General features: G+C 38.5%; 2 protein-coding genes across 2 annotated transcripts; both read left to right on the top strand.

Annotated features, from left to right (window-relative positions):
* Positions 1-25,393: 25,393 nt before the first annotated feature.
* LOC141620384 (uncharacterized) lies at positions 25,394-26,389 on the top strand. The gene has a single exon (XM_074437270.1). The coding sequence runs from the start codon at positions 25,394-25,396 to the stop codon at positions 26,387-26,389; it is 996 nt and encodes a 331-aa protein (XP_074293371.1).
* Positions 26,390-26,458: 69 nt separating this feature from the next.
* LOC141620383 (uncharacterized) lies at positions 26,459-48,177 on the top strand. Its single transcript, XM_074437269.1, has 7 exons — positions 26,459-27,458; positions 40,834-41,732; positions 43,311-43,436; positions 44,101-44,249; positions 46,561-46,711; positions 46,877-47,142; positions 48,099-48,177. The coding sequence occupies exons 1-7, from the start codon at positions 26,459-26,461 to the stop codon at positions 48,175-48,177; spliced, it is 2,670 nt and encodes an 889-aa protein (XP_074293370.1).
* The last annotated feature ends 23,912 nt before the right edge of the window (positions 48,178-72,089 follow it).

Below are 72,089 nucleotides of genomic sequence, written 5' to 3'. Positions count from 1 at the left end.
CTAGACCGTTACCACCTACCATAAACCGTTCAAAGCAGCCTGAAAGCTGCGTTTTCCGACTCGAAACTCAGCATTAAGACCGCCTAAACTGCCATGAGCAATACCTCAACGATTACCATTCGCAGCACCCTAACTTCCACCCCAAAACAGTATAAACGCCCTCTGTTCTTACGCCTAAAGCAGCCCAAAACCAATTCGGGTTAAGACCACATACAGAACAAGAATAAGCAGAAATTTTACCCAGCTAAGACACCATTTTCAGATGAAAAATAAGCTAAACCCCATAAAGATTGAGACTTTACTGCGACTAAGCATACCACACACGAACCTAGCATATAAAACGGCCTGACAACAAGAGGTATCGACAATTGTCGAGTAACCTATCACCGTTACCTTAACTCTTCGAATTCCCGAGTGAAAACGTCCAAAGCACGAGCTTTTCTTCATTATTCGAGGTCTTCAACTAAAAAGGGAGGAAAAACGAGTAACATGGGTCACAAAACCGAGTTTGTAAAAAGATGCCCATTTCGAAAATTCAACAAAATCAAAGCTTTCTTACCTTAAAAGAACGAGGGAGGGACGAGGAAGCTAACGGTACAAAAATAATGGAGTTTGGTTGAGAAACGAAGGCGGGATCGGAGTTTGAAGGGTGCGAAAATGGAGGTTGAGTGTATTTCGTTGTTACTGTTGTTTTGTTGCTGCGCTTTGAAAAAGAAGAAGGAGAGTTGAGGGAGGGTGGGGACGGCTGTAGTAGTAATAAAGTAATAATGATAATAATAATAATATATAATAATAGTAATAATAATGATAATATATAAATATATATAAAAGTAGAGTATAGGTAGGTGAATGTGTTGTTGGTTTTTGGTTGGTCCGGACTAAAGCTCGGTACAAAGTGAAATGTGACGGTCTATAGCTAGACAGAAATTAAGACGGAAATTATTATTATTACGGTCACTATTATTGTTGTCCGAATAAAAATATGTATACATATATTCTTATATAAATTATGCCTCAAGAATATAATTTAATAATACGTATTTTTATATAAATGAGCTTTAAAATATTACTTTTATAAAAATCGTTTTTGAAGTAAAATTATTTAAATTGAATAATTCAAAAATATATAATAAAGTAACTAAACGATTTAATAAATTTTAAATGTCAAAATGGGAAATTCGCGGGTGTTACACCTTCTCCAAAACACTATATATTATCCCAATTCATACTCCCATTCAACGCTCTTACCATGTTCTAAACCTCAAATAACCAAACATCAAACTCGAAGTGTTTTACATCGTTCGCCAAGGATCTAAGATTCCACTACGAGATGATCACAAGTAGCTCTAAAGAGATTTCAAACATTTTCAAGTTACCATGAAAGAACAAATAACTTGCAAACCAAACAAAACATTTTCGTGCAATACCACAAGGCAAAAGAACACATCTTTTTAGGAAGTAAAAGCTTAGAGAGAAATCAATATGAAAAGGATAATTACAAAAGTTCAAAGAAGAAGGAACTGGAGTTGAAATAAAGAACAACTAGAGAGCAACGATAGATAAAATAGATAGAGGACAAAGATACAAAGGAACTTTTGATCTGAAGGCTCAAACAAAAGACGTATGGTTAACACGTGCAACGATGACAAGAATAGACGACTCCAAAAACTAGTTTATCTACACGAAGACGACACCTTTAAGATAAAATAAATAAAGCACGATAACCAAGGTCATACAAATATCGTACAATCATCACTCAAGGTAAAACGTCTCGTAACATCCTTTCATCATATATCCATAATATCTCAAGACCAACAACTCTCTATATAACTGTTCCTTTTACCATCACTACATCCTCAGATTATCAACTCTCAAGATCATAAACTCTTACGATCATCAACTCTCAAGTCCTTCCACTCTCAAGAACTCAATCTAATCACACTAAATGAATCAATCCATAGCAAACTCTATATTCTCAAAAGATGAACACCACGATACATCATAATCATCGTTAACATGGTCGTTCACTAACTCAACGCTAGAACACTTTAACATTAACATCTCACAAGTCCATAAGTTACAGTTCACCTCTTCAATCAATCCTTAAAAGGTATAATCTCTAAATAACTCCTCCACGGATAAATCATAAAATTTTTCATAGCTCACTAATAGTCATTAACGATTCTTACTCCTCAAATATGATATTCCAATTGAAAACAGTCATATTCCCCAAAATTCTCAACTTGCTCAATCCTAACTCCACGATAACATTCAATTCATTCTCCTTAATTTATCCTCGATCCATAAATAACTCGCATAACTTTTCCCTTAACACAAGACAAAAATTCAACAATTCCAACTATTAAGTGCATAAGCCACAATATTCCCAAATATTACCACAAGATAAATCCACCTTTCATGTCTCTCACTTCTAGTGAAACTGTCACACCACAATCATACATCTTATGCCAAATATCACCACCCTCTATCATCAATAAGGATTTCCTCAATCACATAAAAGGACTTAAAAACCACTAATCCCAAAGGAAACTCCATCTTAACAACCTCTAATCCCAAAGGAAACTTCATCTCAAAAACCTCTAATCCCAAAGTAAACTTCCTCGTTACCAAACCCATAATAATAAATGCTCATTCCATTCATACTTGAACATCCATAACTACCATCAAACATAACTCGTTGCCCCAAAGAAAATCCAAACCACAAGGAATCAACTTCAAATTTACCACAAACAAGGACAACACCACAAAATGATCCAAAAGGATGAAAGTACGATAAGAGTAAAGTTTGGGTTATCGAGGATTAAAAGTTTTGACCGACATATAACCAAAATGTACGACACGTAACATGCAAAGGACATTTTTAAAATTGACCGTCTTTAAAATCAACAAAGCATGCTCGAAAAGGTCATACGTGGAGAACACATTCAATGCGATTAATAACGATAAAAATTAAAGCATAAACGAACAAATACACGAACCAAACATATAATACAATTAATGACGATATGAAACATTAAGACACAAACAAGCAAGTACGTGAATAACACATGTAATACAATTAATAACGATGCGAAACATTAAGGCATGAAAAGTATGTACACAAACATCAAATGTAATACAATTAATAAAGATATAAACATTAAGGCATAAATAAACATGTGCATAAACAACACATGTAACACAATTAATAATTATACGAAACATTAACGCATAAACAAACAAGTCCTTAATTGTTTCTACCCCATTTACTCTCACTCATTTACTAAGTCAATTTATTTTAGTCATTAACTAAGCGAGAGTTGGGAGCGTGTTGGCTCTGATACCAACTGCAACAATAAGGATTATAAAACAAAGGAAAAACATACTATAAAGTAAATATCAGAGTACAATACTGATAAAGGGTCAAGGTGGCGGAAACACCAAGCCCAAATCCGGATTGATACTAAATCCAAAACCAAACTAATACATTATTCGAAGGTTCTTAAAATATAAGCAAACTCCTATTTTATTATTAAGCTCGCTTCGCACATTCCCCAAGCAAGCATCAACCAGTCGGCAACAATCTGAACAACCTGAGAATGGAGGGTCGACAATCAGTCGGGAGTAACTAGATGCTCTCCCAGTCATGTTTACAACAATTGAATATAACTAACAATCATTAACAATTGAAATGCAAAACCAGTAAACATGTGAGACCATCTATGCTCATGAAAACCCGACAATAACTTGCCATTAAACGATAACATACTAAGACAATCTTATGATATGATGACAACTCCAAAGGAAACATCTGACGACACGTGACAACGTAAACCATATTATAATCACGTGTGAACCATAGAACAAACATAACCACAATACATGTGACCAATCCAGACCACCAAGCACAATGTATAGAATGAACGCCGTTAGAGCGATTAACGAACTGCCTCTAACTAATGGAGCGATTAACGAACTGCCTCCATTCAATGGTATGGGCCGATTAACGAACTGCACCCACAGTGGACCGATTAACAAACTGCATCCACCCTATGTATAGCGTATAATCACTGCCTATATGCCTAAGACCTGGCAAGACCTCTCGGTGCAATAACTGTACACCGAACGACACACGGGGACCAGAGCAATTAACGAAATGCCTCTGACCAATCCCGAATATAGACCATTACAAATCCCCGAAGGGTAGCCTTAGTTCATTCCGATAGTATATAACTGATACTACCGTCATCTATACATCAGTATAACACTCTACACCCAAAATGCATGAATGACATCATGACACAACTCACAGAACAGTGTAACTGACTGTACAACTTATCATGTGAATATAGTAACCAACGACTCATGCAAACACAATGTTATACCATTATTGATTACAACTTGACATACGAAACAAGCACTAATGATCAATGTTATAGTAACCTTAACCATAACCATAACATGAAATGTAAACGTGAGGTTATACTAGCCTCGACTATAACTTCAATGAATATCTTTGAAGTTATAGTAACCTCAACCATAACCTTGACACGAAACCCAAAGTTATACTAGCATCAACCATAACCTTGAGCCATAATCCCAAGGTTACATTAGTTACAGCTATAACCTTGACTCGCACTTCAATGTTATAGTAGGTTCAGCTATAACCTTGAATTCATATTTCCAAGGTTATACCTCAAACAGCCATAACTTGAGTAACAACCCAAAGTTGTACTAACTTCAGCTATAACACTTGAATCATAATCAAGGTTATACTAGCTTTAGCTATAACTTCAGAGAGCACTCTTGGCCGCCTATCATGCCGCCATTAGGGTTCACTCATAAACCCTAATTACGCTCCTGACACCCATATTTAACGCATAAGCAACATATGACATGTAATTAACGCATAAAAACATATACAAACATACGAAATATATTTAATCATGATAACAAATAATCAAACATGTACCAATCATGTAAAACAATCATTAAATCATATTAATTACATCAATTGGCATAAACATAATTAAAAGAGAAACACCTAGTTACCTCATTAGGAATTAATGAAAACCTCCATAAAGAAAACGACCAACAAATCCTTGTATTCAACACGTGTCAGCATCCCAAAAAGCGACATTAAAGAATGATCAAACCCATGTGCTAGAAATTGTGCTATGCAAATCCTCTTTCAAAAACGTCAAGGAAAGACATCTTCTTCTTTATTAACAAAATAAGGGATCATAAAGGTAGATCTAAAGGTCCATACAAATAATCTCCATAAAATAACTTTCCAAATAAAATATTATTATAAAACACGGGGTGTTACAACTAGCATTTGTATATGTTGTGCATTATAAGATAGAAACTGTATTTCAAAGTAAGTATGTTTCCACATGATTCAAATTCTCCATCCTTTATGCCAACTGCAGATAGTTGATACACTCTATCCATCACAAATAGAGGTTTCTTTATTGAGAAAATTGCTAGGTTTAAGGTTAGTTTCTAGTAATCTAAGAAAACCTACCCTATTTGATATAAAACGAGGTCCAAATTATGTGAATCTACTCGTTTTAGGATTTAACAGTATAGTGAACTGTTCGTTTGCAGAACAGAAATTAATTGGCAGCGGAATTAAAGTGTGTATTTTTGGTTTTTGTATGACATTGAACGAAAATTTAAAGGATATGACGTGAATAAACTGTCCTCCCTCGCAAGGAACTCGAACTCAAACAAGACTGGGTTGTATCTCACCTCACAAGGATTGACTCACACTCAAATCTGTCCCTCGCAAGAAATAAATAAGAAACTTATAACTCGCAAGCAATAAGCACACAACAAGAAATTCTTGTGTTAATTCTGAAACTTGGATTATTAAAACTCAATACAATGACCCTTATTTATACTAAAGAAAACCGACCTAGCTCTCCTTAAACTGACCGAAATACCTTTCCTAAACTCGACTAAGACAACTTATAGAAAATGACTCTATGATGGCAAAATTGCCTTATTACAAACTTGCTAAGATTAAGAAATAAACAACTAGAAAATAAACACAACTGCCTAAAGTTTATTTGCTAGAATAAGGAAAGCTGAATTTAGGAAACTAAGGAGTGGACACTCACACCAACTGTCTAAACAACATAGACAGCTCTTCACTTGGTTTTGGCTACTCCAGAAAAACGTGTAGATCAAGTTACTTGACGACCAAGTAAAGCAGCGTGTTGATTATCCTTGGAAACCGTGTTGCCAATTCTTCATCGTTGCTCTTCTATGATAACATATTCACTTGAATATTTATCATTTTCACTTGAATTGAGCACATTTTGAATCCTTCAAAATATTTGGGACACATTTCGACTTCATTTTCGTTATACTCTAATGTTCCCGCATCATTCTCCCCTTCTTAGAAAAAAAATTGTCCTCAAATTTTGAAGATATGTGAAACCACCCGGATAAAAAACGAACCATACGAATTTAATCATGATAATAGTTACGATCCCATGTAGAATCCCTTCGAACTCCTCCAATGTAGCAACCCTCTTTCAGATTCTAGGATCACTCCCTTCGTTGTTAAACCTATATCCTTTGAACCATATTTTCTCGTGCCTTCCACCCCACCTCCCTCCTTACACAAGTGTAGCAAAGTCAAAACGAAACTTGTTTGGAATACTCAGATTATCTTGAACTTCCATATGAATCGAACTCACGAAGTAACATTGATAGTTCCCACCATATAGTTTCTTATCAATGGATATATCAAGTAGCGACTTATACGGTTCTTTGAATTGAAAATCCAAATAGATATTATCTTGCAGTAATTCCTTTCCGATGATTGGTAATAAACAAGAATCGTCGGACTTACCATTGGACATATTTGGAATTTCTTCGTTATCATCTTCATCTAATGGTTCAACTGTATTTGTGTCAATCTCGTCTTCCCCTTTTGATTCATCACTCTTAATCGGACAGCCCTCTGAACTGTCTGTTTGGGCAAGATAAGGCATCTCCACAATCTAACAGTCACCTGTACTGTTCTGTGGCCTCTCTCCATGCTTTTCTGCTTCTTCATGAACGTCTTTGAACGACTCAACCCATCCGTCTTTAATCGGCCCAGCTTGTAGATGTAAGTTGCGAACCACTGCTTCTTGTTGATCATCATCACTCAATGGGTCAATATCATAGAGCATTCTTTACTATTGACACCATAAACGATTAGATTTATTTCCCTTTTGGGCATGACAAATTCACGAATCATCTTGCAAAGCTCTTGCATGGTTAGAGCTCGTTTCTGAGGACACTCATTAGCTATGTGTCCATTTTAACACCCCCATACACCTAAGGTACCTTACCAAGACTATCTAATGCATGAAAGTGCGACCATCTCGGTTACCCGAGGCAATGTATATCAAAAGGACCATAAAAGAACGTACTTTATTAAATGTTTAGTGCGATAGATAACCAAAACCAAAACTGTCAAATGAAGTACAACTGTTCCAAATACCAAAATCAACTAAAAGAAATAGAAAGTTCAACAACACAGCAGAAGACTCTAAGTGACACGTGGTGACTCAATCCCAGCTATCCCTCGCGCGTCCATCTCATACCTGCTCAATAACTGCTCACCATCCCCGAATGGATCACCACAGTTTTTAAAACAATTAAACTGGGTCAGTAACTAATTACACAATATAAGATAAAGCAATATCAAGAATAAATACAATCACCCAACTCCGTCACATCACCAATCACCTGACTAGCCTGAAGGTCTAGTCCTGCCAGATTACGGCCGCAACCAATAACCCATACCGCCAGTGGGGGACCGCAGCCGTTCCTACCTAAGCCCCGCTCATCAATACCGAGCGCATACCCAAGTTCCTTAATGTGCACATCCCATGTTGTGGCGGGTTCCACAAGGGGCGAATCAAGGGCGTGAAGCCACTCCCGCAAGTGACTCCACTGAGCCGAGGGCGCACCTCGCGTACCACAAACAAACAACACAACCAACTACAACACCAACAATTACCAATTTAATACGATATAGATCAACGACATCAAACAACCATCAACAATCAACCAACCATCTAATATAATGTAACCAATAACTGAGTAAGGAAACCCTACCTGGAAAAGCAATCACTAATATCGTCACAGTCAGCGAATCAGAAATGTTCCTCTACGAAATCACCCCTATCAATCACACAATTATACAATTACCATCTAACAATCACAATACTCCCAAAACCCCCAAAATACCCAATTAGGGTTTCAACCAAAATCAATGAAACAACATAAAAACTATATTAGGATCTTACCCACAATGCGACGGTCTCAATGACGTAAAGAACTCAGGATTTCGACGACACAAGCCTTGGGATTTGATAGCAATGAGAGAGATGAGAAGCAACGTATTTTGTTTTAATCTTTATGAAAGTTAAAATAGTATAAAAAGTGAAAAGAACTGACGGATTAAGTTTTTATATCATTCTCACGTTGCTATCAAAACCCATCATAAACAACCCGTAAAACCAACTTACTCGATCGAGTAAGTCAATTACTCGATCGTGTGCCCCGTACTCGATCGAGTGACCCCTACTCGATCGAGTACCCATCAGAGAGTACACTGTTTCGTAACCAAAACTCACTTACTCGACAGAGTAAGCCTTACTTGATAGAGTACCCAACAGCATAGAAAACCGTAGTATTACAGTCTTCCCTCCTTAAAAATGAACTTCGTCCCCGAAGTTCAAACCCATAATAAAAAACAAACATACTAACTCAACTACGACACAACCACGCAACAAAAACTCAAAACAAAACCCCCAACCACAACTCATACCGACTCAAAACAACCGCTAACTATACTAAAACGACCATAAAATCATACCAAAACCTTATGCGATCATCTCCTACCCCCCTAAAAGAAACATGGTTACGTCCACGTAACCACACATACCTGATCAAAAAGAGACGGATACCGCTCCCTCATAGCCTCTTCCGCCTCCTAAGTAGCCTCCTCAATCTCATGATTAGACTATAGAACCTTGAGTAACACCGTTTCCCCGGACCTAGTTTTTCGAACCTTGCGATCAAGAATCTATTTTGGCACCTCAAGATAAGACAGGGATTCATCCAACTCGATGTTCTCCACCTCTAACACATGGGAAGGATCACTCACATACTTTTGTTACTGAGACACATGGAACACATTATGCACCCGATCCAAAGCTGGTGGTAATGCTAACCGATAAGAAACCTCTCCCACACAATCCAAAATCTCATACGGTTCAATGAACTTCTTGCTCAGCTTCCCTTTCTTACCAAACCGCATAACCCCACGCATAGGTGACATCTTCAAAAGAACCTTATCCCCAACCTGAAACTCGATGTCACGACGATGTAAGTCCGCATTGTAACACCCCCGTACACCAAAGTTCCTTACCAAGACCACCTAATGCATGGAAGTGCTACCATCTCGGTTACTCGAGGCAATGTATATCAAATTGACCATAAAAGAACATACTTTAGATAAATAAGTTTAAAGTGATTACTTCAAAATCGACTGTAAAGTAAAGTACAACTGTACTAAAGCCAAAATACAACCTAAATAACAAAAAGTATTACGATAACACAGCGGAAGACTACTATCAGACTCGTGGCGAATCCATCCTCAACTAATCCCGCGCACACCCATAGTATACCTGTTAGACAACTGCTCAATGTAGGAAATATCGGTATACTTCCTTTAAGATTATTAGGATTATATCGAAATTATGATAATGAAAAACTAGTCATAAATGAATTTGCATAAACAAAAAGAGAAGAGATTAATAATCAATCTTTGGTCCTAGCAAAATGGCCTAAGAACAATATCAAAATGATATTCTCCTAATTGTTGCACCCAAGATGCTCCGAGAAATGCCCCTCAAATTGCTAGAATGAGATCCCCAAATTTCACTAATTAATTTAGGGTTTTTGTGTTTTGTTTGATGAGAGAATATTAGGTCAAAAATTAGGTTAAGAAAATGATCTCCCTCCACTCCTTAAAACCGTGTACAAGAGTGAATAAGGGGGAGATATTTTCTACCCTTTTTTTCGTCCAATCCAACCGAAAAAAATAAGAGAAATTATCTTCTTATTTTCGGTTTTTCCACCTACCAAAAATAAGGAGATTAAATCTTCTTATTTTGGTAATTTACAAAATGTATATAAAGTGTATTATTTATAAATTGTCATTTATTTTATTCCATATTAATAAGTCTACACACAACAGCTTGCAGTCGATTTATTAATACCGGTCTGTAATAATTTATTATGACAATCTTGTATAATATATACTTTAACTATAAATATCGCATATTTATAATTAGCTAATTAAATATAACTGGTTACATTTAATCACGAATTAACATCTTAATTCGTTTAAGCTAACATTATATACATTAATTAAATATAACAGCTTATATTCAATTTACGAATTGATTAATTAATTGTATCGCCTAATATTATTTAATTGTATTAAATAATCGTCTCATCATCACATTGACTAACTGTTTAGTCAAATACATGGACTAACCTTTTAGTTATATAAGGCATCAATGTGATTACATTTCCATAATCACATTTCTCAAATACATCCTTTAGGTGTGACTTTTAGGGACCAGTTGATCACCGCCATCAGTATGATAATAACGTCAAACTTTCTAGCAAGCCAACCGTTATTAGGTAATCGTTAATCAACTAATAAAATACTAAGTATACCCTTGTGAACCTATAAGAGATTTATAAATGTTATCACACTAATTGTGGAGGACATAAGCTCCAACAATCTCCCACTTGTCCTCACAAGTGTATGTGCGATAACCGATTCTCATATCCTAAAATTTCTCCCACTCAATGTAAAACAATTTGCAAAATCCGTATTCACAAAGTTCGTATTTTACAAGTGATCAATATCAAGAGTGGTTTCCCCGACTAGAGAGTAACTTAACTGATAAACGAATCATCATTCGAGCATGGCCATGCATTTCAGTTACAACTCCTCGAGTGGCCCTGAGAAATAACTAAACCTGATAAAGGTTGGATATTTTCTTCAACTCGAACCCTGCAGATATAAGCACAGTATGAAATGACCCAGTGACAATATGCTTAGCCTCCTGTTACGGCAGACCATGAGAAAGAAACCAAAGTCACCCAAAAACTGCCTTAATCTCAAGAGACAGCCGATAGTCAAAAGAATCGACTCTAGGAACACAATGGACGTCAAATTCACGACCTGACACCGAATGTTTTTAAACATTTAGGACTCCATTACGTTGTCACAATATGTCCTACGAGGTATCGTTATAACTCGCATCTGTGATCGATCAGCCAACTGTTTGACTTATGGCTCGTTGAACCCACCATCAATCAACTTCACAAAATAATAGCCAGAGTTATCAGCTCATGTAGGCGATTACGGACCAAAACAAATATAATGTAATTCAGTTCACTTTGTGGCGTTCAATGTTGTTGTACAATCCACATGAAAAACAAAATATTATAATAAACGATGAAGTTATAAATAGTATATGAAAAAGATAATGTATCAAATCCATAATCAACTACTACAACTCAGGAACACGTTTAATTCCCATGGAAATAACGTGCCCTTCATGCTTATCATAATTCAACGGTTTAGTGAGAGGATCCGCGATGTTGTGATCCGAAGCTATCTTGTCAATCACTATCTCCTCTTGCTCCACGTAATCACGGATCAGGTGAGCTTTCCGATGTACATGTCTAGACTTGTTGCTAGACTTAGGCTCCTTAGCCTGGAAGATGGCACCCCTATTGTCACAATAGATGGTGATCGGGTCATTCGAACTAGGAACTATCGTAAGTCCTTGTAAGAATTGACGCATCCATATAGCTTCCTTTCTTTGCTTCGAAGCGGCATAGTACTCGATTCGATAGTAGAATCTGCTACAACATCCTGTTTAGAACTCTTCCACTGACCGCACCATTAAGAGTGAAGACGAACCCGGACCGAGATTTTGAATCATCTCGATCCGTTTGGAAGCTAGCATCTCACAGAATCGATTGCGCATAGCTTAGTATCTCCTCCATAAGTCAATACCCTATCCTTAGTCCTCCGTAGGTACTTAAGGATGTTTTTAACAGCTATCCAGTGTGTTTCACCTGGATTCTTTTGGTACCGACTCGTCATACTCAATGCATATGCCACGTCTGGACGTGTGCATATCATGGCATACATGATTGATCCTATGGCTGATACATAAGGAACACGACTCATGCGTTCAATCCCTTCAGGCGTCGTGGGTGACTGAGACTTGCTCAAATGCATCCCAGAAGTCATTGGAAGGTTCCCCTTCTTGGAGTTGGTCATGCTGAACCTTTCAAGAATCTTATCCAAATAAAACTCCTGACTCAATGATAACGTCCGTCGTGATCTATCTCGATAGATACGGATTCCCAAAATGCGTTGTGCCTCACCCAGATCCTTCATCTGGAAATGGTTCTTCAACCATCCTTTTATCGAAGATAAGAGAGGAATGTCATTCCCAATCAAGAGTATGTCATCGACATACAATATCAAGAAAACAATCTTGCTCCCACTCGACTTGATATATAAGCATGGTTCCTCGACCGATCGAGTGAAACCATACTCTTTTATCACCTGGTCGAAACGATGATTCCAACTCCGAGAAGCTTGCTTAAGTCCATAAATGGAACGCTTAAGCTTGCACACTTTCTTAGGATTTTCAGGGTCTATGAAACCTTCGGGTTGTACCATGTACAACTCTTCCTCCAAATAACCGTTTAAGAAGGCGGTTTTCACATCCATTTGCCAAATTTCATAGTCATGAAAAGCGGCAATCGCTAAGATTATCCGAATGGAATGCAGCATAATTATGGGTGCAAAAATTTCATCATAATGCAATCCGTGCACTTGAGTGAAACCTTTTGCCACTAGTCGTGCCTTATAGGTATCTGGTTGTCCGTCTACAGAATGCTTTATTTTGTAAAGCCATTTGCACTTAAGAGGTTTTACCTTATTAGGTAAATCAACTAGATCCCATACGTCATTCTCATACATGGAGTCCATCTCGGATTGCATGGCTTCAAGCCATAGCTTTGAGTCGGAACAGGTCATGGCACCTTTATAGGTAGCGGGTTCATTACTCTCTAGGAGCAAAACGTCACTCTCCTCGACCATACCAATGTATCTGTCTGGAGGATTAGAGACTCTACCCGACCTCCTAGGTTCCTGAGGAATATTAACCGTATCAACAGTTGAAGGAACAACTTCCTCCATCTGTTCCTCGGTTGTTGGTTCTTGAACCTCCGACAGCTCGAAGGTTCTATTACTTGACTTGTTCTCGAGAAATTCTTTCTCTAAGAACGTCGCACTAGCCGCAACAAAAACTCGATGTTCGGTAGGCGAATAGAAGTAATGACCAAACATTCCTTTTGGATAACCAATAAAGTATGTCTTGACCGATCGCGGACCGAGCTTATCCTCGTGTCTCCACTTGACATAAGCCTCGCAGCCCCAAACCCGAATAAAGGACAAGTTAGGGACCGTTCCCTTCCACATTTCATATGGAGTCTTGTCGACAGCTTTAGTCGGACTTCGGTTAAGTATAAGAGCAGCTGACAATAGAGCAAAACCCCATAATGAATCAGGTACTACTGTGTGACTCATCATGGATCGAACCATATCAAGTAGTGTTCGATTTCTCCGTTCGGACACACCATTTAATTGAGGTGTTCCAGGTGGAATTAACTGTAAAACGATTCCACAGTGTTTAAGGTGTTGATCAAACTCATTTGAAAGATATTCGTCACCCCGATCTGAACGGAGTGCTTTAACCTTTCTACCCAGTTGGTTCTCAACCTTATTCTGGTATTTCTTAAATTTCTCAAAGGACTCACTTTTATGCTTCATTAAGTAGACATATCCGTATCTACTCAAATCGTCTGTGAAAGTGATAAAATATCTATAGCCATCTCTAGCGGTAATTGACATAGGTCCACATACATCAGTATGTATGAGTCCTAATAGGTCACTAGCGCGCATTCCAACACCTTTGAAGGAAATTCGAGTCATTTTGCCGATAAGACATGATTCACACGTGCCAAATGTAGAAAAATCGAAAGCGGGAATAGTCCCATTCTCGACGAGTTTCTTTACACGTTTTTCATTTATGTGTCCCATTCGACAATGCCATAGATAAGTTTGATCTTTGTCACCAACCTTTAATTTCTTATTATTCACGTGTAATATATCCGTGGTTTGATCTAAGATGTAAATTCCATTCATGGAAACTGCTTTGCCATAAACCATTTCATTAAAAGAGAAAATACAGCTATTATCCTTTATTGAAAATGAAAAACCGTCTTTATCAAGTACGGAAACAGAAATAATGTTCTTAGGCAAACTGGGTACATAGTAACAGTTATATAAATAAAACTCAAAACCACTTAGGAGTTGGATTACCTATGTTCCCTTTGAGACTGCAGCAACTCTAGCTCCATTCCCGACTCGCATGTCCACATCACCCTTTCCGAGAGGTGTGATGTTTTTTAGGCCCTGCAAATGATTACATAGATGAGAACCACAACCAGTATCTAGTACCCAAGTTCCGAAACTTGCATGGATAATCTCAATCATATGAATATAAGATGACATACCAACAGGAGTGACGCGACCTGTTTTTATGTCCTCACGGTACACAGGACAGTTCCTCCTCCAATGTCCAGTCTTGTGACAATGGTGGCACTCAATGTCACTGCCCTTGCTCTTTGTCTTGCCTTGTGAGCCACTAGTCTCACCAGGCCCACTCTTCCCATTTCCTGGCTTCTTAAACTTTGGCTTTCCTACAGTTAGGTCGCCGGGAGGTTTGTCCTTACCCTTATTCTTGTTGGAAATCATGAGAACATCTTGCTTCATGCTCCCACACAATTTCATATCCTTCTCGGTCTGTACGAGAAGTGAGTGTAGCTCATGAGGACTTTTCTTCATGTCATTCATGTAGTAATTTGCCCTGAAGAGGGCAAAACCATCATGAAGTGAATGAAGCATACGGTCAATGACTATGCTCTCACTGATTTTGCAATCAAGTGCCTCCAATTTCTCGACATTCTCAATCATGTTAAGAATGTGTGGGCTAACCGGTTGGCCCTTCTGGAGTCTCGCATCAAAGAAGCGACAGGTATGCTCATAAGTAACGATTCTCGGTGCTTTTGAGAACTCATTAGTGAGCGTGGTGAAAATCTTGTTTGCACCTTGGGCAATGAAGCGTCTTTGCAAATTGGTTTCCATTGCAAAGATGAGTACGTTCTTTATCGCACCCGCTTCCATGACGAAGTCACTATAAGCAAGTGACTCGTTAACTCCTGCATTGGGACCTGGGTTTACCAAGATTGGCTCAGTTAAGTACTTGAGCTTACCGTCAGCAATGGCAGCATTCCGTAATGATGCCTCCCAGTCCGCAACGTTGGACCCGTCATTCTTCAGTCGAGTGAACTGATTCATGTGGTCCATGAAAGCTTTTAGCCCGAACTCGCGTCCAAGTGTGGCACTTGGCATTGGAATTTCGTTATTTCCAGCCATTTGTTGTAACAGTATTATCAAAATAAAACGTATTCTACACTACGAAAAGAAGAAAATATAATAAGCATTCTCATCGTTATGATTTAAGTCTAATGCAATACTGTTATAACGCGAAAATTCAAGCATTTATACAATTGAACTCCCTCAACAATTATATAAATGATTCCAAGACTCAATTATCTATAAATTGATAAGCCAACCTTTTGGCTAATTCTACTTTTAGAATTCTTGGGCGATAAATTTCTGTAAATTCTATCTATAGTCCATCATAATCACGAGAAACTCTTCGGATTATAATGTTGAGGTAAACTAAGTCAACACAAACTACTTACCCAACGTAGAAGGGGCATATGGAGAGTAAGGTCCTATATGCCTACCGACGAAGAAGGGATTCATAGTTGTTTGGCCTATAAAGACTAGTCTCAATTTCAGTTTTAGAGAAAGATCCCATCAACTTTATTTTAATTCATTTGAAGTAAACTAATATCTAGCATGCGTGAATGAATAAACTAAGATGATGGCTTAAAATGTGTGACATCTGTATGTCTATGAAAACTAACATTCAATCTATATGAGTCAATTTTCATGCATATTAGGTGGTTTGGTTTAGGCGGAATATGATGCACTAACTATCATGTGAGTGACAAGCAATAAGAATGAAAAGACGTAAAACAAAAATAAAGTCCTAGTGTTTAATTGTATTAAATAATCGTAACATCATCACATTGACGAAAAAGTGATAATAATTGTATTAAAAAGACATACTTTATTGACAGTTAATTCGTATCAGCTAATATTATTTAATTGTATTAAATAATCGTCTCATCATCACATTGACTAACTGTTTAGTCAAATACATGGACTAACCTTTTAGTCATATAAGGCATCAATGTGATTACATTTCCATAATCACATCTCTCAAATACATCCTTTAGGTGTGACTTTTAGGGACCAGTTGATCACCGCCATCAGTATGATAATAACGTCAAACTTTCTAGCAAGCCAACCGTTATTAGGTAATCGTTAATCAACTTGATAAAATACTAAGTATACCCTTGTGAACCTATAAGAGATTTATAAATGTTATCACACTAATTGTGGAGGACACAAGCTCCAACACTCAACACCCCCGAATGGATCACCACAGTTTTTAAAACAGTTAAACGGGGTCAGTTACTGATTACACAAAACAAGATACAACACACACACACACACACACATCTCCCAACTCCATTATATCTCCACACACTTGACTACACAGTAAAGTGTGTAGTCCTGCCAGAATACCCATCGCAACAGATATTCCACGCCACTAGTGGGGGGCCGCAGCCGTACCTACCAAATCCCCGCTCATCTATTCCGAGCGATAACCCATGTTTCTTAATGTGCACATCCCCTCCTATGGCGGGTTCCACAGAGGGCGAATCAAGGGCGTGAAGCCACTCCCGCAAGTGACTCTACTCAGCCGAGGACGCGCCTCGCGAACCACAGACAAACACATCCAACCAATTATACAACAACAATTACCAATTACAATACCAACATGATAAAGATCAACAACACCACAACCATCACCAATCAACTATGTAATCAATAATCAAGTAGGGAAACCCTACCTGGAAAAGCAATCACCAAGATCGTCACAATCAGCTAATCAGAACGTTCCTCTTACAAAATCACCTCCTATCAAACACACAATCATACAATCACCATCTATTATCAAAATACTCCCCAAACCCCCAAAATACCCAATTAGGGTTTTAACCAAAATCACAGAAACGATATAAAAACTATACTAGGATCTTACCCACAATGCGACGGTCTCAACGGCGTAAAGAACTCTGCGATCCGACGAATCTAGCCCTTAGGATTTGATAGCAATGAGAGAGATAAGAGCAACGTAACTTGTTTTTATCTTTGTGAAGTTTAGAATAGGGTAAACAATGAAAAGAAACCGACGAAAAGTGTTTTTATAACCTTCTCGCGTTGATATCAAAACCCGGCAACTAACCCGTAAAAACACACTTACTCGATCGAGTTAATCACTTACTCGATCGAGTGCCCCCTACTCGATCGAGTAACCCACTTACTCGATCGAGTACCCATCAGCAGTACACTGTTTCGCACGCAACACTCACTTACTCGATAGAGTACCCAACAGCCCATTAAACCGTAGTATTACAGTCTTCCCTCCTCAAAAATGAACTTCGTCCCTGAAGTTCAACCCAACCTATAAAACATGAACTCCGAACACTAACTCCACCAACTATGCCTACCTCCACAACATGGCTCACGATATCGTATCAACTACATTATTGCTTCTCAACACTATCTCCATAAACTATCGAATACCATCCACAAACGCCGCTAGCTCCGTCTCATTAACATATTATCCACTAGCAAATCCAATATCACGACAATCCACCAAGCAAGATCAACCACCAAACGGAATGTTACATGCATAACTCTTTTGTCGATCCTGGGCCGCTTTCAGCTTTTGCCTAATCACTTTAACCTGTTCTATCATCTCCTGTACCATCTGTGGTCCTAAAACCACTGCCTCAGCTCTATCATCCCAGCAAATCGGACTCCTACACCTCCTCCCATACAAAGCCTCAAACGGAGCCATCCCAATACTCGTGTGGTAGCTGTTGTTATAAGAAAACTCGATCAAATCCAACCTATCTTCCCAACTACCATCAAACTCCATCACACAAGCTCGCAACATATCCTTCAAAGTCTTGATAGTTCTGTCTGTCTGCCCATCTGTTGCAGGATGAAAAGCAGTACTCATCTTCAAGGTAGTTCCCATCATCTCCTACAACTCTTGCTAAAACCGAGAAATAAACCTCGCATCCTGATTTAACACAATGTCCTTAGGGACTCCATGTAACCTAACCACATGCTTCCTGTACACATTAGCCAACTAAACCTTACTCCATGTATCTTTCATTGGAATAAAGTGATCTGACTTAGTCAAACGGTCAACTATCACCCATATCATGTTATTACCCTGCTGGCTCCTCGGTAAACCCACTATAAAGTCCATGGAGATAGAGTCCCATTTCCACTCAGGTACCTCAAGAGACTGAATCTTACCTTGTGGTCATCTCTGCTCTCCCTTAACCCTCTGACATGTCAAACATCGAGCCACGAACTCAGCTGTTTTCCTTTTCATCCCAGGCCACCAGAAAGTCTTCTTCAAATCTCTGTACAACTTGTCACCACCCGGATGTACTGAATATGGTGTGCAATGAGCCTCTGTCATGATTATCTTTTTCAACTCCTCATCTCTAGGCACACAACATCTCCCATCAAACCGAACACTCCCATCAGAATGAATAGAGAACCGGGACACTGTCCCTTTCTCTACTCCAGCTCTCCACTTCTGAATCTTATTATCAAGAGTCTGCTTCCTGCGAATATCATCATAAAGATCCGGCTCCACTGTCAAGTCCCCTCTATCATCCCCTTTTTGTATCACATGTATCCCCATCTTTCCCACCTCATCTCTCAATCTCATCAAAGACATAGTTGTGCATAGAGAATGTACACTCTTTCGGCTCAACGCATCAACAACCACGTTTGCTTTCCCTTCATGGTATATGATATCCATGTCGTAGTCCCCTATAAGCTCTATCCACCTCATCTGTCTCATGTTCAGCTCCTTTTGAGTAAAGATGTACTTGAGACTCTTATGATCTGAAAACACCTTAAAGGTCGCTCCATAAAGATAGTGCCTCCAAATCTTGAGAGCAATCACAACTACACTCAACTCTAGATCATGTGTCGGATAGTTCTCCTCATAAGGCTTCAATTGCCTAGAAGCATAGGCAATGACTTTTCTGTTCTGCATCAACACACAACCCAACCCGTTCTTTGAAGCATCTGTATACACCTAAAATTTCTCACACCCTTCAGGTAAAGCTAAGACTGGAGCTGTGGTCAAACGTTCCTTTAATGTTTGGAATGCCATCTCACAACTTTTATCCCGTCAAAACAAGTACTCTTTCCTCATCAACGCTGTCATAGGTCTGGCGATCTTTGAAAAGTCTTTCACAAACTGACGATAGTACCCTGCTAAACCCAAGAAACTCCTGATCTCTCCCACATTCTTTGGTGCATCCCACTTTGACACTGCCTCTATCTTTGTAGGTGATGAGTCATAATTATATACATATTTATGCCTCCCCTTAATTGCTTTTGATACGATTTCGTGCTAAATTATATTAATTATATGCCTTTTATGTTAGAATGTCGATACTTCCGCCTTTTGATGTTTAATGCAGGAATGACGCATTTGACGAGCAAAGGAACAAAATGGGCATCGCGGAGTGGGCAAGAAGGAATACACGAAGTATGGCACGAGAATCCATAAAAATAAAGGGAGATAAATAAAGAAGACAACACAAAGAAAGTGGATATTGAGCAAGTGCCTCGATCGAGTACCGTGAGGATTGATCGAGGAACTAGGTGCTCGATCAAGTGACAATGATAATTGATCGAGGATGTGTACTCAATCGAGGATCTTTGGGCTCGATCGAGGAACCTAATATTTCCAACTTTTCCGCAAATTTCCTTATGTCGGTTATGATTTACTATAAATACCTAAACTCGTACCCTAGGTTATTTACGTCTTAATTTCCGTAGGTTTAACATAGCTACTCTAAAACTCTCTCAAATACTTTTAGTTTAGATTAGTTTCATTATTATTGTTCGGATCTAAGCTTGTTCCTCGTTACTACGGTATTATTATTAATCTTTCCTCAATTATTGTTTAATTCATTATTCATCCTTATTATTGTTCATCATGTTCTTAATTATGCTTTCTTATATCGTAATTGTTGTTATTGTTATTAGTATGAGTAGCTAAACTTACCATCTAGGGTGAAGGGGAATATAGGTTGTTAGAAGAGGATTAATATTGATGAATTGATAGTTAAAATTGCTTATTGGTTGTTGTTCATGTTATTGTTCTTCATCTAGTAGATTAATTACTGGCCAGGATTAATTAACTAGTATAGCGAATTGAGACTTTCACCTACTGGGTTAGAATCAATATAGGCTACGATAACTGAATAGAGATAATTTAATGATAGCGATTGCATGTTAAATTAGATCTAAAGGGAGTATTGAATCGACCGATCATATAACGTTAAACAACATAATTAGCTCTATCAATGAATTAAATCCTACCCCGTATGATTACCTAGTGAACCCGAATGCCTAGACTTCTTAATATTATTGTTATTCATCTTTTATTACACTTGCAATTAGTTTATAGAAATCAACTCAAAAACCCCCCAAAATTGGTTACTTTAAGACAAGCTAAATACAAACAAACTAGGTAAATTAACTAGCCTCCCTGTGGATTTGACCCTGACTTACCGCTAGCTATCTTGTTAGTAGTAGTTTAGGTTTACTTTGATTAAGGCACACGACTGAAATCAACCTTATCAAATTTGGCGCCGTTGCCGGGGAGGCAACAATTTTCTTGTTTGTTTTTGTTTATTTTTGTCTTTTGTCTCAGGGAACTTCAGTTCCTTGAGATAGTTTTATCTTTTCTTGTTGTTTCGTGTATGCCTAGGTCTAACAGGTTAGAGATTATACCTTTTGATCCCGAGCCAGAAAAGACTTTTCGCTATAGACGAAAAATTTCAAAGAGAAGTAAGTCAAGTGGAAGACTTGAGTACACTTGACTACGAGCGGTATACTTTTGCAGAAGGTTCATCCTTTGAAGAGGGCACTCTTACTTCTGCACCTGTGATTTGTACAACATCAAAGATGCCGACATTAGCCAGTCACTCCGAACCCACGGTTGCTTCCACTCCTAAAGGCTTCAAGCTCCCTACTACTGATAAAGGGACTTTTGAGATCAAGCCTTCATACATAAGCTTGGTAGAGAGAAATATGTTTGGAGGAAAAGCTGGAGAGGACCGCGCAAAGCACATGGAAAAATTTGTTACATACTGTTGTTCTATTCCTTTAACAGCTGAGGTGACTCAAGATCAGGTGAAACAGACTTTATTTCCTTTCTCTTTGAGAGATGATGCAGCTGAGTGGTTAAGGGATTTAGACATGGAGACCGACGCAATTACTAATTAGACTTCTTTAGCTCTTGCATTCTACAAGAGGTATTTTCCACCACAGCAAACTAATGCATTGAGAAGTCAGATCACAAGTTTTAAGCAAGGTCCTACTGAGGATTTTAGTGAAGCTTGGATTCGTTTCAAAAGACTAGTTTGGTGCGTCCCTCACCATGGTTTCGAAATTTGGTTCCTTTGCAACCATTTTTACAACGGGTTGTCTGATGATCATAGAGCCTTGCTTGATTCAGCTGCTAATGAGAGATTCCAAGATAACACTAATGATGGTAATGCTTAGAAGTTGATTGATCAGATAGCTACTCACACAGCTGAGTATGGTAACCCAAGAGGTAGCAAGAGAGGAAGTGGGTTAGATAATGCTATTGCAGCACAGCTGGAGGCCCTTACGGCTTAAATAGCCGAATTGAAGACTACTCAGTCTTTGAGTAATAAGCACGAGACGGTTCACATGGTTCAACAAGTGGTGTTCTCCGAGAGATGTGGGATAGATAGCCACACTGCGGCCAAGTGTATGAGTACCATTGAGCAAGTTCATGCCTTCCAATCTTTTAAGCAAGGTACTCCTTATTCTAATTTCTTCCCTGAAAGGAGTCTGAATGCTTATGCTCAAGCCCCTCCGCAAAGTACTTATGTTATTCCTCCTAATCGTGGTAACCAACCACAAAGTAATTTTCACTACTACAAATGAGCACTTGGGCCACAACTAAATTCGTGGCGCAAGTGTTAAATTTCTGTGGCTAAATCATTTGGCCACGCGAATACCTTCCGTGGCGCAAGTGGTCATGGCAAAGAGATAGCCACGGGAAAAACAAGAACGTGGCTATTATTAAAATTTTTGCCACGGATTCTCTCGTGGCTAATAAGTCCCATGGCCAAAAAAAATTTCCCGTGGCAAAAAAACAATTCCCGTGGCAAACAATATATATGAAAATTAAATAAATAAATTGTAAAATAATTTTTTTTTCATGATTCATATTTTATCATATATGGAACCGTGACAATCTCGGTACTGGTTTCGCTAGTTAACTCGATTCATTTGAACGGTCTTTGGTTTAACCAGTCATGCATTCGCGCGCATCATAGAGGCTTCCCAGGAGGTCACCCATCCATACACTACTCTCACCTGAGCATGCTTAACTGTGGAGTTCTTTTGATGTGCTACCGAAATTGAAAGTTAATTTTGTTGATATAATTAGCACTTTGAATCATTTTAATTTTTTTTTCTTTCAAAATTTACCTTTAGTACTATTTAATTACAAAAATGTTACATTACTTACGAATTTTTGCGGGGAAAACATTATTTTGGCCAAAACCATCAAATTTTCGAAGTTACCCTCCCGACTAATGATTCTGACGTCATTTTTTTGCCCAAGTTAGCAAAACCATTTTTCTAAAAAGTAAACTGATTCATGTTTTCCTAACATTTTTTTAATTCTTTAGTTTATCGACATTCTTATTTGTATTTCTCTTGTACTCATTTTTTAGTATATTTTTTTTACGCAAATTCTATTGTATGACCGCCGTACCTACGATATGAAAAATGTAACCATAATTTGGTAAAATAATGACCACTTTTTATAACTAAAGGTCTTTTTTTCCCCGAAAGTGGTCACCATTAACCAAAAACTAGTCACTTTTTTTTTTTTTTTTAAGAAAAAAAAAAGGAAAAGGAAGAAAATGGAAAGGAATGAGGTCTAGGGTTTAGGACTTTCGTCCAAATTTTCCTAGGGTTTCTTCGTCTATCGTCTCTTAGGGTTCTCCTTTCTCTCGAGGTTTCCTCTCACAGTTTCGATTGTGAGAGCGTTTCTTCTAGTGTTGTTTTCTTTGGTGCTTTGTTTTCTTATGCAGGAACAGAAGATGAGTAATACGCGTGGTCAGAGGCGGCAAGGGAAGGATATTGTGCTTGATCAAGATTCGCAGGACTCATTGGGGTTCGAATGAGATGATGAGATTAATGAAGGAGAACAAAATAGCCATCGTATGCTCGTGGGGAAGATTTGGGCGTCGACAACGATTAATGTAAAGGCAGCCATCGATACCATGATAAAGCTATGGAATCCCACGAAACCTATGCTTGGTAATGTTGTCGATGCGAAGGAGAAAACGTTCGTCTTCAAGTTTGGGTCCGAGCGAGATAAAAGTAGGGTTTTGGAAGGACAACCATGGCATTTCGATAAGTTTGCTTGGTGTTTCAATGAACCGAAAGATAAAGGTAAACTTTCTGACGTCCCTTTATTTCGTTTACCTATCTGGGCGAGAGTGTATGATCTCCCCATTCAAGGTAGGTCGAGTAGAGCCAATGTGGAAAGAATAGGAGCGAGTTTGGGGTCGTTTGTTGACGTGGATTTGGGGCCAAATTCTGAAGTTGATAGATCTATCCGAGTTAGGGTTCTTCATGATGTTCGAAATCCTTTACGGTCCTCAATTCCGATTAGAATGAAAGCGGGGAACACAGTGAATTTTGATGTTAAATACGAGAGGTTACCCATTTTTTGCTATGGCTGTGGAATTGTTGGTCACGGTGAAAAAGATTGTGATGACGGACCATATGAGGAGGGGGAATTGAGGTTTGGGGAATGGTTACGGGCGTCGCCGTGGAAAATTACTAAGACATCGAAGGAAGGGACAGGGAACGGGAATGCTCGTCGTGCTCTAGCCCCGGAGTTCGATGTTGTAGAGAAGAAGGACAATGAAGACGATATTGCTCGGATGATTGAAAAGCTTCAGACAATTGCTATTGATCTTCGGAGAAGTAAAGGAGGAAAGGGGAAGAATGCAGAGGGAGGGGTTCAAAATTGCGTACAAAGGGAGGATGATGGGAAGTGGGGAAGTTCGGGGACTGTGATGGAGGGTGTGCAACGAGAGGAAGGGCAGCCTGATGGGGTTGAGGGGAAGATACAGAGGGCAAGGGAATTAGTGTTGGACGTGTTGGAGGGGCAGGATGGGTCACACATGGAGGAAGGAGGGGTGAGTGGGACGGCTGGAAGTGCGGGGCAGTTGCTGAGAAGGGAGGAACAGGGGATGGGGGAGGGACAGGGGAGGAGGAAGAGGTGGACACAATGGGAGAGAGTTGTTGGCAGTGGTGAGCATGGGGAGGGGACTGTTGAAATGGGCAAACAAAGCAGAGAGGTTGATGGAGGTGACGAGATGGTGAAACGGTTGAAAGTGACGAGAGACGGGGGCGTCTTAATACCTGAGGCGGAGGTTGAGGGAGCTCAACCCCGCCGGGCTCAATGAATCTCTTAAGTATTAACTGCCGGGGATTGGGCAACCCCGATGCAGTGCGAGCCCTTCGTGTCCTTGTGCGAAGGGAAGCCCCAGCCATGCTATTTTTATGCGAGACGAAATTTTGTGGTCGTGATATGAGGCGGGTGAGGGAATGTTTGGATGGGTATTTCGGGATGGAAATGGACAGCAGAGGGAGGTCGGGGGTCTTTCTTTCTTGTGGAGGAGGGAGATTAATTGCACGTTTTTGCCTGCTTCGGCACACCACATGGACTTCACCATACACGAGGACAATAAGGAGTGGCGTGTGATGGGTTTTTATGGATGGACAGCTGTTAATGAACGCCACCTTTCGTGGGAGCTTCTTCGAGTTCTTAGTAGGCAGTCTTCGCTGCCTTAGATTTGCGTGGGAGACTTTAATGAGGTGCTCTACTCGACAGAAATGAAGGGAGGTAGTCGACCGCAGTGGCAAATGAACAATTTTCAAGCAGCTGTGGATGATTGTGGACTGAGAGATGTGACTTGGGAGGGGTACCAGTATACTTTTGATAATGGGCAGGTGGGCGATGATAATAGACAAAGTATGCTAGACCGGGCTATGGGTACTAGTGCCTGGATCGACATGTTCCCCTACGCGAAGCTGTTTCACTTGGAACAGGAGTGGTCTGACCATGCTCCCATTAGATTGGTTCTGGATAGAAGAGTGGCGGGTGGATTGAGGAAGCACAGGTTTCGTTTTGAACAGATATGGGTTGGGGAGGAGGGTTGTGAAGAGGCCGTAATACGGGGGGTGGAGAAAGGAAATGGCAACTTGGGAAGAACAATCAGTGAATGTGCAAAGGAAATACAAGCTTGGAAGAAGATTAATATAGGGAAAATTAATTGGACTTTGGAGCGGAAGAAGAAGCAGCTTGAGCGTCTCAACAGTGGCATGAGAACTGAGGCCGAAGTGAAGCGGAGAAAAAAGCTTGTGGCGGAAATTGCTGAGTTTTATCGACAAGAAGAACAATATTGGAGGCAAAGATCGGGTGCTTTATGGCTTCGGGATGGTGACCGTAATACCTCTTTTTTCCATACTAGAGCTAGGGAGCGCAAGCGGAAGAATTATATTGGGATGTTGACTGATGATAATGGAACCGCACGGGTTGGGGACGAAGCTGTGTCCACGGTAGCTGTTAACTATTTCCGGGAACTTTTTGCGACTTCAGAACCGGACATTATGGCGGGAGTGTTGACAGGGTTGGAAGGGCGTGTGTCGGAACAAATGAATATGCTGCTAAGGGAGGAGTACCGAGAGGAGGAAATTGTTGAAGCTATTAGCCAGATGCATCCACTTAAATCCCCGGGACCGGATGGAATGAATGGGTTATTCTATCAATCTTATTGGCATGTAATTGGACCTGATGTGGTAAGCTCGGTGTTGAGAATTTTGCGATGAGAGGTGTCACCAGCTGAGTTTAACAAGACTAATATTGTGCTCATCCCGAAGAAAAAAGCTCCGGATAAGATGCGAGATTTCCGGCCCATCAGTCTCTGCAATGTGGTGTATAAAATTGTTTCCAAGGTCCTTGCTAACCGACTTAAGCTCTTTTTGGGTGATATTGTCTCGGAGAATCAAAGTGCTTTTACTCCGGGCCGTTTGATTACGGACAACATTCTTATTGCTTTTGAGCTGTTTCATTACATGAAAAATTCGAGACATTCGGAGGGGCATATGGCCATTAAATTAGACATGGCCAAAGCATATGATCGGGTAGAATGGTCCTTTCTGCGCAGGGTTCTTGTGACTATGGGCGTCGATGGTGATTGGATTTGCCGAGTGATGGACTGTGTCTCTACCGTCACGTTTTCTGTTCTTATTAATGGTACACCTTCTGAGGATCTTCGGCCTACTAGAGGGCTCAGACAAGGTGACCTTGTTTCACCTTATTTATTTATTCTCTGTGCTGAGGCGTTATCTAATCTAATGAGACGGGCTGTTGAAGAAAATTCGCTCCATGGGATCCGTATATCTAGGAGTGCTCCCGCCATTTCTCATTTGCTTTTTGCAGATGATAGTATTTTCTTTGCTCGAGCTACCTTGGACGAGGCGGATATTATCAATAATGTGTTACGTCAATATGAATCGGCCTCGGGGCAGTTGGTTAGTCTCGAAAAGACTACGGTTTCGTTCAGCCAGGGGGTGTCAAATGAGCAGCGAATTAGGGTGGCGGAGAGGCTGGGAGTGGGGGTTGTGAAGAAGCAGAAACGTTACTTGGGATTACCCACTTTAATTGGGAGGTCGAAGAAGGTAATCACTGATATCATTCGAGACAAATTGTGCAAAAGACTACAAGGTTGGCGTGGGAAATTATTGTCTAGGGCGGGTAAGGAAGTTCCCATAAAGGCCGTGGCCAATTCTCTTCCTACCTATGTGATGAGTGTGTTCAAAATTCAAGCCAAATTTTGTGACGAGCTTCGATCTATGATATCGCGGTTCTGGTGGGGCCATGAGGAGGGTAAGAGAGGTATTTTCTGGATTGCGTCACTACTACAGATACAGGCTATAACAACGGTCAAAAACCGTTGTTATATAAAAAAGCGGACGTTGTTAAAGCGTCCGTTGTAAAAGGTTTTAACAACGGTTGGTTTTCTTAAGGAAACCGTTGTGAAAACTATTAACAACGGTTTTAAGTATAAAAACCCGTTGTGGAAAGTGTGACTCAATTTTGGGGGGGAAGTTATAACAACGGGTTTGAATATACAAAACCGTTGTTATATCTAACGACAACAGGTTGTTTGTAAATAACCGTTGTTGTTTGTTCTTAAAAAATAAAAAAAAATTAAATTAAATATTACTAGATGCATGTATAATTACGGCCCGTTAGAATTCCGATGCATATCCCTTAAATTAATTACCAACGGTTTTGAAAAAACTTATAAATGTGACTAGCTATAAATATTAAAGCATCCTTTACTAACATTCATTAATTGAAACAACATGGCAATGAACCCTAATTTTATCAACAACGAAGAATGGCTTACACAAACGATTGAAGATGATGGGAAGGTTCTCGCCGGGCTTCCCGCCGATCAACACCCATTAATCAAAGCATCCCTTGAACATCAACGGAATTATTGGATTAAGAGGCGTGAAGCGGTCCCAAATTGTCAACAAAGCCTCATCATCATCATCATCTTCATACCCTCGTCGGCCTGTTACTCGCAACTTGGCTGCAGCCAGAGATATGTTGAGTTGTACTCTTCCAACCTTATCTCCACATGCAAGTCGTGTCCTTGCATATATTCAATCTGTTATTGCAAAATATGAAGCCAATGACACGGAAGTTAGCGGTATACCGAGTGGCGTGATTGGTGGCCGGTTGAGAAGCGCTTTTTACGCTTAACCGGGGTTGTTCCGGCTTATTATACATCTTTTGATTTCTGATAATTGCTGTAATGTATTTGGTTTAAAATTAAATGAAATGATCATTTTGAAAGTGTTGAGTTATGCTTGTTTGATTTGCTTCCATTTTTTCAACTCCATAGATCGATCATCATCAAGATCCAGATTATTACGCCATCACTGTCCAATAAGATTTGAAGCAGCATTGAGAGATATGATGATGCTGATTATGGCACAACTTCCTAACATATATATTAATTAAAAAACAACTCAACCCACACATCGCTTAGTATAAATACATTGCATTATCTCAACTAACATGCATTTCCATTATCTCAATATATTCTCCAAACCCTAATTGCTAAAACAAACTCCAAATAAATTAACCCTCTCCTTAATCTTTCAAAACAAACTCCAAACTCCAACAAAATGAATGATATCATCCTTTAGACTCTTACTATGCTCGATCCGTATCAAGGACGCCAAAGAAGATGGAAATGAAATAATTAGAAACACATACATGGAAATGAAATAATTAGCAGATCTTTGAATGGAACCTAATGGTCGATAAAAACACATACATGGAAATGAAATAATTAGAAAAATAAAATAATGACGATGAAACAAACCTGATAATTACAGAACGTACGTAAAGAGACGATGAAATCAACAGTGACGGCGAGAAGATAAAGCGACGATGAGAAAGAGAGAAAGAGACGATGAGAAAGTGTGTGTTTTGTGTTTGTGTTTGGTCGCTTCTTTGGGTTTGTGTTTGTGTATTAAGGTTTGTGTTTTGTGTCTGCAGCAGACTTGTGTTTGTGTGGTTTATAGTATGGAAGGTATTGACAACGGTTATTAAACAACAACCGTTGTGAAATATGTTTTAACAACGGTTGTAAAAAACACCCGTTGTTAAATAAGTTTTAACAACGGGTTTCAAAAATAACCGTTGTGATTACTTTTCACTAACTTTGCGCCAATTTTGCGCCAAATTATTAACAACGGTTGTGCATGTTGTGGACAGCGGGCCGCCCACGGGGGCGCTTGGTGAAGGTCGAAACAAGCGTTTGCATTTTGTATGGAGTCGCCACCAATTTTTATGGGAAATTGGAACCGTTCGAATACCTCGTGTCATGTCAAGACACAAAGTAGTGACATGAACACTAAGCAATCGTTACCCTTAGCATTCTATGTCTAGAATGACTCTCGTGGATGCCAATGAACACGGGTGTTCACAGAGATCTGGAGTAAGGGGTGAGGGTACGTATTAGGAAGCTCTTTTGATCGAACACCTAATCCCGCCCGCCTCGATAGCGGCCTCTACTAATGATTAGGGAAGTTATTCGTACTCGATATATCGTCGGCTATATGCATGCAATGCAACATCCATTAGATTAATCCTAGCATGTGAAGAATTAACTAAGTCGGTGAAACACGTAATTAGCATACAATTGGGTCGAAGTTGGAGTTAATATTGATTTACATGTGAGAACATACAAATGATAAAAGAAATACAATAATTGAAAATTACAATAAATATAAATTACATTAATTACATAGGATTTATTGATTTATGTCGAAAATACCTTTAAAACGGATAATTTGAGAAAAATAAAAGAAAGAATAAAATAAAATTAATAAAAGACGAACAGAGATTAGTGATAATACGGATAATAGTTAGTTAATACGTAAACTAATTAAACTAGGTCAAGGCAGAAACGGAGTTCAGGGACAGAACTCATCCTGAACAAAGCGCAAAGAGAATCGCGCCCTGCGGAAGAGGCGCAGCATTCTTGCCGCGTCTGTTCCAAGGGTGAATTCGGTGTGAAGCCGAACGCAAATCGTTAATGTTAATTGTTAATTTTAGGGATTGATTTGATAATTGACTCGGATGAAAGTGATTTAATGTATTAATTAACATATGAATGATGGTCATAAAAACAAGAAAAACATGAACGATACGGAATTAAACGGATTAATTATGTGAAGGGACGATGTTAATGAATGATTAGTTAGTGACATCGGTGAATGGAACAAACTAAACATGATGAATTGATGACGAATTAATGACGAATTAATGGATAAACAGATGAAAACTATATCAATGACGAATTCCAGAAACTCAATATGAACGAATTGAATCTCTAAAATCTGGGTTTGAATATTAATGACGAAAACCCGTAAATATGGATTACTTAGGATTTAAGGTCGGATTTATGATGATTAGAACATATTAATGATGAATAAATTATATACATGTGAATTATTGAACTATCAGGTGAGAGAATTAAAGACAAACATACGAAAACAAATAAGAAAGACGGAATAACAGAGGACGAAGAAGAAGAAAAGAAGCGAATCTGCGCGGCCTCACGAAGAGGCGCAGCAGAAATCTGCGCTCCTTCAAGAGGCGCAGGCGATTCTTGCTGCGTCTTTTCTCGACGTCTGTCTACTGGAAATCCGCAAAAACAGATTTTAACAAAGGGTTTTAGAAATCGGTTTTAACGGTATATTCGACATAAATCTTACAACGGTGATACGATAAATAAAAGAGAATTATACACCCTCAGACTTACATGTTGACGGAACGAGGTGAACTAAGATATCGACTAGTGAATGCTCGACGCGAATGCAAGGAAAGAGTGCCCTCGTAAGAGGAAAACGATTGATTAATTGATTAATTAGATTGATTGAGTGTAGTTGGTCAAATTGGTCGGTCATGCAACGGAGAGGCTGGTACCCGGAAAGATCCGAGCTTACGTGGTCGGAAGTCCAAGCACGTAGGCGCCAATTAGTAAGAACGAAGTCTAGAATGCAAAGGGAGAAGAGAAGGGCGGACACTCGCGTGAGAAATATGAGGAACGAAGGCTCCTATTTATACTAATCACGCGACGGAATTATGGTAAGACTAGGATACGGAAGGAAAGATCCGGAAATAACCGACTTAGGTTAAAACACGGAAACTTGGACAAAAAGAAAACCTTGAGGAAAAGGCGCAGCAGGTGCTGCGTCCCTTGGAAGAGGCGCAAAGACTTGCCGCGTCCTTTCCCGGTAAGTTTCTCTCGCGCGTAGAAAACGCGTTTGACAGCCTGTCGTATTTTAGTCATAACTTTCTCTACAAGACTCGGATTTAGGTGATTTCGGTGGCGTTGGAAAGCTAAGAAAGAGATCTAGAACTTTCTGTGAAATAGGCCTGACCCAACAAAGTCGTTATGACCTCGTAAAACGGGCCTAAAGGTCGGGTTGTCGCTTTAACTAAATGAAATGCACATTTTGTAATGTAAACTTTTAGTTTGGCCTAATGAAGTGACATGCGACTCAAAATGAGATATAATCATGACATTTTATGACATCCTAACCTTAGGTAGACAAGCAAATTGCTTTGACTCGGGATTTGACGGTTTTAGGAAATGAAGACGGTTTTTGACCCAGACTCCAAATGTACTCTAATTACTGCCAAAACGACCGTATCGGCGCGTAGATGACAACTAAGAGGTAGACATTAATATTTGAGCAATCACTTGACGATAATCTTACGAACTGTCACAAATCGTTCCGCGTACCAAACATGCGGCCCAATCATCACCGGGTGGTTTGCGAGGGTGCGAAACGAGGTGTCTCTGAGCCCCCACTTTGACCGAGGCTTGGACAAGGCGAAAGTCAAAGTATAGCCATCAGGTCAATCGAAGATTACAACCTGACGACTATGGCGACGCGAGGCGGCTCAAGGGGTCTGAGCCAAGGACCTGTCGTCGGGAACATTTTAGAGTCTGTCGACTTCCGGGGAGGGTCGTTTAAAGTCCATTAGACTACGTAAGGAAGCTCGTCAGCCATAAGAAGAGACCATACCTGAGACTTCTTTCTCGAGATGCTTCCGGAGTTTGCATAGGAGCTAAGGTTTGAGCTTGGGAGCTAAGGGTAAGACCTAAAAGTTATATAAGGATTGTGCTAGGGTGTGGGGCCCTAAAGGAAAGCATTGACGGGAAGGAGGTCAAATATAAGTTCAACTTAAGGGGTAACCAAGGTTTAGGTGTAGGAACTCTATTGGCTTGGGGAACTTAAAGGCTTATGAACCTAAAAGGAATGGGGATCCTAGGGTTAAGTTTAGGAACTACTGGTTTACTAATTCTTGTTTTAAACACGTGCGTTTAAGCTTTCTGAGATATGAGAACTCCAAAAGGATTTATGGGTTTATGAACCTAAGGATGTTGGGATCTAAGAATCTAGGGGTAAGAATCCTAACTTTGGGTTTACGAACCTAAGAAAGGAGGCTTGGGAACTTCTGGAGAACAACACCTTTGCCGAACTCCGCGGGGAAACAATAATATTGAGGGTAGCAGGACGTCGGTAGAAACTGCTGGGGAATCTGCTTGCGTCGGTCTCAAGCGAACTCTGGCAAAAACTTGAGGTTGAATCTGCTTGCGTCGGTCTCAAGCGAACTCTTGTTAGGGAATATATTGACGATTAGGAACATCTTGATCGCCATGGAAGAAATCTTGAGTGAGCAATACTGCAAAATATCGCTGCATTTGGAGAAAATATTTTGACGACTAGGAACATCTTGATCGTCATGGAAGAAATCTTGAGTGAGCAATACTGCAAAATACTGCTGCGCTGGGGAGAACGAAGACTTGGGTGAAGCCCCCAGTTGGAGCGAGCACTGCTTCTGATACTTACCTGCATGGATATTAGCCACACAAGAATGTAATCTAATATGCAAGTAGAACATAAACACATATGCACGTAAGCAATTATTACATGGACCTCGAATGAGGAAACACATAGGTTTTGCAAAAGTTGTTTCTTTATAAAAGTTGTTTAAAACTTGTTCAAAGAAGTTTGTCGTTTGTAATGCATTATGCATATTCAATGGGCTTTAGACATAGGACTGACGCGACGCAGACCTTATATGGACGTGACGCGAAATGTAGATTTAGCCTGGACTGACGCGACACTAACTTAGATTTGACGCGACACAGGGATGACTTTGACAGACTTTGTTTAAGTATGCGCAACCCCTAGCCAAGTGTGGGTGACAATGCGTATCAGTTCCAAAGGTATAAGAATTGCAAGAATGATGAATGCATATAAAGGCAAGGCATGAGCCATGGATCATCTGTCTACTAGAACTTCTCTCTCCACCGTTTGCTGTAAAGGAGACCCCTCTTGAGGCACAATGACTTGGAGAATTAATCTAAGATCTTTGTCATTGTCTGGACCGAGTACTAGCTAGACTTGGAGGAATAAAGGAAGGGTGGCATCTTGGAAGAGAAGCCCCCAGGATGAGAAGATGACTCTGGAATTTTGGTAAAAAAGAGGCTGGGCGACAATAAGGAGCCCCCAGTATAGAGGTGTTGTTTGTGGAAGGGATGTTAATTGAGGTTGAAAGGTTGAAAATAGAGGTTGAAAGTTGATGGTGGTTGATAATTGAGATTGAAAGTTGGAAGTGGGATGGTTGTGTCCTTGAGGACTGCCTACGTATTCACGTGAAGTGAAATCAAACCAGATCGTAGTTCAAGTGTGTGCCTAAGCTATGTTGTTAGGACCTTAAAGTGCAGGGGTCACAAGGGTAATATTCCTTTGGTGACTCGAAGAGTTGATTTGAGATAACTCCCTCTGATCATAGACCAAAGAGGTATAACTTATTTTGTAAAATTTCCTTGTCGTGTGAGCACACTTAGTGGACCCTAAGGATGAATATGGGTATGTCCCGTTCTGGTAGCAAAGTATTGAAGACTCCGTGTCTGGGTCAAGGTGAAACTGGATTGGATATTTGGAATGTGGAGCTCGGTAATAAGAGGCTTTGATGAACAAATCTCTGGAGCTTGATTTTGTGGAGTTAAGGCTTAATGGGGTTAAGGCTTGTAATGTGGCTTGGAAATGGAGTCTCTTGGCTTGATGTAGCCTGAGCACATAAGGGTAGGTTAAAATGACGTGGGTTCAAATTTCCATGTCTTGGCCCTAAAGGATGGGTATATTTGACGAGCTTGAGAGGATTCTCAAAATTCCTAACTATCTCCCTGGTAACGGTCTCGGGAAGGACTTAGGGTGTATATGTGAAAGGCTAAGTGAGGGTGCTAGTCGACCATCTTGATTGGTGTCTTGATTCTATATAGACTTCGGCAGTATTCTATATAGCATTTGATTCCAGGCTTGTTCTAGATTCAAACTTAGATTCTTGGTCTAGAATATACCTTGTTTTTTTTTTTGCTCGGATTCTTGATTCGGGTTTTTGAAGATAACGTTGTCGTTGGATATTGACTTGTTTGATTGAGCCTTCTTCTTTTGACTCTTTTTGTCTTGGATTACGCACATAACTGCGGCCTTAGATATTGATCTTGGGTTCTCTTGATTGAGCCTTTGTCTTTGATCACGGCTCGTATCGTCTTGGATTTGCTTGTTACCATGGATTTGGGTCACACTAGCACCTTTGGGTGTGAAATGGGTTGGTCTTTAGTAACACGGGTTGTTTATTGTGGGGAATGGGCTTGCCTTCCGTCATGGATCGTTAACAAGGGAGACGGTCTGGATTCGTCCTAGAATCTCTAAAGATAGGCTCGTCCTAGACTAGGGTTATATTGTGGTTTCTATTGCCAGACATGGAATAGGTAAGGAAAGAACACGGAGTTTCAGGTCCTCTACAACTTGGAATGGAACATCATCTAAGTGCACTCACATTGACTATCATGCGTTGTTGTTTGTTTTAAAATGTCTCAAATCAATTCTTGTTGTCACAGGAAATGGGGAAAGGAAGAGATAGGATAGAATATGTAGAGTGAAAATTGTATTTTTATTGAAATGAAGAATAAATGTATTTAACATAGACTTGAGAAGACATGTGACTCGTGGGACAGCCCCCAGGTTGTCACTAGAAATGAAAATGGAGAAAGATACTATGACAAAATTATGGGATAGAAAGCCTAAGACTCGGACTCGGACTCGGACTTTGACGCGATTCCAGATCTAGACTCGTAATCATCGGCCCATGCTTGAACATTTTCTCTTCCAGCAACTGGCTTTGACACCTGACTTTGAGTATTCACCCATTTGAGCACCTCGTCCTCATCATTGGGAACATTGGAAGGATAACAGTCAAGAAGAGTTTCTTGATAAGTGGCATATCCATGAGGATTGCCTAAGCTACCTTGTGGGTTAAAGGTTGAGAGGGACAACTTCCCGTCTTCGATCATATCCTGAATGACATGTTTTAATTTGTAACATTTCTCTGTATCATGCCCTTTGCCTCTATGGTACTCGCAGTATGAGTTCTCGCACCAGAATTTGGATTTCCTTTCGGGTTCGGGAGTAGGTCCTATAGGCTTCAACATTCGTTGTTCCGTGAGTCTCTGAAGGGCATCGGTGTATGTAATACCAATGTTGGTAAATCTCCTAGGAGGTGTGCCCTTATTTTCGGAAGCCTTTGTAAATAACCTTGGAGGGTTGTAAGGTTTCTTTGACGAAGGATCCATGAGGATGCCTTTATTGATTTTGGTTCTTGGATGAGAAGAACTAAGAATGGATTGCCCACTTGTTGCTTTCTCCTTAGGACTGTCAAGTTGAGTGTTTGTCTGGACACTTTTTATCTTAAGAGGTTGGGCCTCAAGCTTCTTACCCATTTCAACAAACTGGTTCTCCATCTTGGAAAGTCGAGAGTTTAGGCTATCAATAGTCCCCTCCATTTTGGCAAATCTATTGTTGAAGGCAATGGAAAGCATGAGCATTCCATTTTGGATATCGTCGTCTTCAAGCATGTTGACATCTCCGTTGTTATAAGGATCGAGGAGATGAGAATAGTCTAGAGATGATTCTTTGTCATGTTTAATGATATCAGACCCAAGAGGGTCGATTTTCTTAGATTGCGCGACAGAAGGTGGCTTAGGAAGCTTGCCCTCTTCGATCATATCTTGGATGGTGTGTTTCAAGAGAAAACACTCTTCAATATCATGGCCTCTACCTTGGTGATATAAGCAGTATTTGTTGCCCTTCCAGAGGTTCACCTGTTTCTCTAAAGGTGGATCCGGAGTCGGTCCTATTGGATGTAGCTTGCCTTGGGCAGAAAGTCTCTTCAAAGCATCGGCATAAGACATGCCTAAATCGGTAAGCACCCTTTGATGCCTCCCAGGTTTCTTTTCAGCTGTTTTTGGCTTTCTAGGACGATTGTTATTGCAAGAGGTAAGCTTTGGATGACCTAGACTAGAGGTTTCCCTAGTTGGCATGTTCTTTTCCACCATTCCATTTTCAAGGGTGAGGACGCGAATGCTCAAATTTTCCACTGTAGCTTGAACTCGTAGGACCATGGCATGAATGTCTTGAAGAGACATGGTGATTGTGGCTTGATCTGCTTCGTGACTTTGCTGATTGACAGAACTTGCTGGATTCCTACTCGACAGAAATGACGCGCATTACACTCGGTTCGACATGGGATCACGCAGACTAAGGCAACAAACAAAGGAAGGGAAAAGATGACAAATCTAGGCTTGACTTGTGAATTCATGAAATGTCGTGAGCGACTTCTCGTGTTTGAATTCACGGTGCTTGACTTTAATTTTAGACTCGAGTGTTGGCTTTGACGGAGTGACCCTTATATGATTGACTTTATTGACGGGATTGATAACATGTGTTGATCCTAACTTGTATGTTTAAGACAGACTTGACTCGAGGTTTGCTTATAGGTGTTAAGAAGACTGTTGTAGTTTAGACTCAAATATGAGGCCCATTGAGACTCGTGTATTGAGCCTCGGAACGTGTGACTCGAGTGTTTAGATCCTAACTGAAATGGGGTAGGGGGTCCAAAATGACGGCGTGACGCCTTAGGACTTGACTCGAATTTGAAAAGACCCAAAATGTAGGAAGACGGGTTCATGACTCGACGGAGTTCGGACTAGGACACAGTCGGTTTGAACTTTGACTCTAACTTAGCCCAATTGAATTTACATATTTACATGGTTTGAAAAATATTTTGATTAAAACCTTTTTTTTCTTCTTTTTTTTTTTTTTTTTTTTTTTCGGACTCTTTTTTTTTTTAAAACGTTTTTTTTTTTTTGGTTTTTTTTTGAAATGGGTTTGAGGCCCGAAATTTGACTCGATAAACGGACAGAATTTTGACTGGATTTTGCGCTAATCAAATGGCCTATTTCGAAATTTTGATTAAGAAAAGGGGTTTTGATTTTTTGAAAAATCGTCATGGTTTTGTTTAGAAAATGGTGATCACATATGATACAAACATTATACAAGCATTATAACGGGATGCTGAGTGCATTTAAAAGGGTTTTGGTTTAAAGGGTGGGTTGCCATACCGAACAATCAAACCCGAAGTCTGTGGAGAGGCTCGTACCAAACAAGAGTAAGGCCGATTCCTAGTCCATTTCCTCAAGTAGTGAAGGTCCTTGATAGAAACAAGAGTAAGCATCATGGTATGGATGACGTCAATCGCTATTCATCCTTAGGCCCAAATAAGAATTAGGACCGTTTAGACGGGACGATTGGTCGAATGGGTTGAGTTGGGCCTAGGAAGGCCGAATTAAACGGTCTAGGAAGACCGAGTTATGAAAACCGACAATTGTCTTGTACAAACTTATTCCCTAACCTTGTTCAAGTTTCACCCTTAGCTACACGTAAGTGTATTCTCCCCAGCGGAGTCGCCAAACTGTGGACAGCGGGCCGCCCACGGGGGCGCTTGGTGAAGGTCGAAACAAGCGTTTGCATTTTGTATGGAGTCGCCACCAATTTTTATGGGAAATTGGAACCGTTCGAATACCTCGTGTCATGTCAAGACACAAAGTAGTGACATGAACACTAAGCAATCGTTACCCTTAGCATTCTATGTCTAGAATGACTCTCGTGGATGCCAATGAACACGGGTGTTCACAGAGATCTGGAGTAAGGGGTGAGGGTACGTATTAGGAAGCTCTTTTGATCGAACACCTAATCCCGCCCGCCTCGATAGCGGCCTCTACTAATGATTAGGGAAGTTATTCGTACTCGATATATCGTCGGCTATATGCATGCAATGCAACATCCATTAGATTAATCCTAGCATGTGAAGAATTAACTAAGTCGGTGAAACACGTAATTAGCATACAATTGGGTCGAAGTTGGAGTTAATATTGATTTACATGTGAGAACATACAAATGATAAAAGAAATACAATAATTGAAAATTACAATAAATATAAATTACATTAATTACATAGGATTTATTGATTTATGTCGAAAATACCTTTAAAACGGATAATTTGAGAAAAATAAAAGAAAGAATAAAATAAAATTAATAAAAGACGAACAGAGATTAGTGATAATACGGATAATAGTTAGTTAATACGTAAACTAATTAAACTAGGTCAAGGCAGAAACGGAGTTCAGGGACAGAACTCATCCTGAACAAAGCGCGCAAGAGAATCGCGCCCTGCGGAAGAGGCGCAGCAGTTGCTGCGTCTGTTCCAAGGGTGAATTCTGGCTGTGAAGCCGGAACTGCAAATCGTTAATGTTAATTGTTAATTTTAGGGATTGATTTGATAATTGACTCGGATGAAAGTGATTTAATGTATTAATTAACATATGAATGATGGTCATAAAAACAGTAAAACATGAACGATACGGAATTAAACGGATTAATTATGTGAAGGGACGATGTTAATGAATGATTAGTTAGTGACATCGGTGAATGGAACAAACTAAACATGATGAATTGATGACAGATTAATGACGAATTAATGGATAAACAGATGAAAACTATATCAATGACGAATTCCAGAAACTCAATATGAACGAATTGAATCTCTAAAATCTGGGTTTGAATATTAATGACGAAAACCCGTAAATATGGATTACTTAGGATTTAAGGTCGGATTTATGATGATTAGAACATATTAATGATGAATAAATTATATACATGTGAATTATTGAACTATCAGGTGAGAGAATTAAAGACAAACATACGAAAACAAATAAGAAAGACGGAATAACAGAGGATTTAAGAAGAAGAAAAGAAGCGAGAATCGCGGCCTCACGAAGAGGCGCAGCAGAATCGCGCTCCTTCAAGAGGCGCAGCGATTCTTGCGTCTTTTCTCGACGTCTGTCTACTGGAAATCCGCAAAAACAGATTTTAACAAAGGGTTTTAGAAATCGGTTTTAACGGTATATTCGACATAAATCTTACAACGGTGATACGATAAATAAAAGAGAATTATACACCCTCAGACTTACATGTTGACGGAACGAGATGAACTAAGATATCGACTAGTGAATGCTCGACGCGAATGCAAGGAAAGAGTGCCCTCGTAAGAGGAAAACGATTGATTAATTGATTAATTAGATTGATTGAGTGTAGTTGGTCAAATTGGTCGGTCATGCAACGGAGAGGCTGGTACCCGGAAAGATCCGAGCTTACGTGGTCGGAAGTCCAAGCACGTAGGCGCCAATTAGTAAGAACGAAGTCTAGAATGCAAAGGGAGAAGAGAAGGGCGGACACTCGCGTGAGAAATATGAGGAACGAAGGCTCCTATTTATACTAATCACGCGACGGAATTATGGTAAGACTAGGATACGGAAGGAAAGATCCGGAAATAACCGACTTAGGTTAAAACACGGAAACTTGGACAAAAAGAAAACCTTGAGGAAAAGGCGCAGCAGGTGCTGCGTCCCTTGGAAGAGGCGCAGCACTTGCTGCGTCCTTTCCCGGGTAAGTTTCTCTGCGCGTAGAAAACGCGTTTGACAGCCTGTCGTATTTTAGTCATAACTTTCTCTACAAGACTCGGATTTAGGTGATTTCGGTGGCATTGGAAAGCTAAGAAAGAGATCTAGAACTTTCTGTGAAATAGGCCTGACCCAACAAAGTCGTTATGACCTCGTAAAACGGGCCTAAAGGTCGGGTTGTCGCTTTAACTAAATGAAATGCACATTTTGTAATGTAAACTTTTAGTTTGGCCTAATGAAGTGACATGCGACTCAAAATGAGATATAATCATGACATTTTATGACATCCTAACCTTAGGTAGACAAGCAAATTGCTTTGACTCGGGATTTGACGGTTTTAGGAAATGAAGACGGTTTTTGACCCAGACTCCAAATGTACTCTAATTACTGCCAAAACGACCGTATCGGCGCGTAGATGACAACTAAGAGGTAGACATTAATATTTGAGCAATCACTTGACGATAATCTTACGAACTGTCACAAATCGTTCCGCGTACCAAACATGCGGCCCAATCATCACCGGGTGGTTTGCGAGGGGTGCAGAAACGAGGTGTCTACATATGTGTGACCCGTTGTTAAAACGAATAACAACGGTTTTTATAACCATACCCGTTGTAATTGATTTTAGTAAAATTCGCGCCATACATTCTACAACGTCTATTGTGATTTTCGTGAATAATCGTTGTTAAAGGGGCGTTGTAGTTGCCTGGATTTGTAGTAGTGCGTGGAAGAAGTTGTGTAAGCCGAAGGGTAGTGGGGGTATGGGTTTCCGTGACTTTAAATTATTTAATCTCGCTCTTCTAGCTAAACAAGCTTGGAGGTTGTTTACTTGTCCGGATAGTTTGTGGGCGAGGATGATGAAGGCTAAGTACTACTCGGGGAGTGATTTCCTTGGAGCGGAGTTGGGGCATAACCCCAGCTATGCGTGGCGTAGCATTTGGGAAGCGCGTGGAGTGTTGGTGAAGGGCTTGCGGCGGAGGATAGGGGACGGGAATCACACCCGGGTTTGGCGAGATGCTTGGGTGCCAAGTACTCAGTCGGGACGGGTAATCTCACCTTGCCCGGCTGGTCAAGAAGAGCTGCTGGTGGCGAGTTTGATTACGGGTGATCAGACATGGGATGTGGAGAGAATTAATATGCTTTTCCTGCCTTTTGAGCGAGAGCGAATCACAAATATTCGGTTGAGCCCGAACAGGCCGAGAGATAGGTGGTATTGGAGTGGAGAGCGTGATGGGGCCTTCTCAGTGAAGTCTGCTTATCGTTTGTTGGCAAGAGACTGGTTAGACATGGCGGAACAGTCGGATTCGACGAATACGAGATGGTTATGGAACAAACTTTGGAAGGTACCGGTTTGGCCATGCGTAAAACTCTTCTTCTGGCAACTATGTAATGATGCGCTAGCAACAAAGGCAAACATCGCTTCTCGAGGGAAAGGTGAGTCCTCTCTTTGTTCCTTGTGTAATTTGTCTGACGAGTCTAGTATACATTTATTTAGAGATTGCAGGATGGCGAGATGGGTGTGGGAGCAGCTGGAGCTACGGTGGGAAGGTGAGGAACGAATGGGTGGAATTCGGTGTTGGGTGGAGGAGCGTTGGAGGGACATGAGTGCAGCGGAGTATGATACTTTTATGGTCGGGTGTTGGGCAATATGGGAACATCGGAACAAGATTATTTTTGATGAAATGGAGGTGGAACCCGAGAGGGTTTGTAGACGGGTTCGGGATGTTCTAAGTGAGGGGGAGGGGATTGTGGACAGTGGGTGGAGAAACCGTGGTAAAACAGGCCGAAGATGTAACACCCCCATACTCCAAGTGCCTTACCAGGACCACTCAGTTATAAGGATGCTACCATCTCGGTTACCTGAGGCAATGATAATCATAAGACAATAACGAAACAACATTTAAATAGTATAAATTTAGTGAAAGGTTACAATCCAAAACCAAATACCAAAATACGAATACAAGTTCTCAAAACCAACTGTCTACTCAGCTAAATGAAATGTTTATTAAAATAATCATGTTACAGCGGAAGACTCTATCATCTGACAGTGGCACATCCCAGCTATCCCAAGTAACTCGACTCATACCTGCTCAACAACTGCTCACCATCCCCGAATGGATCACCACAGTTTTTAAAACAATAAACGGGGTCAGTACTAATCACACAATTTACATAAACCAACAACACAGTAAACAAACAGCTCAATCATCACAGATATTCTCCGAACTCCAAACCCAACTCCTCAATCCTGACTACACACTAAAGTGTGTAGCCCTGCCAGAGTGCCCATCACAACAGGTCACTCCACGCCGCCAGTGGGGGACCGCAGCCGTACCCACCAAATCCCCGCTCATCTCCATCGAGCGATAAACCCAAATTCCTTAATGTGCACATCCCTCCTGTGACGGGTTCCACAGGAGGCGAATAATGGGCGTGAAGCCACTCCCGCAAGTGACTCCACTCAGCCAGGTACGCGCCCCGAAGAACACAGACAGATACAAACAATCACAACTACTATCAGCAACCAAATCCAGCAATCGTCACAATACGAGTATGATAATATTCAACAGCCACAACACACCAACAACACATTATGGGACTAATAATAAGTAGGGAAACCCTACCTGGAAAGCAATACAGTCAGACGGTCTCAACAGCTGATATCAAAAGGCTTCTTCTACAAATCCTCCTCCTAACATACAATCATACAATTACTACCAATCAATACATACAACAAAACCCCCAAATCCACAAATTAGGGTTTAACTAACTTTAACGAAATACTATAAAAACGGTACGTAGATCTTACCCTCAACGCAAGGATCACAAAGGTATAAAGAAAGGTGAAATCCGACTTTCCAAGCTCCGGGATTTGCCAACAATGCGATTGATGCGAAGAACGTAGTTTGTTTTCTCTTTTGAAAGTGATTAGGTTTATAAAAGTGTTTAAAGAAAGTGACGGAAGTAATTATATACCAAATCGCATTATTAACAAAACCCGACAAATCATCCCCCCGTAAACCGGCTACTCGATCGAGTATCTAAGCTACTCGATCGAGTGCCACCCCTACTCGATCGAGTATCAAGGTTACTCGATCGAGTACCCAACAGGTCAGAAACTGTTTTAAAACGCAACACACCCTTACTCGGCAGAGTAAGGCTTACTCGATAGAGTACCCAGAGACTCATAAAACCGTAGTATTACAGAAAAGGGGATGGGGAGAAGGTCGATGCGTGGAAAACGGCTCTGAGGGGATATGTAAAGATAAATGTGGATGCAGGAGCGAAAGAGGGAGAAGGGACTAGCGCGGGAATTGTCTGCAGGGGGAAGGAGGAGAGGTGTTGTGGGGGTTGGCAACGGTCCGAATGGAGTACTGGGAGCCGAGTATTGCGGAGGCGGTGGTGATGTGGGAGGGCCTAAATGAAGCGAAAGCGAGAGGTCTGCGGAAGGTTGTGATGGAAAGCGATTGTCTACCGCTGATTGAGTCACTTAAGGGGAAGCGGAGTGGGAGGAGTATTTTTTCACAAGTTATGGATGATATTTTATTTTTATGTAATGATTTTGAGTCTGTTTTATGGTCACGTACTAGTCGGGTCAATAACTGCGTAGCGCATTGTTTAGCTCATATTTATCCTAGGGTCGTTGGTAGAACGGAATGGTCAAATGTATTACCGACGAGTGCTCAGAATGCTGTACGTTTTGATATTTCAATGTTAGAGTAACACCTTTGGGTGTTTTCATAAAAAAAAAAAAAAAAAAAAAAAAAAAAAAAAAAAAAAACTAGTCACTTTTTACCCAAAAAACACGAAAACACTATCTTACAATAGCATCGCTTATTTTCTTAAACTGATTTCTCTTTGTTATGATTTATCGTTTCTTTTCTCAATTTTTTCACATTATTTGCACATGAGACATTAAATTATTATAATTTCTATATTTTCCCTGTGATGCGCTCATTTTCAATGAAAAAAAATTCTCCATATTGAATTTTTGGTAAATTGATAAACACTACCAACTTTAGTCATCTTCATGTTAGACTGGTTACGGATTGTCTTACCTTGGTTTTGCAGGTTGCTGAAGCGGAGAAGGCGATTGCGTCTATTAATAGCATTATTCAGGATTTTAAGTCTATTGCGTCTTGTTTTCACTGTTGCTCTCTTAGTTTTTGTCCTAACGGAGTGAATAGGATAGCTCATAATCTTGCTCAAGAAGCTCTTTTGTAAGCTATGCTATTTGTTTGCCGTCAAAAAAAAAAAAAAAAAAATACCAACATAATCAATAATTAGTAATCAATACCAAAATATTAACTTTTTTCTACGATATGTATCAAGTCGCCTTCTTACTCTAATTTTTTTTCTACTTTAAAGGTGTTTTCGTCTAAGAGAGGGATTTTGGAAGTGGGTGAGGGGAGATTTGTGCTTGAATGATGGTTTTTTGGAGTTTTTCAAGTAGGTTGAGATAATTTTTTTTACTTTCATTTCTTATCGCGCTTATTTTATTTAATAAATTTTGTAATCTAATTGTCGTTTCTTTTCCACTCCCGAAAAAAATTTTCCCAAACTTTTTTTCTCGCCAAGTTAAATTTTACATCAAATTCAAATTTTTCTATAAACATTTTACATATAAAGTTGTAAATGAAATTTTGAATGAAACGGTTCGACAATATGTTAATTTTAGATTTATCTAAGATAGATGATAAATAACTTATTTATTTAATTTTATATGTTATGTCTTTAAATGTGATACGATCATTTAAGATTGCTTTTCAAAATTATAATGTTTTAATTAAAAAATTAAAAGAAATTCATAACTTTGATAAACAGAATTATATATTAAAACAAATTTCTTAAATTAGCAATGTTTTGAAAAACCTGCAAAACGTAATTGTGATTTGTAAAAAAATCAAAAAAATTTAGACGATTAAATTTTCTTTGCTTGCATATAAGTTTATAAAATTTTAAATTTTCTTATTAAAGTAAATAAAACAATAAGAAAATTAATTAAATTAATTAAAGTATTTGCAAAATTTTATATTTAAATGTATTTGATATTATTTATATTTAATTAACTTTCATTCAGATTTTGTATTTTTTTAAGCAAGCACATTTTAGGTTTGCCTTAACATGAAAATACTTAATTTATGTCGGACAGGATACTCGCCACGGGTGTTTGTTATTCGTGGCTAAATTGTTTTTTGCCACGGAACAATTCGTGGCTAAATAAAATTTTGCCATAGTTGTGACATAGTTCGTGGCTAAAATAATTATTATTTGCCACGGGTGTAGCCTAATTCGTGACGCAAGTGACTTTTTGCCACAGGAAAAGCTATCCCTTGGCATAAATTTTTTTTCCAAAATAATGAATAAATTTTTCCCGTGGCTAAGCAGAATTTAGCCACGAATTATAAATTCCAGTGGCATAATTCGTGACGCAAGTGACAATTTGGTGTAGTGTTTGTTCGGCCAAATCAAGGAGGTTTTCAACAAATTCAACCTCCTCCTCAAACTCCAAGTAATGAGATATTGGAGTCGAAGGCTCTATTGCAATAGACTTTGATGATTCAACAAAAGAAAATGGCTCAATTTTCCGAACTCGTGGCTCACAACAAGATGTTGGATACTCAAGTTGCTCAAATGGCGGCTCAAAATCCTTCAAAATAGTCCGGTCTTCCTCCTCAAGGTAAACAAGCGCATGAGCAAGTTAATGCTATTTCTTTAAGGAGCGGTACTTCTTATCAAGATTCGGACATGGCCATTAATTAAGATTAGGTTCCCTATATGCATCCTAAGGGATTGGGAAATTTGGAGCTAAGTGAAGATGAAAAAGAAATTGACGAAAGTGAAAGACGGGATTTGAAGAAAAGCGAGAAAAGCAAAAAAGAGGAGACTGACATGGTGGACAAGGCTCGATCGAGGAACCAAGCCACTCGATCGAGTACACCATAGGCTCGATCGAGGAACCCCCTCTGATGGTGATTTTTCGCGTGTTTCAGCTACGGCATTGGATAAAAATAGGTTCCTAGATCGAGTGACTACTGGGCTCAATCGAGGCACCCCTGTACCTGACGATAATGCTTCAAAACGTGCTCCTAATGCAAAAGAAGCCGAGCCAATCAAAATTTAACTACCTTTTCCTCAAAGATTGCAGAAATCCAAACTTGAACAACAGTTTGGAATATTTATAGAGGTGGTAAAGAATCTTCAAGAGACAGTGCCATTTACTGAATTGGTAACTCAAGTGCCGGCTTATGCTAAGTTTTTGAAAGAGATATTGTCAAAGAAGAGGTCTTTTGATGAAGTGGAGACTGTCGCGTTCACTCATGAATGCTAGGCCACATTACAAGCCAATTCTCCACCTAAGCTTAAGGATCCAGGGAGTTTTTCTATTCCTTGTACTATAGGCCCTTTAAATGTTGACAATGCTTTATGTGATTTAGGAGCGAGTGTTAGTGTCATGCCGTATAAAATTTACAATCAATTAAACATGACTAAGCTTAAATGTACTAATATGACTATTCAATAAGCTGACAGGTCTATTAAGCACCCTATGGGTATCTTAGAGGATGTGCCAGTTAAGATAGGGAAGTTTTTAATTCCAGTCGATTTTGTAGTGATTGATATAACTGAAGATTCTCGTGTTCCTATTATTCTAGGACGACCATTCTTGCATACTGCAGGGGCGGTTATATATGGTAGACATGGGAGTCTTACGTTCAACATTGGAGAAGATACTATCACTTTTGGTCTTGACAAAGCATCACGTCCTCCTGATTTAAAAGCTTCTTGTCATATGATTAATGCTCTTGATCCTACTTTTGATGATTGTCTTGCTTTGTGTTTTGACAAGAATCCACCTGACGCCCCTACTGCTGCGTCATATCCATGGAGAAAGGAAGTGGATGAAATAGAGAGATTGATATATGGAGATGATCCTTCTCCTGAGATGACTTATAGCTCTGATAAGAGTATTGACATAGAAGGCGAGTTGGATGCTTTAGAGGCAGAAATATTCAAAGAGGAGCCAGTCAAAGTCTTTCAGGAAGCTCATATGACGGATGAAGAGCCCTATCTCCTACCTATGGATGAGGAATTGAAGAGTGATGGGCATGCTTGGTCATATTTTATAAACTTTGAGTTTGATGAGCCAAAACATTATTCATTGTTTTTGTTCTTTGCTTGGACTATTTATTGGTGCTACTTATGCTTGTGTGTAGCACATGCGCTACTATTTGATTTACTATTACGAGCTTTAACTTGTATTGATTATGATTTGTGTGCGCATTTCTTTTGAATGCAGAATTGGTTCTCGGCGGTTGGTTCCTCGATCGAGTGTCATGGGGCTCGATCGAGTAACCTTATTCGTTGGGTTTATTTCGTAGCCAGACAATGATAGGAATTGCGCGGTTGATTATTTTCCCCTATTTTTGCAGCTGGTTTGGGGGAATTTCTTAGCTCTTACCCGGTATTCTCTTCCCTTGTACTTTCTTTTATTGTAATGTCTTAAGTATTTCCCATTCCTTTTATTAGTCGTGTCCTCTAGGTTGCTGGATTTGTGTGTGATTGCTATGCTATAGGCGTCACAATGAGGACACTGTGACATTTAGGTTTGGGGGAGGAGTCTTTATTTATGTTGTGTGCATTTATATATCAAAAACCCATAAAAATAAAAAAAAAATTTCAAAACACAAAAACATGTTTTTCTTTTGTAATTTTTAGGTTAAGTCTTGGTGAATTAAATAACAATGATGTTAAATTGCATTGTTTTTTTATTTGAATCCCATATAATTGTCCATGTACTTTGTTTTGACCTGTTAGCCATGAAAACAAAGCTCATAATTCAAGTCTTTAACCATATTGACATGCCTTATATTGATTAGATTTGACACAATTATGTTGGTAAACTACTTAAATTCTGAGGTCTATAGAGCTTCCTAGGCCAGGAACATTAATAAACTGGTCTCATTGTCAATTAGGCTTGAGTGTAGTTTCTCCTTGTGGAATATGTAATATCAAACTGCATAAGTGTGACATTGGTTTCTTGATACTTTTATTGCTGTCATTTAACTAAGTACATGTGGATATGCGGTTCTTACCGTTCAAATAAGCCCTACATTATCCCTTTTTGTTAACCCGTTTGAACCCTTGTAGCCAATCTTAAATTATATCCTATGAGCTACAATCCAAGAATTTGCTTACTTTATCGGGACAGTCGCAGTTGTTTGCTTATCATGTCTATTTTACTACTATGGTTGGGATTGGGACTATTATTGTCAATTGTGGGTGTAGTAGAATAATTTATCAATTGTGTTGTATCCTTGTGTTGGAAAAAGAAAAATATGAAGCAAAAGAAAAAAAAAATCAAAAAAAAAAAAAAAAGAATTGAAAAAGAAAGAAAGAAAAGAAAATATTGCTTCACTTGGTTTTGTCAAGGATTAAAAGGATGGTTGTTAGAGTCTAATGCATTATTGGAGAGTAGTTTGTTAGCTCTCATGTGTTGTAAAGTTGAGATCATTTCTCTAAGTTGGGTTCATTTGTTATTTTAAGATTTGGTTTTGGTTTTGGTTTAGCGCTGCGACTACCGTCTTAGCTTCACATATCTATAACGTGCTTTGGCACAAACCATTTCTATCTCTTTAACCCATTTGCCACCCTTATTGTCCTTCATACATGTACTTTTGTCTATATATGGTGATTGCATATTAGTTGGGGAAATCTCTATCACATTATATTGCATGCATGTTTCATAAGTCGAGTGAGTGTTTCTACTTCTTTCTATCTTCACATATAACTCACCCTTACATACTTATGAGTGCATGAGTGAAATCCGCGAGAATCCAACTAATTTGTCTTGCAAGATCGAAAGGTATTTGGCATTTGTCTATAGTATGGTGACATGAGACTTGAGCTGCGTTTTTTATTACCCGTGCCTTTGAATTTGTTTTATTGGTACACTTTGGTCATTACTTTGTTACAGATATGGATAGCTTGGGATTTGTTTATGCATCAACATTAGCTCTGAGTTGTTTATTCGTCATTTGTATGATTGCCTTTTGTATTGTGTGCTGCTTTGCTTGAGGACAAGCAAAGAGACGGTTTGGGGGAGTTTGATGAGTCATAATTATATACATATTTATGCCTCCCCTTAATTGCTTTTGATAAGATTTCGTGCTAAATTATATTAATTACATGTCTTTTATGTTAGAATGTCGATACTTCCGCCTTTTGATGTTTAATGCAGGAATGACGCATTTGAGGAGCAAAGGAGCGAAATGGGCATCGCGGAGTGGGCATGAAGGAATACACGAAGTATGACACGAGAATCCATATGAATAAAGGGAGAGAAATAAAGAAGATAACAAGAAGAAAGTGGATATTGAGCAAGCGCCTCAATCGAGTACCGTGAGGATTGATCGAGGAACTAGGTGCTCGAGCGAGTGACAATGAGGATTGATCGAGGATGTGTACTCGATCGAGTATCTTTGGGGTCGATCGAGGAACCTAATATTTCCAACTTTTCCGCAAAGTTCCTTAAGTCGGTTATGATTTACTATAAATACCTAAACTCGTACCCTAGGTTATTTACGTCTTAATTTCCGTAGGTTTAGCATAGCTACTCTAAAACTCTCTCAAATACTTTTAGTTTAGTTTAGTTTCATTATTATTGTTCGGATCTAAGCTTGTTCCTCATTACTACGGTATTATTATTAATCTTTCCTCAATTATTGTTTAATTTATTATTCATCCTTATTATTGTTCATCATGTTCTTAATTATGCTTTCTTATATCGTAATTGTTGTTATTGTTATTAGTATGAGTAGCTAAACTTACCATCTAGGGTGAAGGGGAATCTAGGTTGTTAGAAGGGGATTAATATTGATGACTTGATAGTTAAAATTGCTTATTGGTTGTTGTTCATGTTATTGTTTTTCATCTAGTAGATTAATTACTGGCCAGGATTAATTAACTAGTATAGCGAATTGAGACTTTCACTGACTGGGTTAGAATCAATATAGGCTACGATAACTGAATAGTGATAATTTAATGATTGCGATTGCATGTTAAATTAGATCTCAAGGGAATATTGAATCGACCGATCATATAAGGTTAAACAACATAATTAGCTCTATCAATGAATTAAATCCTACCCCGTATGACTACCTAGTGAACCCGAATCCCTAGACTTCTTAATATTATTGTTATTCATCTTTTATTACACTTGCAATTAGTTTATAGAAATCAACTCAAAAACCCCCAAAAATTGGTTACTTTAAGGCAAGCTAAATATAAACAAACTAGATAAATTAACTAGCCTCCCTGTGGATTCGACCCTGACTTACCGCTAGCTATCTTGTTAGTAGTAGTTTAGGTTTACTTTGATTAAGGCACACGAGTAAAATCAACCTTATCAGTAGGATGCACAGATACACCCTCTTTAGAAATCACATGCCCCAGAAAGGCAACTTCCTCGAGCCAGGACTCACACTTAGATAACTTTGCATACAGCTGACTGTCGCGCAAAGTTTGTAACACCAACCTCAAGTGATCCTCATGGTCGTCCTTAGTCTTGGAATAAACTAAGATATCATCTATGAACACCACCATAAACCGATCCTAAAACTGAATGAAGACCCGGTTCATCAAATCCATAAACACTGCTGGTGCATTAGACAACCCAAACGGCATCACCACATACTCATAGTGACCATAGCTCGATCGAAAAGTTGTCTTCGGTATGTCTTCATCCCGAATCCTCACCTGATCTCAAATCCATCTTTGAAAAGACTCCTACCCACTCAGCTGGTCAAACAGATCATGTATCCTTGGCAAAGGATACTTGTTCTTCACTGTAACATTGTTCAGCTCCCTGTAGTCGATACACAACCTCAAGCTCCCATCTTTCTTTTTCACAAACAGAACTGGTGCTCCCCACGGCGATACACTAGGTCTAATGTATCCCTTATCTATCAAATCATCCAATTGCTTCTTCAGCTCTTCTAACTCTTTATGACCCATGCGGTACGAGGCCTTAGAGATTGGTCCCGTCCCTGGCTTAATCTTCACACTGAAATCTATATCCCTCTTCGGTGGCAAACCTGGTATCTCCTCCGGAAAAACATCTGGAAACTCTCCCACCACTGGTATCTGATCAGCTGTCGGCCCCACCTTACTATGGTCTTTCACATGGTATAGAATCAAAGGACACCCCTTCCTCAAATAAGACTTCAATGTCACCGCTGCAATCACTTTGACTTTGAGTTTGACAACAAACCCACGATAAGACACACCAACACCTTTAGGACCTCTAAAAGAGACTCTCTTTTGGTGACATTCATCTTTAGGCTTGTACTTACCCAACCAATCCATACCAACTATCATCTCGAAACCATCCATAGGAAATTCTAACAAATCCACTGGAAGGTCAACCTGCCCAACTACAATAGATACACCCTTATACAACCTCCCACAAGACACTGACTCACCCGACGGTATGAAAACCTCATCTTTTACAGAATCAAGCTCTCTCAAACCCAAAAGATTAGCATGACTCGACGATACAAAAGAGTGTGACGCCCCCAAATCAAACAAAACAAAGGTAGAAACATCATTAACAAGAAAGGTACCGGTGATCACGTGAGCATCATCCTCAGCAGCTTTCTTGTCCATCATGAATAACTTGCCACTAGTCTTTTGTCCATCTCCCTGAATTGTACTCGCTAAAGTATATGGCTTGGCAGCTGACCCCTGATTGTTGTTAGTTGTCGGTTTCTGATAATAGTTACCGCCATTGCGGTTGGATCCACCTTGTTGTTACCATGCTCTCCTTGATTATTCCATGACCCAGCCGGTCGGTTGCTAGCATAACTCTGAGACGGACCCTGCGAAAAGCTCCCCTGCGATGGCCTCTAAAAACCTCTTCCCCCGGCACTAGTACATCCATGCCTCTTGTGGCCTATACCGCCACAGTTGAAACAAGAGATACTCCAGCTGGTACTGCTACTACCACGACCACGCCCATAAGAAGCTCCACCACTAAAACTCGATCCCGATAAGTAAGCCCTTTCCTAGTTATGGTTACCCCTCTTGTAGCTAGACTGACCACCTCCCTCACTCTCAGCCTTTCTCTTTTCAGGACCTCTCTCCTTTTTCTCTTTGACCATCTCGGCCAATCTCTCAGCTCTCCCTGCTCGCTCATAAACATCCTTAACATTTGTAAGGACCCAAACCGGTAACTTCTCTATCATCTGGCAGGTCAACCCCTTCTCAAACCTCAGTGCCAAGTTATTCTGACTCAGCCCCATGTCCTCTGCATACCTTGATTTCTCATTAAACTTGTGGTAATACTCAGCCACAGTCATATCCGAAGTCATCTTGAAAGAATCGAACTCCTCCCTCAGCTTACTACGAACATGTTCATGTACAAACTCCCGGCGCATAGCTCTCTTAAACTCAACCCATGGTATAGCTGACTTTTCCTGCTTTAGATAGAGATTTAGGGCACTCTCCCTTACCTTGTCCCACCATTCTCCTGTAGCATCTCTCAAGTAGAATGCAGCTTATTCCACTTTGAAGTCCTCGGGACAATGAACCACATTCAACATGTTCTCCATCTCCGTATGCCAATTTTCGAGCAAAATTGGCGCACCAGTGCCCATATACTCCTTTGTGTTGAAGCGGGATATCGTAGTGCTCATCTTGGCAAAGTCTACCCCGGCATATTTGTCTTTCCCAAACCTCTTTTGGGCCTCGGTAAGCGCATCTTGATGCTCAAGCGTCTTGGCTATATCATCCACACTCATTTCTTGCGCCCTAGCGTACATAACAGATCTCTTTGGCGGCATATCTTTTAGCTATAAGAGGAGAGATAAACGTAAGCACATAGCCTACGGCTTAAAGCATATACAACATGTACAACACTTACTCGATCGAGTAACAACACCCACTCGATCGAGTAGAGGTCACTCGATCGAGTTGCCCACTTACTCGATCGAGTACCTCAACTCCAGAACCTGATCAGAACGTACAACAAAACGCACTCAATCGAGTCACTTACGTACTCGATCGAGTAGCCCCCACTCGATCGAGTACTCCTCGTACTCGATCGAGTTGCACAAAATAGCAGCGACTGTTCAACTTAGCCATAAACCCACTCGATCGAGTTGTGCCTACTCGACCGAGTCAAGCCTACTCGATCGAGTATCCCCCACTCGATCAAGTCATGCCGACTTTTCTAGCTACCCGCATGCTTTAACTTAATAACTTTTCGCAACAAAATATATATATACGTATACATCAAACGCAAACATCCTATTCATATGTTACTATAATGCCACATTATAAACCAACTATCATGCAACATGCTTATTCAAAACACTATCATATATATCCACTTCATCTCCTTCCACCACATCCTCCATTCCACCACAATCATTTTCCAACATTTCCATACAACATATAATCCAACAGATTCAATAAAATATTAGTAAACACTTAGCGATCCCATGACACCCCATAGTGACCGGTTCAAAGTTGTAGGGCGAGTTCTTGACTTTAAGACGTCTCCCAAGTCTCTGCATTAGCTCCTAACAACTCCTACATGGGTTCATTTTAGTTTGACTCCCTAGGTTCATTAGATTCATTAGTTACAGGTTCCAAAATCGTTGCTCTGATACCACTTTGTAATACCCCCATACACCAAGGTGCCTTACCAAGACCACCTAATGCGTGGAAATGCTACAATCTCGGTTACCCGAGGCAATGTATATCAAAAGGACCATAAAAGAACATGCTTTATTAAATAAGTTTAGTGCAATATATAACCAAAACCAAAACTGTCAAATGAAGTACAACTGTTCCAAATACCAAAATCAACTAAAAGAAATAGAAAGTTCAACAACACAGTGGAAGACTCTAAATGACACGTGGTGACTCAATCCCAGCTATCCCTCGCGCGTTCATCTTATACCTGCTCAATAACTGCTCATCATCCCCGAATGGATCGTCACATTTTTTAAAACAATTAAACGGGGTCAGTTACTGATTACACAATATAAGATAAAGCAATATCAAGAATACATACAATCACCCAACTCCGTCACATCACCAATCACCTGACTAGCCTGAAGGTCTAGTCCTGCTAGATTACGGCCGCAACCAGTAATCAACACCGCCAGTGGGGGACCGCAGCCATTCCCACCTAAGCCCCGCTCATCAATACCGAGAACAAACCCAAGTTCCTTAATGTGCACATCCCATCTTGTGGCGGGTTCCACAAGGGGCGAATCAAGGGCGTGAAGGCACTCTTGCAAGTGACTCCACTCAGCCGAGGGCGCACCTCGCGAACCACAGACAAACAACACAACCAACTACAACATCAATGATTACCAATTCAATAGGATATAGATCAACGACATCAAACAACCATCAACAATCAACCAACCATCTAATACAATGTAACCAATAAATAAGTAGGGAAACCCTACCTGGAAAAGCAATCACCAATATCGTCACAATCACTGAATCAGAAACGTTCCTCTACGAAATCACCTCCTATCAATCACACAATCATACAATTACCATCTAACAATCACAATACTCCCAAAACCCCCAAAATACCCAATAAGGGTTTCAACCAAAATCAACGAAATAACATAAAAACTATACTAGGATCTTACCCACAACGCGACGTTCTCAACGGCATAAAGAACTCAGGATTCCGACGACACAAGCCTTGGGATTCGATAGGAATGAGAGAGATGAGAAGCAACGTACTTTGTTTTAATCTTTATTAAAGTTAAAATAGGGTAAAAAGTGAAAAGAACTGACTGATTTAGTTTTTATATCATTCTCATGTTGTTATCAAAACCCGTCAAAAACAACTCGTAAAACCAACTTACTCGATCGAGTAAGTCACTTACTCGATCGAGTGCCCCCTACTCGATCGAGTGACCCCTACTCGATCGAGTACCCATCATACAGTATACTGTTTCTTAACCAAAACTCACTTACTCGATAGAGTACCCAACGGCACAGAAAACCGTAGTATTACATCCATAGCCTTGACACTTGAAACATCGCCTCATAGAACTTCCCTTAGTAGACTCAACAGCTACTCTCTTGCCTTTGTCTTTCACATCTTCTATTTAAACTTCCTTAGGCTTGTTAGATTCTGGCTCTGAATAAGAACTCGAACCTGAATTTGCTCCTCTTAAACAGGCATAGGATTTCCTTGCTTTATCATATTTCTCGAACTTTACGTCCAAACGACAAACATCATCAAATCTGTCATAAATCTGAACTTCGACTCTAGAAGCAAGTGACGGCGTAAGTCCCTTGATGAATCTTGCAACTCGAAGCTCTTCCTTCTCTTCCAAGTTACAAAGAATCGTCATCTTTTCAAACTCTTTAATATGCTCGGCCACGGACAGATTATCTTGTGACAAAGCTTGCAACCTTATATAACTAGTTTGAATGCCCGTACTTCGTACGGGTTAATGACTTTGATTATTTTGAAATCAAGTGATAAAACATTATCGATAAGGTATTACGATTATTATAATGACAGGCGTGAAATTAAAGCGCCAACTCGTGCCACATTCAACAAATCAATATATATTTTGTCTGAACCATATATCTACCCTTCAAAAAGTAATGATTTATTTACACATTGTCATGCTACTTGCTAGTCCTCTTTCTGCGTGATATATACATATATGTACATATACGTGTTCCTTAGGTATCACGCTCTAGGTTGAAAGTCAATGCGTTGCAACGAGGTAATTAACGTAGTTATAATTATAATGAAAAAACGTTAAAGGGTTTAATGTTTACATCTTATGTCTAATCATTTGTTTACATATGATTAAAATACCTCTTTTAAATAAAAATAAAAGATAAATATGTGTGATGAATATGGTAGACTACATTTCGTTGATACTTAACATTGAATTTGTTTAATTTGAAATCAAGTCATCATATAAATTACATATACGGAGCATTGTTTTATTGGTATGGATATTTCTCTTTTCAAATCAAAATTTAATTAACTATATCATTATAAGAAGTAAGAGATTCCATTAAATTGACCATTTTATCACTCTTTCTCCCACCTCAAAAAATGTTAAAACTTGAAAAGTGAATATTTAACGTAACGTTACATTTAAAGTCTCTTATGTAATAAGTATACTACTGATGTATGTTCGTTAATTAAAAATTCGGCTTGAAAAATAAAAATTAAATAACTTATTGTTAAACTACTAAATTTGAGTAAAAAAGGAGATGATATAACTATATGTAATTATATAATTGCGAAACTATCAAATTTAAAAGCATAATTTTTATAAGCTTATAACTACTTATCGTTTTTATAGAAAAAATTAAATTAAATTTAAATTCTGTTTTATTTTAGTAATCGTTTTAGGATGTTGTAGATAAATTAATACAGTGTTAGTCTTATAAGTTATATACACTTATTGTTCTTTAAAAATATATAATAAGTATTTTCCAGCAATATAATTGTTTAAATTACATAATTTTAACATGACTTTTAATATGTGATGGAGGGAGCAACAAAATGTATAAATAAATGTAAAATTTTTTTTTGTTGTTATTTCAATTAATGGTTAAAAATTACAAAGTATTTTAGTTTCGTTTCACTCAAATGTTATGAATCACAATAATTACCTATATTTGAAAATATTTAATTACCTGGTTTTATTAGAACTTATAAATTTTCTATTTTAGTAGAAACTATCATTATTTATGACATATTAATAACCAATCATAGGTATATTTGACCCCATTTTTTTAAAATTGTGATTTGTCTTAAATAAAGTTACTACACTATCGATTGTCTTAAAATAAACATATTATAATATTGTTTGTTAAGATCATTAATATGTAATCGCCTTTACAAATATTTACATGATTAACATTTGTATGTTATTGTTGGAACCGAGGCGTACTATTACCAACCTTTTATTGATTATAGGTGAGGAACAAATAAATTTTATTATTATGGATATAATAATTAATATAAACTCTTATAAGTCTCTTAAACAATATTTAAGAGACTCAAAAGATTTTGGTTTCATACCTGAGTTCCAAGGATGACTCTTATTTATAATCATATGATCACCTACCTTATGCTAATCTTTCGATGTGAGACAATTATACTATTTATACGTAGTATATTCACCAAACCTACATTAATTTTCAATGTGGGACAAATAGCATACTAAAAAGTAAACCATCTTTTTCGCATCTATTTCAACATCCAACCCGATTTAATAATGAGCAAATATTATACTATCTATTAATATTTGTATGTTTTTTTTTCTAATTTTTTAATCATAATTAAAAATATGTGCAAATGATATTAAATCTATACTCTAATGTTATCATTTTTTTTTACCACGAATCTAATTATATAATTTTCATAATTTTTTTACAATATTGTTTGTCAAATGAAATTGTAAAAGTTTTTAGATAAAAATTATAAAAATCACTCGAATATAATATACAAAATATATATTATAATAATTAAAAGATTTTCCACTTTATTTTTAATATTATTGATGTCACCATTATTTGAGCATATTTAGTCCCCGAATTAGCCTTGCTCCCATGCTTTTTAGTGCATATTTAGGTCATTTATTATCTTTAGTCCTTTGTTTTGCATACTCTTTGAGATTTTGTTCCCTTGGTAGGAAAGGGGTGCAAACCTTGCATTTTCATGGAAAAATAGAAGCTAAATTGATTGAATTCAATGACCAAACATCAAAGAGAAGACAAGACTAGAAGGCCTTTGTACATATTATAGTAGATGGGCAATGATGAGGAAAGATCCTTGCACCTCCGACAAGATCCCTGAGGATTGTTGGAAGAAGGAGGAAGAAAAGAAGAAAACTGACCCATAATCCGAGCGGCTTGACCCTCGGGACGCTCGTCCAAGACGGCCAGAATCCGAGCGTCCGGCCAAGGAATCCGCTCGTCCAGCAGCCAGGCAATCCGCTCGTCCCGATGCCTTGGACGCTCGGATTGTGTTACAGCAACTTTCGTTTTCTTCTTGTTCCATGAAGGATGCGCATATTTCGGAAAGACCGGCAAAAAGGAGACCGGCATCTCTTTTGAGAGAAGTGATTCCTCAAGGACTTAATTGTCATTTAAGCCCTTAGTAAACCCTAATTTGTGTACCTAATCCCCACTATAAATACCCCATTAGTCTAATTAGATAAGGATGTTCTTCTTATCAATCTCTAGTGTAGTTTATATCATTCTAATCTCTTCTTAATCTTGTAATCAACTTTTAATCAAGTCTTAATACAAATCTCATTTCCTTAATCTCTCTCTTGTTCATCTTTTATTTTGGGTAATTGATGATTATTTGAGTTATTATAGGGAGATTGACAACCTTCCAATCAATCATCAAGTACTTCTATTATTCTTTGCTTTATTTTGGAATCATTAGTAGGTATAATCCTCTTAATCCCTTTTTAATTATTGTTAATCATCTTCATTTATTCATCATGTTTTGCTTTGTTGGTATGATTGACAACCTTGCTAGCATGTTTACTATGACGATGAGTGAGTAGTTTCTTTAACTAGGGTTAATGGGTAATTAGGGGAAACCAACATGGGGAATGATTCATGCTTACTTTAATATGTTTTCATAGTCTATTTGCTTGCTTGTTGTGATCTCAACTTATGCACATGTTATGTTTGATGAAATGCGAGCCTATGAATCCTTGCATTTTTTACCCATCACTTACCTTTTCAATGAGACTTGTAAGACATAAACCAACTCGAGTCTCATTAGACCATGCATATAGTTGAGTAGGGAGGATTAAGTCGACTTGTAGGTGTTGTACAATCTAATCGATTCGGCTCCGGGACCCAAACCTTCCTAGGATTGTAAGATATAAACCAACTCGATCCATCACAACAATAATTGCTTGTTTATAATTTGAGAATATATTTGTATGATCACTTCCCATGAATCCCCTATGACCCCATGACACCCAAGTGCCTTTTATCAATTGTTTACATCCCTTTTTAATCATCTTGCTTGTTTACTTTTATTGCTATTTAGTTTAGTGATCTTCTACTTCAAACCCCAAATTGTGACACTCCTAGACACCGCTACTTGCAATCGAAAATCTTACTTCAATACCCGTCCTTTGGGATCCGACCTTTACTTACCTCTTTACTAATAGTAGAGTTGTTGGTGGAGATATAAATATTGTTTTGGTCTAGGTGCTCCTAACGACAAGTAACCAAAACATAGCCCGAGAGGGTCCGACCAAAAATGGCGCCGTTGCCGGGGACGGTGTTAACTTGATTTAGATTTTCTTAGATTGTTATTAGTTGTGTCTTTCTTTGCCTTGGGGAAGTAAAACTCCTCAAGATTTGTTCTAATTATTTTCGAGTTGTTCGATATTTTGCAAGATGGATATTATAGATTATTTTGTTGAGGACCACTTGAGTGTACCTTTCTTCAAGGACCCCATGCAAGCATTGAAAGCCTTGGAAGCAAGTGAGGCCAAAAATATGCATTGGGAATTGGAGGTAGATCTTCTTGAGGCCGCTCTAGCTAACAAAGAACTTACTCACGAGCAATCCGAATTAGTACATAACATCCTTGTAGAAGCATACCAACCCATGGAACAAGAACAAGTAATCGTAGAGGACATCATACAAGCCGAAGAGCAAGAAGAATTCGTCATGGAATTTGAGTATGACGAGATTGATGAGCTTGAGGAACAAGTTGAACATGCCATGAGGATGGAGTGTCTAATGGAAATGGAGCAAGTTCTCAATGAACCTTCAAAGGAGGAAAGTGAAGTACAAATTCCAACCTTAAAACCCCTTCCCCCAAATTTGAAATATGCTTATCTTGATGAATCATGTTAGGTTCATATACCTATTATTAGACTCCTCTAATAGTGAACTAATTAACTTATTAATTATTTGTTCTTTAGATCTAGTGCATGCATAACAAAATGAAGGATTTATAAGAAAACAATGTCCCTTACATTGTAAATTTCGGTTTATGGGCACAAGTAAGGTCTCCTACCTTCACTTGTTCTTGAGCTATAATGAGTATTAGGATGATCCTCCAAAGACCTCAAGTATAGAAGTCACTCCTCTTGATTGCACCCAAGATTATCCCTTATCCCCACTAAATAATATTAGCTAGATATTTATTTAGTAGTTTAGCTTAATATTGATTACTAATACTCATATATTACACTAATAATATTAGTAATCTTTATGAACAAATTGAATCAAAACTCATATTTTGATAGAGAGAAAACCATGAACATGTATGAGGTTTTGCATGTGCATTTTTAGAGTGTATGAGAGAGGAAAATTAAGAACAACAAAAGCTCTACACCCACTTAAAGTGGCCGGCCCTTTTGCTCTTAAAAAGAGCAAATTTCTCTTCTAAAAAAACTCTTACATATGCTTTATTGGTAGAGTGATTTTTGGTAGGTGCAACATTACAAGTGTTGCTTGTGTCATAAACTTTTATGACAAAATAGAAGACTTAGGACAAGTGTCCTATGACCTCCAAAAATCGGTGCATATGGACTAATTATGGTCCATTTTTGTCTTATAATATTTGTCCCACAAATGCTTATAAGTCTTATGTTTAATTATCTTACATAATTAAATATTAATTTGATCATACAACAATTATGACACAAATTAATAAACATATATTCACTCAACTTATTGAGTAATATTTTATCATTATATCAACATATAATGGGTCCCATAATAGCTAGTTAGTTAAATTCACAACCTCTTGTAAATGTAAATAACTAATTACCTCTACCTCGAAACTTTATAAAACCTTAACATAATTTAGTGAATTAACATATTAATCCACTAAATATGATCTTATTAAATCACATTATAATAAGATACATACTTCCTCTTATTAAATATAAATTGTTCATATTTAAGGAATTAATCAACTTGTATCAACATACAATTAATTAACTTTATAGATAAGGGCATCATCCTTTAGGTGTGACCTTAAGGGATCAACTGACCACCACCGTCCCACGACAGTAACGTCAAACTCTAGCAAGCCAATCGTTACCGATTAATGTTGATCAGTTGACTATATAATTGAAACATCCCTTACGTATTCTTTATATGAGATTTAATAATAATATTTAAATCATGTGATCGCACTATTGTTGAGGACACATTTCCCAACAATCTCCCACTTGTCCTCGACAAGTGTGCGTCACCAATTCTCTTGTCCTATTACAATCTCCCACTCAATGCAAGGTGTCTTGCAGGTCGTACTTACATTTGATCATATCTTGAGTGGTTTTCTCGATCCGGAGATTAACCGTCCACCGAACTATCTATCAAAGATACCTTCCGAGCGTGGCCACGCATTTCCAGTTAACTACTCGAGTGGCCTTGAGATTTCAAACAACCCTGACAAGGGGTGGACAATTCCTATCGCCCTATTCCCTTCGTTCAGCCACAATCCATCATAACCCAAAATATACCCAGTTTGACCTCGTTTAAGAAATCGTAGAGTATAAATCAAAGCTAATCAGAAGTTGTGCCAACTTGGGCGAATAGTCTCTAGTCAAAAGAATTGACTCATAAGAATACTATAGTAGCTCTTGCCACGACCAGGCTTTATGAATTACCAGAACTCTATAAGCGGTCACTGCCCGACAGATTGTCCCATACAGTCTGCCTATGTGATCGACTAGTCATCCCATATGACTCTATGGCATTTGAACTTGCCATCAATCGCATCACACTCTAGTCACTTCGAGACGTCACCTCATATAAGTAACTAGGGGCGAATACCATGTCAATCCAGTTCACTTTAATGGGGTTCAATTTGTCTCTACAACCCATTCGGATACGACAAGGTAGCGGGCGAGTTTAATAAAACTCAAACGATAAATGTGATTATCACATATGAATAGTCAATACACTATTACTACTTCATATTCTATAATCTTTAGTGTATTATAACACTAATTAAAATGCAATACAAGCTTGGCAAGTGGATATACCCGATATCCATATATTCCAACTTTATAAATTGCTATTTCCTTCCATTCAATGTCATTTCTAATGACATGAATTTTATCCAAGTATATGTCTAGACATCTTACTAGACATGAGCTCTTTAACTTGAAAGAAGCTCCCATTTTATCGCATCGCAAACTTGTGATAAAGTCATTTGTAGAGGGATTCACCCTTAATCCCTACGTTGACCATTTTATCACAACTTACTTAGATTCCTTTTGTAGAATTTGCAATGCGCGAAACTAAAACACATTTCTTAGTTTCTTACTCCTTTGTCAATAACATTTGCTTAAGATTTCATCAAATCCTTTTAAGCTTGGAAACTAAAGTTTGTGCAACCCTTCAACACCTAACTTAGTTTATCATCCAAACAAGTGTACAAGTCATCAATTGTACTTTAAGGCTTTCACAAGCCCATCATATGAATTAACTTATTATTGACTCATCATGCACCTAGCATATGGTACATCACAAAGACGTGCGTCAGAGGCATACATAATCGTTCTAATGGCGGAAACATTAGTAACCGATTTCATATAATCAACAACTTAATGGGTTCAGTGAACGACTATGATTCCATCATAGTAATTCCACTTTCATCATCATGAATAAGCCATTCAACTTTGTTGATGTTAAATAGATACAAAAGAACTTATCTTCATAAGACTCTCAATTCTATGCCAATTTTCTCTCACATAGATTCAAAATCTAGAATACTTTGCATCCCTTTCCAAGTCTCCCAATTACTCTTACCAGAAAAGAGCATTGGTATATTATTCTCAATAAGTCATATGTTATCAACATATAAGACATGGAGAAACAATTATAGCTCCCACTTAACTTCATGTATATCATGATTCCTCAATCATGTGAATAAAACAATTCACTATAATCACATGAACGAAAAGTATAATCCTTTAATGCTTGCTTAAGATCATTCTAAGATCACTTAAGAAAGCTACGCATAAGATGTTAGGATTCTTAGATCTTCATCTAAGATTTTGTGTTTCAAACACTTCCTTCTCTAAATTCCCATTTTAGAAAAGCGAATTTTATTTGTCATTCTTCATTAAACTGAAATGCGGCAATTCCTAACACAATTTGTCTTGATCAACATCTTTATGTAAATCTTATGCATTTGTGTACTCTAAAGCTCTATTTCCCTTTAAAGAGACCCTCACTTTAAAGTAAATCTACTCATGAGCAACAATTTTCGGATTGTAATGCTTCGGCTCGTATGTAACAAGGTCATGATACTATCACTTTCACAAAGTAATATTTTTAAACAATAAGACATGTGTGATAAACTCCCACTGAACTATACTTCCAATCTATCTTCATAGACTATAGTTCATCTATACTCCAACTCTATAATTCTATTACTTTCACAAAGTAATATTTCAACTATAAGAGATGTTTGTGACGATACAATCTTCTCCCACTCTATCTCTCAGAAATACATCTATCTTCTTGAGAGATAGTTTTGTGAGACACAAACATATATATTTAACGGAGTATTAGGAGTTTATCTAAGACTATATATTAACTTTCAAAAGGCCATCCTAACATGGCAGCTAGATAATATACGTGTCTTATCCATGTCATCTGATTGATAGACTCTCTATTCTAGGTATCTCATGGTTGACCATCCAATTAGTACTTGTCCGTTTTGGATTGCAAATTCCCAAAATTGAGTTCATCAACTCAAACCGACTCATATTAGTTTGATCTTATGGGTAGTGACGCTAGGTCATAATCCATCTTTAATAAATCAAATTTATTATTTAGATCTTTGCCACTACGATTGGGTCGTAATGCTTAGAACTTTATTCAATTGGTTCTCTACGTCATTTTAGAAATTTCTCAAATCTCTCAAATGCTTCACCTTTTATTAGATTAAGTAAATATACCCTTATCTACTTGAATCATTGGTAAAAGTGACGAAGTAGTCATAAATTCCCCTTGCGATGATGTTTATTAGAACACATACATCGGCATGTATTAGTCTTAACAATCACTTGCTTGTGGCCCTTTATCACTAAAGGAAGTACAAATTATATTGCAAAGGAGACAAGATTCGCATATTCCATATGATTAAAAATCAAATGGTTCAATAATTCTAGTCGACACTAGCGTTTAATGCGTTTCTCATTTATGTAACCTAATTGAAAAATCAAATGTACAAATCATTTGGATTACTAGTTATGAGTCTTTTGGTGCGTATTATGTAGACATCTTTGTTTGAGTTGGGAGTGTCTAAAACATGTATATCGATAAGATAAGTGACATGGCTCACATCCATGTCTGGTTTCAACAATTGTCTTTGATGACAAAATATAAATCCTTTCATGTCTCACATAGAAATGGAAATAATGTTTTTAGACTAAATGGATACATAATAACAATTATGTAAATTATAACTCAAAGCTATTAGCAAAAACAAGTACATAAATTTCTCTTGAAATGGCGGCTACCCGAGCTCCCTTTCATTATCGCAAATTCATATCACTACTCTTGTTTAGCTTTTCCACATTTCCAAGTCCCACTTGGAGTAACAAGCCCAACTTTGATATCTTCTAAATACTTGGGGCAATTTCGCTTCCAATGGCCCATGACATTACAATAATGACATTCCTCATAGGATTTGGCACCCTTCTTGGTCTTGGTCTTGGTAGTCCCACTATCCATTTCCAATTTATAATCAGGTTTGGGTTTCTCGCCCATTTTTGCCTTCCTTTTATTAATACCAAAACTCCTTTCATTTGCAAGGACACTCTTGCTAGAACTCCCACTCAATTTGATATTTCTCATTGTTTCTTCAAACAAGGATGCCTTGGGTTTTGTAAGATTTTCTTTACAAGATTTTCTTTCCAAGGTGGTGGGCAATAATATTGGAGTGGGTGGAGTGGAGGTGGTAAAGAAGCAAAAATTTCCATCCTGACCAATGCCAATGCGTAATTCTCTAATCGGTTCATTGTCATAATCGGAGCATTTTTCATCGTATGATAGGAGCTATGAATTAAGGTGATTGGTGTAGGAGTATAAGATGAAATCATTGCGAATAATTAACCACAAAATAGGAAATGAAGGAATTAATTATCATCTATCGTTTTTAATAATACTCGTAAATATAACTACAAGCATTGCATTTATATAGTGACCTCCACCCAACTACATAAATGATTCCGAGATCCAAATTCATATCAACTCGGGCACGGTGAGCCGATTCATCCCTTATTAATATAACTCGGTGGATTAACTCTTTAATCGATTCTACTTTTAGAACTCTCATTGATAAAAATTACTCTAATTCTCATCTTTAGCCCGGAACACATGCGACTACGGTCAACAATACTTCCGTTGAGCTCAATCCAAATTTCGATGTAATAACAGTTTATTACCCCACTTCGCCAACGTAACAAGGTTTGTATTACGGTGAAGCCGGATTAACTCCCTTGTGAAATTGGTACTTCATGGGTTTCTACTATTTGGTAAGGCTTTTTCTCAATTTTTAATATGTGAGAGGTCTTGTCAATTTATTATCTATCACGTTTTAAGTGAACTAAAGCGGTGAACTACGATAATTATAATTGACAAGGTCGATGACTCGATATGATATGCATGTGTTGTTATGGCGATTTGGCTATGCATGCAACATATTAAAAGAAATGCAAAGCAATAAATAAAATTCCTAGTATGGCCTTCCTAAAAATAGAAAATCAAATAATCTATTACATATTCGGAAACCAACTCCTTTGGTCCCTTGATTCTTCAAATGGCACGCCTCCCAAGACACCGTCTTTGTCGGATCACCCTTCCGAATGGCACCGTCTTTGAAGATGCTCCATAATTACAAATAATAATAAAAATACAAAGCTATTCCTATTATACATTTGTAAAATGGAAAACTAATGAAATAAAAATAAAAGTGATACGAGATCACATTAAATTACAACCGAATCAATATTCCCTTTCATTACGGGTAATATTAATTAAACTAAGGCCATACTAAGATTAAATTACATAATTCAAAATTATATAAATAAAATACATTCAACAATTGAAATATGCAGCATTGTAATATGTACCTATCATGCAAAATCATGTGCCAAATCGCCCTATTTAACTTATGTCGTACATATAACCCGGTTTCATGGAAATGCGTGATAATAACCTTTTAAAATCACTAATTAACACTTAAATCACATCTAAGCTCAAGTTAATTATCCTAACACATTTTAGGACTCAAAAATTAGTCATCACTAAATTTTTGACAATAATTCAACTTGATTTAATTTTATGCTCATTTTTTACCTTAAAATCATTATTTATATGAAATAAATCCAAATTAAATCATAAAAGTTTCAAAATTTGAATTTTAAATTTTTGAACATTCTGGAATAATTCCATGACCCTCATAATGTCAAAAAACATGGTTAAAATTTTCGAATTAATTTTGAGAAAATATAGTTGCATTTTATCGGTTTTATCTCATAAAATACATAAAGTATCCGAAAATTACTACAATAATTTTTACAACTTTAGATCTGATTAGTGGGATATTTATGCAACTTAAAATAATTTTCTCAAGCCATGCAATACGTTTTAGCTAATTTTTGCTAAAATAGTCACTATTTATGCCATTTTTACTCAAAAATCCATAAATCATGCTAAATAAGATATTTAAATCTACAAATTTACATACTCTCTGTAAATCTTGCATGTGACATCATATTAAAAGATCATGGCTTAATTCGAAATTTAACTAATTTTAACCATTTTACCTCCTTTAATCCATTTTTATCTCATAAAAATCATAAAACATGCAAAATTAATTAAATTAACTCGTCCTTTTACACACTTCTTGTAAAATATGCATGTGAGGTCATATAAATTTTTCAAGGTCAGAAACGAAATTTAACTATTTTTAGCATTTTAATTCCCATTTTAGTCATAAAAATGTAATAAAATGACCAAAAATCCTTAAAATGAGCAATAAATTTCCATGAATCATAAAAATGACCTAAAAACATTTTAGGACCAGAATATATAACATGCAAGGTGATTTCGTGGCTTATACTTATAAATCACAAATTTTTAAGTTTTATATGTTAACCTTTTAACTCGGAAAAACAATAACCGATTATGCATGCAACATCCTATGCTCTGATACCACTTGTTAGGTTCATATACCTGTTATTAGACTCCTCTAATAGTGAACTAATTAACTTATTAATTATTTGTTCTTTAGATCTAGTGCATGCATAACAAAATGAAGGATTTATAAGAAAACAATGTCCCTTACATTGTAAATTTCGGTTTATGGGCACAAGTAAGGTCTCCTACCTTCACTTGTTCTTGAGCTATAATGAGTATTAGGATGATCCTCCAAAGACCTCAAGTATAGAAGTCACTCCTCTTGATTGCACCCAAGATTATCCCTTATCCCCACTAAATAATATTAGCTAGATATTTATTTAGTAGTTTAGCTTAATATTGATTACTAATACTCATATATTACACTAATAATATTAGTAATCTTTATGAACAAATTGAATCAAAACTCATATTTTGATAGAGAGAAAACCATGAACATGTATGAGGTTTTGCATGTGCATTTTTAGAGTGTATGAGAGAGGAAAATTAAGAACAACAAAAGCTCTACACCCACTTAAAGTGGCCGGCCCTTTTGCTCTTAAAAAGAGCAAATTTCTCTTCTCAAAAAACTCTTACATATGCTTTATTGGTAGAGTGATTTTTGGTAGGTGCAACATTACAAGTGTTGCTTGTGTCATAAACTTTTATGACAAAATAGAAGACTTAGGACAAGTGTCCTATGACCTCCAAAAATCGGTGCATATGGACTAATTATGGTCCATTTTTGTCTTATAATATTTGTCCCACAAATGCTTATAAGTCTTATGTTTAATTATCTTACATAATTAAATATTAATTTGATCATACAACAATTATGACACAAATTAATAAACATATATTCACTCAACTTATTGAGTAATATTTTATCATTATATCAACATATAATGGGTCCCATAATAGCTAGTTAGTTAAATTCACAACCTCTTGTAAATGTAAATAACTAATTACCTCTACCTCGAAACTTTATAAAACCTTAACATAATTTAGTGAATTAACATATTAATCCACTAAATATGATCTTATTAAATCACATTATAATAAGATACATACTTCCTCTTATTAAATATAAATTGTTCATATTTAAGGAATTAATCAACTTGTATCAACATACAATTAATTAACTTTATAGACAAGGGCATCATCCTTTAGGTGTGACCTTAAGGGATCAACTGACCACCACCGTCCCACGACAGTAACGTCAAACTCTAGCAAGCCAATCGTTACCGATTAATGTTGATCAGTTGACTATATAATTGAAACATCCCTTACGTATTCTTTATATGAGATTTAATAATAATATTTAAATCATGTGATCGCACTATTGTTGAGGACACATTTCCCAACAAATCAAAGACCAAACCCGTGATTGTTAATGACAAACTTGATGAAAACCAATTGGGAAAATTGCTTGATGTGTTGAAGCAACATGAAAAGGCTATAGGTTATAGTCTAGATGACCTTAAGGGGATAAGTCCCAACTTTTGTATGCATAGAATTCATCTAGATGAGGACCATAGACCTACCATTCAATCTCAAAGGAGATTAAACCCCCACATGCAAGAAGTTGTCAAAGGAGAGGTTATGAAATTACTTGATGCGGGAATCATATATCCCATATCGGACTCTTTGTGGGTTAGCCCCGTTCAAGTGGTACCTAAGAAAGGAGGTACCACGGTGGTGACAAATGAAAAGAACGAGCTAATACCCACAAGGAAGATCACCGGTTGGCGTATGTGCATTGACTATCAAAAATTGAATTCCGCAACAAGAAAGGATCATTTCCCCTACCATTCATTGACCAAATGCTTGAGAGGTTAGCCTCTAACAAGTTATTTTGCTACCTTGACGGGTATTCGGGATTCTTTCAAATCCCTATACACCCGGATGACCAACACAAGACCACCTTCACATGCCCTTATGGTACTTTTGCTATAGGAGGATGCCTTTTGGCTTGTGTAATGCCCCCGCTACTTTTCAAAGATGCATGATGAGTGTCTTCTCCGATTACCTAGAGACCATAATGGAAGTTTTTATGGATGATTTTAGCGTCTATGGAAAACACTTTGACTCATGTTTGCATAATATTTCTCTTGTATTGCAAAAATGTGAAGATGTTAGTCTTGTTTTAAATTGGGAAAAGTGTCACTTCATGGTCAATGAAGGAATTGTTTTGGGTCATTTAATCTCGGAAAAGGGCATCGAAGTCGATAAAGATAAGGTTGAGGTGATAGAGAAACTCCCACCTCCCGTGAATGTTAGAGGGGTGAGAAGTTTACTCGGTCACGCGGGTTTCTATCGCCGTTTCATAAAAGATTTCTCAAAAATAGCGAAACCCCTCACTCAACTCTTACTTAAAGATGCCCAATTCCATTTTACTGATGAGTGTGTTGAAGCCTTTAATAGAATCAAGGAAGCACTAATCTCGGCACCGATCATTCAACCTCCAAATTGGGAATTACCATTCGAGATTATGTGTGATGCTAGTAACTACGCCGTTGGTGCGGTTCTTGGCCAACGGGTAGGGAGAGCTCTACATGCTATCTACTATATAAGCAAGACTCTTGATCCCTCCCAAGTGAACTATGATACCACCGAGAAAGAGCTTCTTGCCATTGTCTATGCTTTGGACAAATTTCGTTCCTACTTACTTGGATCCAAGGTGATTGTCTTTTCGGATCACCGTGCTCTTCGACATCTCTTAATAAAGAAAGAGGCGAAACCAAGGTTGCTAAGATGGATTTTGCTTCTTCAAGAATTCGACTTGGAAATAAGAGACAAGAAAGGGGCCGAGAACGTAGTAGCGGATCACTTGTCAAGGATCCGGTTTCACGATGAACAAGGAGAAACGCCGATCAATGACTCATTCCCCGACGATATCTTGATGGCCATTCAAACACAACTTGAGAGGCACATCACCCCATGGTTTGTCGATTATGCCAACTATATTGTTGGAAGGGTACTCCCTCCAAACTTGAATTACAACCAAAGGAAGAGGTTCTTATTCGAAGTAAAGAGGTACTTTTGGGATGACCCAAATCTTTACAAAGAGTGTAGTGATGGGCTCTACCGGAGGTGCATCCCTCAATGGGAAGTTCAAGGAATCTTGGAAGGATGTCACCCATCACCATATGGTGGACAACATGGAGCAACGAGAACCATTGCAAAAATTCTTCAATCGGGCTTCTATTGGCCTACGATGTTCCAAGATACAAGGGAGTTCATCATTCATTGTGATGCTTGTCAAAGGACGGGGAATATTTCTTGGAGGAATGAAATGCCACAAAGGGGCATACTAGAGGTGGAGATCTTCGACGTTTGGGGGATCGACTACCAAGGGCCGTTTGTGACATCCAATGGGAACAAATATATCCTTGTGGCCGTAGACTACGTCTCAAAGTGGGTAGAGGCGATTGCCACCCTAAACGATGATGCAAAGACGGTCACCAAGCTCTTCAAGAAAATAATCTTTCCAAGGTTCGGAGTCCCTAGAGCAATCATAAGTGATGGGGTAACGCATTTTCATGAAAAGAAGCTCGTATCCCTTTTGACCAAATATGGTGTTCAACATAGAACCGGCTTAGGATACCATCCTCAAACAAGCGGTCAAGTTGAAGTTTCGAATAGAGAGATCAAGCAAATTCTCGAGAAAGTTGTCAACAAGACCCGAAAGGATTGGAGCACGAAGCTTGATAACGCTCTTTGGGCTTATAGGACGGCCTATAATACTCCCATAGGAGCCTCTCCTTACAAGCTTGTTTATGGAAAAGCATGCCACTTGCCAATCGAATTAGAGTACAAAGCTTTTTGGGCAATCAGAGCTCTCAACCTTGATCTCAAATTAAGTGGTCAAAGGAGGATGATACAAATTCAAGAGTTGGAAGAATTCCGACTACAATCTTATGAGAATGCCAAGATCTACAAGGAAAGGACAAAGTTGCTTCATGACAAGAGGATCAAGCAAAAAGCCTTGCACAAAGGAGATAAAGTCCTTCTATTCAATTCCCGATATCGACTCTTTCCCAGGAAGTTGAACTCTAGATGGATGGGTCCCTATGTGATCACCGAGGTTGGAAAGTATGGAGACTTTGAAATCAAAGCGGAAGATGGAAGCAAATTCAAGGTCAATGGCCAAAGATTGAAGCCACATTATGAGGGAGCATTTATTGGAGAGGTCGAGGTCACCTACCTCGGGCCTCCTCATCCTTGAAAGGAATCATCAAAGGGAGAGTTTGGTGGAGTCCTCCCTAAACCACCACTTGTAAATATACTAACCCTTCTAACTCGTATTTTAACTTTATTGCATTTTTTTATCATAAACACAAATTCTTTTCATGAGAGTAAGTGAGGGAGGGTCACTAATCATTTTTTATGAAGGAAGGAATTATTTTTCAAGTGTGGGGAAGTTTTTTTTTGAAGTAAAGGAAAAACGAGGGAATCCACTCGTCCAGAGAGGCAGACGACCGTCCGAGTAAGGAATCCGAGCGGCCGTCAGAGAATCCGCTCGTCCAAAGGAGCTGACAAGCAGATATTATATCCTGATCCAGAATCCGAGCGTCTCGGAGGGCAATCTGCTCGTCTTTCTTTCAGCCGCCCGTCTCTTTGGAAATCCGCTGGTCCTTCGTGCTATAAATTTTTGGGATTCATTCTGTAACGAAATCCGAGCGTCTTGTCGAAAATCCGCTCGTCCCAGCTTCTGCAAAGACGCTCGTCCTAAGCGCGATCCGCTCGTCCTGGCTGCTTCAAATTTTGGAAAGATCCGCTGTAAGGGAATCTGAGCGCTTTCCTAACAATCCGCTCGTCCCCCTACGAAGGAATCCGAGCGTCCAGTGGTC

Source organism: Silene latifolia, chromosome X (assembly GCF_048544455.1).
Source record: "Silene latifolia isolate original U9 population chromosome X, ASM4854445v1, whole genome shotgun sequence".
Lineage (NCBI taxonomy): Eukaryota > Viridiplantae > Streptophyta > Magnoliopsida > Caryophyllales > Caryophyllaceae > Silene > Silene latifolia.
Note: the sequence above shows the minus strand (reverse complement) of the source record. Positions and strands in the feature narration are given on the sequence as shown.

What these genes read in the sequence shown, in the direction of transcription:
- LOC141620384 (XM_074437270.1), top strand. Translation starts at nt 25,394, where the DNA reads ATGAAGGGAGGTAGTCGACCGCAGTGGCAAATGAACAATTTTCAAGCA.
- LOC141620383 (XM_074437269.1), top strand. Translation starts at nt 26,459, where the DNA reads ATGCGAGATTTCCGGCCCATCAGTCTCTGCAATGTGGTGTATAAAATT. An exon ending in TGGAGGTGGAACCCGAGAGG is followed by an intron (nt 41,733 to 43,310) that starts GTTTGTAGACGG and finishes ATGTGGATGCAG; the next exon opens with GAGCGAAAGAGGGAGAAGGG. An exon ending in CTTGCTCAAGAAGCTCTTTT is followed by an intron (nt 44,250 to 46,560) that starts GTAAGCTATGCT and finishes ATAAGCTGACAG; the next exon opens with GTCTATTAAGCACCCTATGG.